This window comes from Carassius gibelio, chromosome B13, assembly GCF_023724105.1.
Source record: "Carassius gibelio isolate Cgi1373 ecotype wild population from Czech Republic chromosome B13, carGib1.2-hapl.c, whole genome shotgun sequence".
Taxonomy (NCBI): domain Eukaryota; kingdom Metazoa; phylum Chordata; class Actinopteri; order Cypriniformes; family Cyprinidae; genus Carassius; species Carassius gibelio.
The window spans coordinates 5448189-5520277 of record NC_068408.1 but is presented as its reverse complement, the minus strand read 5'-3'; the positions used below and the strand labels follow the sequence as shown (position 1 = coordinate 5520277).

Below are 72089 nucleotides of genomic sequence, written 5' to 3'. Positions count from 1 at the left end.
GTGAGGAAGTTAAAAGAGAGTAGATGAGTCGTGCATGGAGAAAAAGAAAGAGGCAGGGAGAAAGATAAAGACTTTGTGAGAGACAGAGAAGATGAGAAAACATACCAGCAGAAAACCGCATCAGTGCTCTGAAGGACAGAACGGATCAGAAATATTAGAAGCCTATATTTATTTGTGGCATTACTATTAAAGGACAGCATGCTATTTCACTCACTTTCATGTTGTTCTAAACACGAATGACTTTCTTTCTTCTGCTGAACACGAGAAAGAGGCATTCAGAACTTAAAATGTAATGCACAAATAGAAGAGATTACATTTGTGATCATTTTATGGTGCTTTGTCCCATTTTGTAGTTGCAGTTGTCAGACAAAATGAAAAGAAATGTAAAAAGAAATGAGTAAGTAATGAATAAATGATGACAGTTTCAATTCGTTTTTTTTAGTCAATCTTGGGTAAAGTGATAAAATGAAATTAAAATGGCACCTAAAAATAATTATAAATAAATAAATTAAAATTAATGTATATTTAAATAAGATGCCTTATTTAAACAAAAAATATGTTTAAATGAGTAGTCACTACATATAGTACTAGTTGAAGTAGTACTGTTTCTTACATAAAACAAAACTATTTTAGTCTCATTGTTGTCCAAATGTTTTACTTCTATCGCGATGTAGGAAGGTCTAAGAGGTGTTCGAGAAATGAAGGCATCACTTGTTTCAGATGTGAGCTTCACTGGATTCCCTGCATTTATTTGTGGGACGAGCGTTCAGTTGATGTTAGCGTGCAGCCTGCAAATATACATCGGAGGACACATCACTGAGAAGTTTAATTAAACCTTTTGCATCTCAGTGTACATAGTTTGTTTATAACACACCGGCCCGTTTTGTTTCCACAGGGGACGTCAGGATAAACGCCACTGCTGTGCAATTTGCTGTCTTGGATCTCAGTGATAGCATTGACACCGTAGCACAGGGCTTAATTAAACACAGCCCATTGTTATGTCTCCTGGAGATGCAAACAGCAGAAATGAAAGAATGCACTCGAAGAATGGTAACAAGAAAGACACATCGCTTTTATCACGCTAAAGGTCTCACACTCATATTTCTCAGTTTCCGCCACCAAAGAATCTGTGTTTTTCCTCTTCCTAATGGGATGACATCCGGTCCAAGCAGCTGGAGAATCCGATCAATGAGAAGAGCAGCACACCAAGAGATTTGATCAGATCTCAATATCCTTACTCTCTGAATCCAATTTGATTTTCTCCAGAGAAACTGAAGGGGCTTTCAGAATCAAATCCGCCGTCTTATTGATTGTGTTGCTAACCTACGCCACTTACCAAAGAACATGCACAATGTCCTCATGCCGGGACGCTAACCAATGAATAAACAGAACCAAGAAAAAACAGTCATTAACGGAAACCCCGGGGGAAGCTCCTGCTACATCATCTGACATCTTAACTGTGTGATCGATATGTGTCTTTGTACAGCTGTGTGCACTAGAGGTAATTGGCGTCTTGGTGTAGCCGGATTTGAGCTGACGGTATTTGATTCCTGTGGGACCACTCACTTTGAGTGGTGGCTTGTTGCGGAGTACTAGAGATACTCTGTGATAGACATGTTCTTGTACCAAAGACAATTTTCATACAGCAAGTTGTAATATGGATGTGCACTGCATAGAAAACACAGCTGAATGTTAAAATTGCAAGCCCGTTGTATTTAATGAAATGAGAATTAACTGTGTGAATGTCACGCACGAGCAAAGCCGTGGTTCTCATCTGGATGGAAGAACTACATTTGCGGCTTTTTATTCTATGCAGATTTTATGGGCTCTAGATACAACTTGATATGTAAGTCTTAAGGGGTCATTTAAAAGAATGTGTTTTTCCATTTAAAACTGTGAGACACTGGAAAGACGTCAAAGACATCTGTCTCAGGGAAGTCTGAGGGAAGTCGTGGCCTAGTAATTAGAGAGTTTGTCTCCTAACCCTATGGTTGTGGGTTTGAGTCTCGGGCTGGCAATAACATGACTGAGGTGCCCTTGAGCAAGGCAACAAACCCCCAACTCCACCCTGGGTGCTGCAACATACATGGCAGGTGTGCGTGCGTGCGTGCATATTTTGGATGGGTTAAATGCAGAGCATGAATTCTGAGTATGGATCACCATATGTGGCTGTATGTCATGTCACTTTTTTGACTAGGGCAAGTGCAGTGCAATGCAAAACCTCGTTTCAACATGATTTTGGATTTAAAAACATGCAATACCTTTTTTAAGTTCAAGTTATTTTAACATGAGTGCCATATTCTTACTCAACAGTGTTAAACACTGCAAAAGACACACATGCCGAATTGAATGTTTGTCTGGTCCATGTATGCATATAACAACATAGGCAAAGCAAGAACAGTGGAGTGCAAAAAACATTTCTGAATGTTTTTTTATTTAAAAACACAAGACAGGAGAGTGAAACATTTTTTTTATTTTTTTTTTTTACTTATTTTAACTTGATGGCTGCATTTGTAGAATGAGTGAACTCGTTCAAATAGTACCTAAAAGGCCTCCCGGGGCCTTTCAAATATGATTTCCATATCTAAAATATCTGTGTACTGTATATTAAATGTAAATGTAAGATTACAGTTAAGTGCAAACTGACACACACACACACAAAAAAAAATAAAAAAAAAAATAAATAATCTCAAAAAGCATTGCAGAACTATATTATGTGTCTAATGTTGTAAAGGCTGTATTTGTAGTCCAGTCACAGCAAACAAAGCATGGCAGCTCTCGTTCTTTTTTTTTTTCTTCTTTTTTTTCTGAGTCATTTATCTTACAGATGTCTGCACAAGCATGTTGTCATTACAAATGAGTTCCTTGGGTTTTACCTTAGTGCTTTCACAACCTACAGTATGTGCCAGTAAAAAAAAAAAAAATATTTTTTTTCTTCATATATATATATATATATATATATATATATATATATATATATATATATATGCTTTACTGCAAGCTTTTTTCAGGTGTCTTGGATATGAGTGAACCTTTGTCATCATAGCATTGGGCTAAAACATCACCTAATCACAGTCTGAACAGTCTGTTCCCTTCATTCTGTCCTATTTACTCTGCGAAGATAGAAACAACAGTTTTAGTACAAAGATTTATGAAAAAATGTGCTTTGAATCGCAGTTCTTTTACCCAAAGTCAAACCTTGACCCTGAACTAGAACATTCTCTCACTACTTAATGACCAACCATTGAAGTCTAAAAACAACAAAAAGAGCCATTTAAAGAACATTCATTCAAACAGGTAACAGTTTTAATCATCCACAGAATACTGAACAATCAAGCCACGTGTGTCATTTTTACATTGTATAAATTTCTAGTGCCAGAGGAATAGAGTTTATTGCTTACATCATGGGGAAAATACTGAATATAGTGTGTCATTTATAGTAAAATATTTAGAATAACAAAGAGTTTTCATAAAAATGGAAAAATCAGATTACATATTAGTTTCTAGAAATGGACCCTAGCTTTTTATTTATTTATTTGTATCTTAAATATAATTAAAAATAAATAAATAAATAAATAAAGTAAGGCACTTCAGTAATGCATGAGTGAAAATTCTAATAAACTCCAAATATAAACATTGAACACTGCACATTTCTCTATAGTGGCTGCACAAGAGATACATTCTGCTGTCATACAATCTTGCTTCAGGCAAAAAACACATTTAGACAATTTCTCACAACATACAAATAATTTATGTGACTGGTGTTGTGATGCAATGTAAATGTTTAAGAAAAATGAAGTTTACTATCGAACAAATGCAAATCTTATTTATGATGATAGAATGAAAAGAAAAGAAAAGAAGAACTGCCTTTTGAGGGATCTCTTGAGCAGAGATGTGCATGGTCAGATACCAAGGAAAGGCATTTTATTAGTTTATAAAAAGTCATCCTTCATTATTAAAGTGATATTTCAAAAATGAAAATTCCCTGATTATTTACTTACCCACAGAGCATCCAAGAAGTCTTCGGTCGAAGAGAAATTAAGGTTTTGGAAGAAAACATTTCAGTTTTTCTCCTGTGCAATGTAAACTATTTTTGGCAGTATAAAGTCCACATTTAGGCAGCTTCGGTGGACAAATAACAGTCTTCTCTAATGAAATGAGCAGTAATTTTCAAAAAAAAAAAAAAATTTATATATATATATATATATATATATATATATATATATATAAGCTACTAATATTTGCTTTGGTCCAGCTTGGTGTAGTTTATGACCTCCTGTGTGAAATACAACCCCTGTTGACTTGAGTTAGATGGAGAAATATCTTAGAATATTTTCCTGTAAAACCTTAATTTCTCTTCGGCTAAAGAAACAAAGTTAGATACATGGCCTGGAGGTGAGTAAATAGTGAGGAAACTTTCATTTTTGGGTGTAGTACTTTGACCCTTCATTGTCATCATGTTCTTGCAAAGTGAAGAATATGGGTTTGGTAACCAGAGGCAATGGTGTGCAGTTAGGTACTAGTCTATTCATACTTCAAATAGGGGATTTCTGCATATGCCCTGCTTTATAAGAACATATTGAACTGGATGTCTCGCATGAGTCAACAGTAATTAATGCATGAAACCAGATGACTGAACCACTGCACTCTGCTAAATTCCACCTTTGCACTCCACCAAGAAAATAATTAGGTCCAAAATAGCCACACTTCAGCCAGAAAGCATATACATCCCCACAGCCCCTCTCAGCTTCATCTTCTGCAGTAAGTGAGCGATTGCATATTTAACCTAGCTAAATGCATTGGAAATTGGGCATCTTAAGTAATTAGTTTGCACCGGTTATTTTAAATTAAATTAAATGTATGCATTTAGCAGACGCTTTTATCCAAAGCGACTTACACTGCATTCAGGCTATCAGTTTTTACCTATCATTTATTTTCATTTTATTTTGGCGGTCCAGGTTCTTAAAATGGTCAGGTTTTACTTTGGGGGTGGGGGAAGACTAGTGTCAGAAGTCAAGCTCAAAGAACCCTGAATGTTGCTGCTCTACGGCTGCTTTCAGCCCTCAACTATGACCCTAATAAAAGCCCTGAGGAATGTGTTTACCTTGCTCTGATGATGTCATCACCTCTGTACCCAGGACACAATTCCTAGAGTTTCACAGGTAGAAAGCTTTATTCAGCCTGTTGTAAGGAGGCTTTTTTTTTAAGTGTGAATGTTTCTGTATTTTCTCTAACTCCAGTAACACTCCAATACCGCTTCATCTCAAAACACAACATTTAGTAACAGTCCATAATGAGTTTTAGGAACTGCCTAGTGAATGGCTAATGTTTATATATAACTGAATTGCAATTCAATTTAAATTCAGCCAATTCAATTGGAAATTAAAATGCATTCTCAATTCAATTTTGAATGGCGTGCAACACTGTCAGAAGACAACAAAGCAGAGCCTGGATGTGTATTATCTGTCCATTTCTGTTGTTCAGAATGTGTCCTGGTCTCAGGCTTCCAAAATAACATCTAGCATGACGACATTAGGGAAGAGGATAAAATTACTGGTATTTATCTAGTGTTTCTAGAAACCCAAGACTGTATCTTCTGCTCCACTCCAAGGCCAAAGGACTGTTTAATTATGCACTTCAGTATCAAGCGTTTGATGTTATTCTCTCTGTGCAGTCAACAAACTCCAATCTGGGTTTTGAAAAGTGATCATTAAGGAATAAGCTGTCTGCAGAAGGGACTTATAAAAAGAAAAGATTACTAAGAGGCGGATGCCTTTGTGACTGTTACACTGTAATTAACAGTTTTAAATGTGAAGAGAGAGGCCTTTGCTCATAATTAAAGTCAGACATGATACACTAAACACATCCTGAAGTCCCTCCGGGAGGAAGATAAGGGCTATTTCACTAACGAGGTATTGTAGTCTGATGAGCCAGTGAGGAGAGGGCAACACAGTGACTCTGCCAGCGCAGAAGGGGGATGTACTGCCTGGACATGAGATAAGGACCACTAAAATCTCTAAGGAAATATTATTATTGCTCCACAAAACAGGCCTATCAAGAGAGGTCAGACTCTTCTTACATGCCGAGGTCATACTGTTGTTAAATAACACTTGCTAGCTTTAATTCCACGCCCTCACATGAAGGCAACACATACTGTGTATGTAGCTGAAAGGCTAAAACTATATTCCCACCTCCACTGATGCTTTATGTGTAACTTATAGCAAGCAATAAACAGCCAGCGATCATGAATAAGGCTGTTTTGCTCAGAACAAAGAAGAATTTACTACTGATTTCTTTAAATGGCACATCATGCAAAGCACACAAGATACTCACCTACCTGAACTAACAACATGACACTCAAATAAACATATCTTAAGCAAAATATACCATACATGATTACATAAAACTTTTTAATGGCAGTTTTCTGTATAAAATTAAGTGCAGTGCATTATGGGATTGCATTGTACATATATAATAAATGCTGCTTGCATTTTGGAAAGGCCTTGGCATTGAGAACGCAATATTGCCTAAAGATGTGGCTCACTAAGTTGTGGAATAGATCAAAGGAAACCAAATTTTATTATTGCGTCAATGTTTTGCAGAAAAAAAATGCAATAAACCAAGAATATAAAATGTTTTAATACATAAATGTTTACGTAGACACTTTCAAGTTAACTGCATTTCCTTTAACCCTTAACACAATGCAATGATCAATTCAAAATAGGGGTGTGAATAATTAAAATGTAAAATCCCTACATATTTAGACCGTACAGTACATTGGGCCCACAAAAAGATACTACTCAAGCTAATATCACGGATATAGCCAATTTAAAATAGCAAACTTATATATAAACTTACATGTATATATATAAAACGATAGAACTAAGAAAGAGAAAAAGGAAAAAATGCTCCCCTATCTGTCATTGATGACGATTAAAGATCGTCCCGCCCCCAAAATAATCTTGAAATGAAACAAGGCTTTGATATCACACTGATATTAAATGATATCAAGATATTTGATAAAACTTTTCATGGAAATCAACCTATAAATGGCTTAATTATAGTTGTCTCTGCATATTAAACTTGAATTATAGAAAATATTTTATAACTGAAAAATTTACTGACATCAGCTTTCATCAAACGTACATGATTTAAGGACAGATTTCAGAACTGGAGCACTTTTCCCTTAAGTGAAGTGAAGTCAGTGATTAAGCAGAGGGAGATATTAGATGCCTCTCTGACCACAGCAGGAGAGCAGTAATCTCATATTTATAGTACATGTTAACTCATTTGTAACTGTCTTTATATATCAGCAGATAGCCATGGCTGAATAGTTTTGTGGTTTCAAAAAAAACTAATTAAAACTTCATTAAATGTGAAACTAATTAACTGTTGAGTGCACAAAATTTGACGAGTTAAAACATCAGCAGCCAAAACTCATTAAAATATCTCAGTTTCCAGGTTCGGTATCAGAATTCCCTTTCCTCTGTTTGCCAAGAAGTAGAAAGCAGGAATCAAGCTCATATGTTCATCCTTCAATAAACTAGAGTTTTAGAGATTTATGAAGGTCAATCTAAGACATTTGAAGTCCTTTTAAAGCCTTTTAATTTTACTGTTTTTAAACAACAACATTTTCATTCAAGTAAACGTCTTAGTTTAAGGAAGTTTAGATATTTGTAAACAAGACAAAAATTCTGTTGAGATTTGAAAAATGACCTGAAAAATATTTGTGAAAACACAACACATTAAACACAGTAAAATATCACCTTTCACATTTTGCTAAACATAAAACGCTACTCTTGGCAGAGCAACTGAAAAAAGTCAGAGGCAGGGCTGATTGCTCTGTTACAGTAAAAACAAACAAAAATCACGGTTTTGGCAACAAAGAATTGCAGAGGAGGTCATGCATAATAAAAATGGTCACTTTGGGAAGGAGAAGGGTTCATATTCACACAGTCTAATGCTGGATATTGGATTGAGTATACATACAGTTTTATAAGCCCTTTGTGCAAAATCAGAATCTGCTGCCTGTGCGTTAACATACTTTTGGGGTGAAATTCTGCCAAGTGCATGAAGGCCCCAGATCATCTCATTATTACCTCTAGCACCAGATGCTATCGTCTCAAGATGATAGACACTCATTTATTGTTTTCCAGCTCTGTGCAATCCTCCAGATAGTGCCGGTCCAATGGGGAGGACAGAGACTGTGACAGCTACTGATGGAGAGGACCAATAATATCACAGCCCGATTTTCTCAATCCAATCAAAACTCCATGGATAAAATCAAGTCATTATTTTTCTCAGAAAATTCGGTTTCAGTCAGAAATGCATCACATTAAATGTGAGGTGAATGCCATATGTTGGTGAATACTGGCTAGGCTGTAAATGTTTGCTATACAGTATGTTAGCAGAAAAATGAAAAGATTGCACATCAAATTCAGAGAATCTTGCAATGCAATTAAACAACCCATAAGCAAGATTTCTTGCCTTATGATATGTCAGTGTATTTCTCTAGAAAATTTTTTTTACGATAAATCAGTAAAAATTAACCAACAAAACACTGAAATCTGTTATGTTTATTATAAATCAACACCTGAGACATAAGTAAAATTTTTGCCAAACTTACGTCAACATACAGTTTTTTTTTTTTTTTGCTGAGATGTAAATAAGAATATTTCTTCATTAAAACAGATCTGGATAAATTTTGCACTACATCACTTGCACACCAGTGGATTATCTGCAGTGAATGGGTGCCATCAGAATGAGAGAACAAACAGCTGATAAAGGCATTACATTATTAACTTTAAATTGTTACTTCTGGCTAAAGTGTGATTCTATCATCCATAATGAGACTTCCAAAAGTCCATCCCCTGTTGTCCTCTCACATCAATATTTATTTATTTAGAATGGTTTTGGACTATTTACATGTAAACAGTGCATATTTCTCTCCTGATTTAGACTAGATTATGTTTTCAATGGACAAAGCAATATTATGGATAGAGGATTCATATTTTAGCCAAAAAAAAAATTCTTTATTGGTCTGTTTCCTTCAAACATGCAGCTTTTCACTTCCCAAGACATTAACTGACGGACTGAAGTTGTGTGTGGATTACTCAAGGATTATTGTGATGTTTTTATCAGCTGTTTGGACTCTCATTCTGACGGCACCCATTCACTGCAGAAGATCCAACTGGTTAGCAAGTTACATAATGCTAAATTTCTCCAAATCTGTCTTGATGAAGAAACAAACTCATTTGTATCTTGAATGACCTGAGGGTGAGTGCAGCATTTTTGGTTAAACTATTCTATTAAAGGAAGGACTAATTTCTAGAGACTTAAATATTATAAATACGTTAAGGTGGACTTAATTAGACTTTAATTAGAAATTTGCTTTTTAAACACTTACCACACATAAAACTTGTATTGAAAAGTCCAGATTTGTGTTCTACTCTTTGTAAGTAACAAAAAAATCTCTCCAAACTGCAAAATAGGGAACCACAGCCACTAGGGCAGATGTGCAGAGAGAAACTGTGCCCACTTACCCAACTTAAACTAGCTCTGAGAGAAGAATCCTGGAATCACATCATGAACAGAATCTCTCCAGCTTTTCCAGATCCAGGCCAATGCCATCCTTGTCACCAGGATTTGTTCTGTTCTTAGAATGTGTCTGGAAGAGAAATGACAGCATAAACAAGGTTACGGCGAGCTCCAGTTCAACATCCTGGACTTTACAATCTACTTTCCCTCTGCTGCATCTCCTTTTAATGAATTCCCATAAATGTACAGCTCTCTGTATCTGGATATCTGCATATAATCCTGTCTTGAATCCTGCCAGGGATACTGTCAGTACTGTTGCAGGAGATAATTCAGACACACAAAACAACTTTTTTTGCACGGGCATGACAAGATAAGCAGCTGTGATTAATAGGTATGAGATGCAGCAACGACAAACGCCTGGTATTCAGAACTGAGTTTGCTTAATTTAAAAAGAGAGAGGCAGACTTGGTGAGAAAGGATGAGAAACAAATGAGACTTTTGTTGTTCTGAACCTATAGGAGCCTTATAATGGCTTAATTTGAATTTCTCATCAAGTCAGTCATCTGAAGTTAAACTAATGAAAAGTTGCAGCACTGGGCATGGCGTGTGTCCTCGCTTTGCTTCTGAAAACAATTCCTGTTTAGCTTGAATGATAGGTTGACCCTTTTAATCCAAAGTGACTAGCACTGCATTCAAGGTGTACGTTTTACACTTCCAGGGAATTGAACCTATGCCCTTGGCATTGTTGGAATACATTTTGAGTGTTTGTTATTGAATCGTTTTAATATTAAGAATGCAGTTAAATGCAACTTATTCCTGTGATGCAAAGCTGGATTTTCGGCACCATTGCTGCAGTCTTCAGTGTCACATGATTTTACATCTTGTTTCAGGAATTTTGATGAATAGAAAGTGTTAATTTATTTTAAAATAGCAATAATAAACAAATCTTAATGACCCCAAACATACAATAACATAAACAAATGTCAAGTTAAGGAATTATAATAACTGTTGAATATAAATAGATCTATCTAGATTGCTCCAGCATAACCCAGTCTATTGGCTGGATTTCATATTATCTAAATGAAACTCAATACCCAATACCATGTTGATGAGGTCATGTGACACAGTACTTTTAGACAGCAAGCTAATTTAGCTCAAATTTGCTTGATAAAATGTAATTTAAAGTAAATGTATTAAAAGTTAATTACATTTAATTTAAAGTAAACTTATTAAAAGTTAACTTATTACATAAGACTAACAAATTTATCCAGACAGATGAAGGAAGGGAACTTTATATTGGAGGCACTTGGCCCAAACAAGCTGTAATAATTATCATATGTTTTGCTGCATATCAAAAATTAAGGCAACTCAATACTGTAAGGTTCATAAAAAGATGGCGTGAACGCAGTGCCTCATGTTCTCTTTTGGCCTCTCTTACTAACCAAGGCTGGAATCAATTAGCTGTTAACACATCAGCTGCTTAACATTAATTGACTAGGTCTGAGATGGGCTGAGTGCTTCTTCATTAGTTTTTAAATGCTTGGATGATAGTAGACCACATGTTCAGGGGAATCATGCCGATTTAAAGAAGAAGAAAGTGACGTGACATTCCGCCAAGTATGGTGACCCATACTCAGATTTTGTACTCTGCATTTAACCCATCCAAAGTACACTCACACAGAGCAGTGAACACACACACTGTGAACACACACCCAGAGCAGTGGGCAGCCATTTATGTTGCAGCGCCCGGGGAGCAGTTGGGGGTTCAATGCCTTGCTCAAGGGCACCGAAGTCATGGTATTGAAGGTGGAGAGAGAACTGTACATGCACTCCCCCCACCCACAATTCCTGCCAGCCCGGGACTCGAACTCACAACCTTTCGATTGGGAGTCCTACCCTCTAACCATTAGGCCATGACTTCCCGGTAATAATTTTTTTGCCTGCTTTTTCAAAAATAAATACAATACAATAATTAATTGTGGGTGCTGGTGGAACACTTATAAAAAGACAGACTGATTTTCCATTGTCTGAGTGGAACCAAAGGATATTTCTCACCAAATTCTTAAGACTTTAAAGGTGGTCGATCCAAGTGAGCTGGTCTGCTTCTAACCTTGTTATACTGCATGACCTGAGACAGCCTATAATTGAAAACAAGTGAGAAAAAGCTCGTCATCACAAATACATTTTAACACAGAGGACCACAGGGTGAGAAGACTAAATTTTTACACCCCAAAACATGAGTTTTTGTTAATGCTTCTGAAAGACGTCTTTTAAGGCTGCACTAAAAATACAATTAAAAACAGTAATATTATTAAATAATATTAGAATTCAAATTAACTGTTTTCTAATAGAATTATTGTAAAAATATATATTTTATTAATTTGATGTAAAGCTGAAATTTTTTCATCATTACTCCAGTCATCAGTGTCACACAATCCTTCAGAAATCATGTAATAGATGTATATATATATATATATACATCTATTACATGATTTCTCCAAACTTTACTTTACTCCAAACTTTTGACTGGCATTTACAGAAGAGGGGGGTCCAAAAATCTTAAGCCTGAATATAGTAGTTTGCATAATTGAACCAAAGATGTTATGGCATAAATGAAGGAGTAATATTTCATGATTTTCCAGTTAAAAAAGTCTCTCAAATAGTGCTGGATCTGGTTTTGAACAAGCTTGGAGTTTATTTCAGCAAACCTTGGTTATGCAGTGTCACTTATATCACCAATGCCACACACAGTATAAACCCACAATATCAAGAAACACATAATGTCAACAGTGTGTTGAATGTGTGTATACAGCTGGGCAGCAGCAGGATAAATCAAATAAACTAGATGGGTCTAATCCTACTATTACCAGATCGGCGGTGACCTTGTTCACAGATGGAGGCCTGTGTATTCACTGTCTGTGCTTGTTCTCTTTCCAGGAAACAATCTGTGGAGACGTTGCCAACAGCCAGTGATAAAGTGGGCTATCAGGCCCAGTGGGCTTCTACGCTCATTTGGAAATCTCTGTCTCTGTGTGCATTTCCCTTTCCGGTGAAGGAAGCAGATGCTTGGACACATAATGTTCATGCTATGACAAGCGTGTCTCTATAATGATGCAGGCCAGAAGAATGAGGACAGTGTCCTGTCTGGCTCTGTACAACAAAATAGATCACATATAATTTATTTGTATACAGGAATATTTTAGACATGTACTCACCATTTTTTGCAACAATTTAGTAAAAAATCCAACTGTAGAAAAGTTCTAGTAACCATTGTAAAAAAAAAAAAAAAAAAAAAAATAGCATGTAGCTTTAGTAGGTTATTAAAAGTTTAGAAGTTTATTAAAATATTACCGATGTTTTAAATTGTTCGGCCTTAATTTATGCTGCTGTTGTCACTGTCAGCTGTCATGTGGAAAAGACTTCATATTTATCTGATTTAAAAATCACCAAGTTTGAGAATTGTTTGCCGAGGTTCTGTGTGTTCAATTCATTGCAGCTTGTTTAATACATTTGTCTATCAGCATAAATGTTTGCCTTTAGTTTAAAGAGGCAAATACCTATATAATGCAGAAGGCTTTGAAAATAAACATAGATCTAAAAGAAAGAGGATTGTTAAAAGAAGATTAGATTTGCTAAATAAAACAAATAAATAATTATAATTCTTTGGTTGGTCTGACAGATCTTTTAACACTTGGTACACTTTTATTCATTAGATGAGCTAAAGTTTTTAAGTTGTCACTTGCTAATTTTTTGCATCTTTTAATTTATTTTATTTTATTTTTGCATAGTGCAAAGCTTGAAGGGAAAAATACATATAATTTTATAATCTTGTAGAGATTGGAAAAGCGTAGCACCAGACACAAACCCATCTCCAGTGGATTACATCAGATTTATGTATAATTTTATCTAACTATAAAGTTACAAATGACAAAAGATAAAAATATATTACAAAATAATCCATTTTCAAAATTCTGAACATATTTGATCATTTTTATATTTTCAGCATCATTTCTCAAGTCTTCAGCGTCACATGACCCTCCAAAAATCATTCATACTGTATATGTTATTACTACCAGTGTTGAAAACTGGTTTAACAAAAAGTTATTAAAACATAAGAACTCATTTATTTCAAAAGAAAAATATTTTGTAACATTTTAAATGCCTTTGCTGTCTTTACATAATTTAACACACCCACTGAATAACAGCAAACAAAAAAAAGGACTTAATAACTATCACAATATAATCCAATAACAGTCTTTTATTATAATTCACAAATCAAACACAAAGAGTCAATGAGTTGAGAACACAGTACAGAACAGAACACAGGACAGAACAGAAGTGGGGAAAGACTAATGACATGATAGAATGAACACAGGTGAACAGAATGAACTAATCAGGGGATGAGAATGGAAAACTAGGTCATGGGGAGGGAAGCAAAACACAATGGAAACACAGAACAAGCAGACATGTTACAGAAAAAGACTAAACCAAAGTTTATAACCCTGGTAAGAACAAGAAGCTGTTTTTCTTTTCTTTTCCTTTTAGTACAAACTGTATCCATAGAAATAAGGTTTGTAGGTTTGCATCAGTATTCTGGACAGTTTCTGAAAGGAAAATGGGACAAATAATGATTATTCAGAACCAAAACCAAAATCAGAAAACTTAAAGGATAGCATGATGCATACAGATCAACTAACCTTAAAGATTTGGTTATTAGGTTCACAAAGCCTTCATAACTGACTTTGTTCATTTGTTCACTGTGATGAAAATGTGATGGATATTTTAATATACTTTTACTTGGATATACTTTTTTTTTTATTTTATATTACAAGACACTCAACACACTAATAATAGTGTGATATGTTTGTTTCTCCTGCCTCCAGCGACCCATGTGATGTAGTAATTGAGAATTGACAAGGAGATAGTGGACAGTTGCCATGGCAAAAGAAAGCAAAAAATAAGCATGACCAACCCCGCAAACAAGGCTTTCCCCGCTTGTTTATCTATCCACAGGTCAATACAGTAACGACATCAGGAAACACCACGGTCGACAATCTCATCACTCACTCCAAACCTCAGAGAGAAACCGAACACTGAGAGGCGCAATTACCCAGCACTCCGTCTCAACAGGGCATCGCCACTTCACTGGACCACACTCCAAACAGAATAAACATTTGATTTGTTTGTTGAACATGACTCTAGTGGTCCTCGCTGTTAAATGGAGCAGTGTGAATGACCTACGAGACACTGAGGCCAATTTTCCCAGCCTCAGCCTTCAAATCGGACAACAGATTGGTTTTCTCCTGATTGGTTGGCATTCAGAGAGAAGGAACCCTGGGTTTATTTGGCCGCATGCTGTGAATACACAGAACACGTCAGATGCAACATGTCACAAAAATAGATGGGCTTTCCACTCTCCTATTAAAAAGAATAAAGGATGAGGTTTTGAGTTCACACAGATTAAATGCTGCCATTACTTACTCACCCTCTTGTCGTTCCATCTGCAGTTATTGTTTTTCTGTGGGGGAAAAAAAAAGAGATTGTTTTAAGACAATTTTTCCAATAACAGTTCATAGTGGCCATGTCTGTCAAAGACAAGTGAAAGACAAGGAACCCCAAATTAACTTGCAACCACCCGGATCAGTCTAGTCCTTAAATATACATATCAGTCCCATGTAATAGTTTTGTATAATAAGGAATGTTTTTGTGTTTTCTCCTAAATCCCTGTACTGACTTATACTCTTCTAAGCAACTGAACTTATCGTTTTGGTGATTCTCAATTTATCATGTGATGAACCAGTTTTGTTGTAGAAATTTGGATAAAAGCACCTAGAACTTAAATAAATGTAAAGCAGAGATTGAAATATAAGTCATTTTACACATAAAATTATTCCTCAGTCCAAATATCCAAGATGGCATGCCATGTTGACGTATGACACTTTTGAGAGCCAATGCCATTTGATGTCAACTACATTTGATGTCATAAGGTGTGTTTGTCGCTTGTAGTTGGGGGAGGAGTTAAAAACAATGTGCTAAGTCAGACACCTTCTGCTTTCTGTAATGTTGTTCGCACAGTGTTTGTGTATTTTATCACATAATTAAAAACATATTTTGTTAGATACCATACAATTCAGACATTTTCATGAAGCCACAGAAACACTTTTCATTCAGTAATTTAAGCAATGCTTAATACCATGCATGTACTGTATATAAAAGAATAACGTTTAACGTAAGACAGAACTATGAAAATACCAATGAGGTGGGGTCTATTTCTTTAATCAGTTTTATTTTGATAAACATGAGACAGTTTAACATTAACATTACATGAAACAAATTTCTGCTGTAATAAAAGCACATATGTGTGAGCATTAGCAGAACTGAAGTTCAAGAAATAAACATGAAACGTGTGACTGTTGTCGTCTGTGAATCGTGGCCAATCGTGAAACAGTATTGTCATCATCAGATCTTTTGCTGCCGCTCTGGTTGTGCAAAATGAGTCAGCCGGCTACTCTCAGATCACTTTTGTTATATCTTCATGCCATATGTCCTGGTGATATGGTGTTGGTGCAGTCCCCCCTGTTGAAAAACCAACTCATAGCCAACTAACAGCCAGCTTAAACCAGCTCAAACTTATTACCATGCCTCAAAACATACCTGACCAGCATATGCTGGTTTTTCAACCCGGGTCAAATTGAAAAAAAAAAAAAAAATCAAACTGGCATGCACTGCTTCAAGTCAGAGAGTGAATGGTCTGCGCAGCTCCACATCAAGTCGAACACACCTATTATATTGACTGTGATGTCATGGCAGTAGATCAAATTGCTTTATGGGAGCACATATCAAGTTAAATATATGAGTTTTCCAGTGAAGAATGATTGAAATTTCGCTCTTTTTCTCACATAAAGAACCATATGACTTCCAAAACACATAGTTGCATGGACGAGTCGTACAGTATACTTTTATGGTGTCATGTTGTCGTTTGTTTTGGAGCTTGACTGAACTCTTCATTTTTTATTTTTTTTTTGAACAAAAAAAATATATATTTTGAAAAATGTTGGGAAACAAACAATGGTAGCCATTGACTTTCACAGTATGAAAAAAAAAACACACACTGGAAGTAAATGGCTAACTGCAACTGTTTGGCTACCAGACTATTTTATTTTATGCTGAACAGAGGAAAGAAAAAACTAAATGATGTCAGATTTTTCATTTTCTGATGAACTGTTCCTTTAAGAGACTAGTGTCCAGGAGAAGTTCTGCACTAGTTAGCTTGACCCAGCCTTAAACTCTTCTATATTCAGTGCTGGCGATTCAGTTCGCAGTATGAGACTTACTCGCTTGATTAGCAGGTCATTTTTTTCTAGTGCCAATTAAAATGAAAGAGTAGCACTGGACAGTCCTCCACACTTGGGTTCCGTCTCCGCTTCCATCTTTTTATTGTTTCCCAGCACTCTCATTCATTGAGCAGATGAATAAATGGAGAAGGCAGAGTGACTTTCTGGTTTCTAATGTGCAAGCGCCTCATTTGTGTAATTGTGTCATGCTTGTATTAGCACTGGGCTTCAGGTGCCTAATTGCTCTGCTTTAATATTGCAGTGGGCACTCGTTTCCTCACAGTGACGGCCGCTAGTTCTATCTACTGACCTCGGGAATGAAGGAGAAACAGAAAGACACTGAAAAAGAAACTTTCAAAGACCTATATATTTACAAATATAAAGAAATGACAAGTAGAGTCTTGTTCAGTTTGTCAACTTGGAGCTTCTAAGAGTGAGTCCATTTTTTGAGTGATACTTAACCATCGAGACAACAATACAACTTGCACAATTCCAAATCACTCTTATCAGTGCACAGCTGAGAGGATGTGGGCGATAAAGTCAAGGGTGGTTACGGTTGAATACAGACCAGTGTGCTGAGGATTCATCAGAAGGCTTCAGCAGAAACGAGCGGCTGCCCGGCTCTCTGTGAACAAAATGAAGAAGCAGTCAAGTGTTCCCTCGAAAACTGAGTGCTGAGAGAGCAAGTATACACCAGTTTATCACAAGGCTAATGAAGCTAATACATGCTCCATTATTAAGACTCTGTGACCTGAGGGGCTTTTGTTAAACAAACTGAGATGACATGAACGAAGAGGATCAGAATAATTAACATAAAGGACTCAATCTGCAAAAAAAAACAAAAAAAAAAAAAACACTTCCACAAAATGTTTTCGCTGCTCTCACCTGTTGTCTTAATAAATTCCAATTGTCAGCAGGTGTCTGGCAGAACACATCACCAATCTTTTTTTTTTCTTTCTTTTTTTTTTTAAATCAATCAGATAATCAGGAGTTTATAAATGCACATAGTCACTAAAAAAAATATTAATTCACTTAATTTTCAAATAGTTGCAGGATTTACTGAGAAACATTTAATTCAGAAATATTTCTCAAAAAATAAAAAACAAACAAGTAAAACCTTGGAATAAACTTTATTATTATTATTATTATTTAGAAGAAAGACAAAATAAGATAAAAATGACCCAACAATCTGATTTATTTGCATTTTTTAAAAACCTTTTTTTTTATTATTAAGTATATATAATTTTTTTATTGAAAATCATAAAATACGAACTAAGGGTAGGTTTACACAACAATAACAAAAAAAAAAAAAATTGCTTTTTTTTAATGGTTCTGTACAGATGGTAACATTGTTGAAATGATTACTGTTCACACACAGCATTCTTTCTACTACACCTGCTGTAAAATCTGAATTTGGTAAAATCACCTTCCGTTACAATGCTTCTTCAACCTGAAATGCTTTGAATTTGCTTTATTTTAATGGTTCTGTACAGATGGTAACATTGTTGAAATGATTACTGTTCACACACAACATTCATTCTACTACACCTGCTGTAAAATCTGAATTTGGTAAAATCACCTTCCGTTATGCTTCTTCAACCTGAAATGCTTTGAAGAAAAATTTTTAAGATAAGCACTATATTTCCACTTTGTGATTTTAAATTTTATGTCACAGAAACCTTCAGCTATAAGTGTGATTGTATATAGGCTGCTGTTCTGATCTGAATTCTGTATGTAGCTTTATTTAGCTGTCATACTGCCTGTGATAGGATGTCTTGGTTATTAGGTTATTGTGTTATATGTTGTTAGGTGTTGTTGTATGGTTTATGTGGTGTTAATATGTTATTGTGTATTTTGGTATGCTTTGTTTGATGTAGATTTTTTTTTTTTTTTTGCTGCCTGTCTTGGCCAGGGACCATTTGAAAAAGAGACTATAGTCTCAATATGATTTCCCCTGGTTAAATAAAGGAATACAAATCTGTGCAAAACAACTAAAAGAGTTGTATTATGCATGCCATGCCAGTAGTTGGCGATGTCACTTTTTAAAGAAACATTACACATCTCTGCACATACACTTTCGTGCAGACTGAACATGTAATATGCATGTGCATGACACCATTTTCAGAAATGTGTTTTTTTAGTCTACACAGAGATGATAATTCAAAAACTTGCACTTTAAAACCCATTTTCAAAAGTTTGCCATACCATATGATACCATACCAAACACCATATATTTCACATTGTTAAAAGCCTTCCAACAAATAATTTCTGAAACATGATGAAACAAAGTCATAATATGCTACTATTGATGGCTGTCAACAGAGAAACATGCTTGTTAACCCTAATAATGGTGTACTACTGACCAGTAGATGTTAAAAGCATAATGCTGACTGGCCAATCTCTGAGCTCATGGATACAGCAGGCCTGTCACCTGACACTTCATTGTCACATGACATCATGCACCTGCCATGTTTGGAATGAAGGTGAGTGTTTGATTCAACATCTTGAATTTCAGCTCAAGACATCCAAAACTTAAGTATGTGTAGTTTATGATAAATATATTAGGGGTGCTCCGATCACGATCGGCCGATGGTTATGCGCATCTCATCAGTAAAGCCGGTTTTCTAATCAGTGGTAAATTCCATCAGGTGCGTGATTTCACATAGAGCAGCTGTTACTACACAGAACCATTGTTAATAGAGAAGATGCGCAAATCCACTTCATTTTCAGCGTTTATTGGCGCATCTTCTCAGTTAACAACGGCTCTGTGTAGTGTAAAAAAAAAAAAAAAAAAAAAGAACTGTAAGAAGAGGTTAATAGATCAGACTAGTCTCATTGCACTGCATGTTTTTGATTCTCAAAAAAGAACTGGTCATAAGAGTACTTTGTTTATGAAATGGACTATTCTGATTCGCTAAAAGATCAACTTCTCATGAACCAGGCTAAGTCTACTCTGGTTGCACGAAATGTTTTTGATTCATTAAAATAACTTGTTCATAAGATTCATTTGAATAGACTGGTTTCAGTGCATGTTTTTGATTCACTGAAAAGAAGGGGTGATATACCGCATCATAACAGTTAGATGAAGTGTCATGTTATTTATGTTTGCGTTTGTGAGAGGACAACACAAAATAAATTTTTTTTTCTTACCAATTCAGGTACATGGGCATTCATTTCCAGCACATTCAATTCGGACTGCCAGCATACAACTCAGTAAGATTATTATTATTTATTTTCCGACACTATCAGATGGGTGTGCAAAATATGTGTGAAATGGAATATTTCTCATAGGTATAGTTTCTCTTTGGCTCAACTGAGAAGACAGTATTCACAAAAAAAAGAAAAAAAAAAAAAAAGAAAAGAAAAATAGTGCATGTCAATCATAGTCTGTGGAATGCTGGTGTTTTTCATCTCAGTCAGTGCTCTGCTGGTCAGCGGTCAGGCTGTTGAAGGAGAGGAGTGTGTTTTGTTGTTTTGTTTCCTCATTAGCAGGCCGAGCTGTGATTGTGACAGAATTTTTTAAAACAAGGCTTAAAGCCTACCTCTTTGAGAAGGCTTTTAGTGTATAAGCCAACAGGAGTTTATTATGTCTATTATGTCTTATGTCTTTATCGTTTCTATGTATTCTTCTGTTTAAATTATATCGTTCCGCACAATGGTCAACCATCGTTGTTTTATTGTGCTTTATAAATAAAACAGATCAAATCAAAGAACGGAGTCTGGCTGCAGAATGGAAGATTCGCTCAGACAGAGACAAAAGGGTCTGCCGGTGTTTGATCTTATTGATTTATTTCACCAGGATCTCAGAGTTTCTGTATAATACAACAATGACTGAATGTAAACGCGCACACTCGGGGAATGCAAACACGTGCAAGGAAACTAAGAACACACAAATGCATTCTTAAAAAAAAATGTTTCAAGGTGTTTTCAGGTGAATGTCTATGGACATCTATGCATCTGTGGCATGTTGATTACTACAGACTAATTTCAACCATGCTGCATATGTGACCCTGGACCACAAAACAAGACATTAGCACATTTTTCTCTGTTTTTTTTTTTTTTTTTTGTAATTGAGATTAATACATCATCTGAAATGTGAATAAATAGGCTTTCAATTGTTATGTAGTTTGTTAGGATAGGACAATATTTGGCCGAGATACAGTACAACTATTTGAAAATCTGGAATCTGAGGGTGCAAAAAACAAAACAAAAAAACATTCAAGTATTAAGAAAATTGCCTTTAAAGTTTACCAAATTAAGTTCTTAGCAATGCATATTACTAATCACATTTCTTTTACAAAATATCTTAATGGAACATGATCTTTTCCATAAAATAAAAATTTATAGTTTTGACATACAATATATTGTTGGCTATTGCTACAGTGACTGTTCTTGTGGTCCAAGGTTACATATAGTTATAACATTTTAGGGCATCTTAATCCTGATCTGCATTCATGTCTGTTGCAAATTCAAAGTTATCTGTATCAATATTTGGATTGTCAGGATTAGGCCAAGATCCCCCCCCCCCCCCCCCCCAAAAAAAGAGAAAATGTAAATCTTGTTTACTGAAAAACTGTTTACTCACCCTCGAGTTGTTCCAAACCTTATAATTTCTTTATTTTGTTGTCCATAAAAATACAGGGTGTAAAATAAATATCAAAAATGTGACATTTTTTCTAAGTAAATGTATCTCTAAAGGTGCTGTTGACATAAATTTCTCACCAGATGTCGGTAACTACCCAAGTAATTCATACATATAAAAAAAAAAAAAACTAAACTAAACAGATATGTTCAGAAATGAAGTTCTGTGTAATAAATTGTAATGAAACGGGGAAAAATATTGAACACATGAAGAAAGGAAGGTCCAAAAAGGTTCAGTCCCAACTGATGGCCTGTTAAAATGTGTCTCATGACCAAAGTATCACATAAGAAACATTTCATGATGGGTAAAAGCAAAGAGCTCTCTCAAAAACCTTTGGCGCCTCATTGTTACGTACTGATGGCATTGGTTACAGAAGGATTTCTATACTTCTGAATGTTCCAGTGAGGACTGTTGGGGTCATAATCCAGAAGTGGAAAGAACATCTTTTCACCATAATCCGGCCATGAGCAGGTGCTCCTCGCAAGATTTCTGACAGAGTGAAAAGAATTATCAGAAGAGTTGTCTAATAGCCAAGGACCTCTTATGGAGAGCTTCAGAAAGACCTGGAATTTGCACATACAATTGTTTTAAAGAAATCTATAAGTAATGGACTCAACCACCATGGCCTGTATTCACAACATTTAGACAAGCCTGTGAAATACTTGGAGAATATAGACTTGTCAGATTAGACAAAAAATGTATTATTTGGATGCCATAATACATACCATGTCTGGAGGTCAAATGGCACTGCACATCATGGTGTCGCACTTGCAAAATGTATATAATTGAAGGAAAGATTAATGGATAAATGTACAGAGACAATCTTGATTAAAAAAAATTGCTGCCATCCACCAGGAGACAGAAGATGCAATGACGGTGGACATTTTCGTGAGACAATGATCCCAAACAAACAGCCATTGAGGCTCTCAGTTGGTTTCAGAGAAAGAAAGTAAAGCTGTTAGAATGGCCCAACCTATCACCTGACTTGAATCCAACAGAAAATCTATGGAAGGAAGTTAAGATCAAAGTTCATAGAAGAGGCCCATGGAACCTTCAAGATTTGAAGACTGTTTGTGTGAAATAATGGGCCGACTAGTTTCTCCATACAGGAGGTACCTTGAAACTGTCATTACTGACAAATGCTTTTGTACGAAGTTTTAAATACATTTTAATAAGTGTGTTCAATACTTTTTCCTTGGGTCATTCCGTTTTATTACGCAACTAAATTTCTGAACTTATTTGTATTGTTTTCCTTTGTAGGTATGGATTAATTGGGTTTTTATCAGGTGAAAACATGTCATCAGCACCTTGACCTGTTCAATACTTATTTTACCCGCTGTAGATATTTTGAGGAATGTGTGTAACCAAACAATTGCTGGTCCCCATTGACTTCATAGTTCAGTTCAATTTTATTTACAGTATATAGCACATTTAAAAACAACCATGGTTGACCAAAGTGCTTAACAATGTGCAGAAAAAACACAGACAAATAAGACAAATACAGTAAAAACATCACAATGTCTTAGCTCAGCTCGAAACAAAAGCCAAGGAATACAGGTGAGTCTTAAATAGTGAAAATTCCAACAGTCTGAGCAGTTCTTATGTTTACACGTGAACTATTCCACAAATTAGGTACCACCACTTAAAAAGCTTGGTCACCATTTATTTTTAGCCTGGCTGTCAGAACATAACACTCTTATATATCTTATTATTTTACTTTTTTTAATACTTTTTATATTTTACTATTTTTACTATATATATATATATATATATATATATATATATATATATATATATATATATATATATATATATATATATATATATATATATATAGCTTATGTTCATCAAGACAAAGGAAGTTTTTATCCAGCCATATTTTTTTTTTTTATCTCTCAGGCAATTATGTAATGACAAAAAATTAAGCTTTGACATTTGTTTTGACAGGCAAATAAATTTGTACTTCATCCGCATAACAGTGGAAGGAGATATTGTGTTTTCTAAAAATGTACCCAAAGGACAGCATATACAAAGGAAACAACATAAGTATCAATATTGATCCTTGGGGGATGAAAAAAGAGGAGCAGCAGATGAAGAAAATTCACCAAGGTGAATGGAAAAACTTCTGTCTGTCAAATACGATTGAAACCATTTAAGGGCTATGCCCTTAATGCAGACACACTGTTTTAGTTTAAAAAAAAAAAAAAAAAAAAAAAAAAAACTGGTTGAAAACTGGAATTTCACTCCATTCACATTTTCATATATAAAGTTCACACTATATATTAATAATTAGTCTAGTCATTGCATTAAAATGTTTGATTAGATTTTTTTTTTTATTAAAAAAAGTCCATATTCTTTCTTAGAAACAGTCAACAAAGTGCTATTTTATCTTGATCATTATTCATCTTTCTTGTGTTTTTCATTTATAACGTTCTTAATTTGTCATGCCAATAATTGCACATTTGCATAGCCAAAGCACCTGCAATAGTGCAAATAAATGCACATAAAGTGAGGATAATAGACACTATGCAAATCAATTTAAGCATTGACTTTCTCTCTGTGTGGTTCAAACACAGTCCAACGATTACAAATGCTCACTCTTTAGAATTGGCATGAGAACTTCAAAATGCTTGATAAGATATAGGCTCTTAACTAGGGCCAAATAAGACATTGATATCCTTGAAAAGGAAAGTCTGGCCATGGGAATAACTTTCACGTTCCAATTACGATAAAAGTGGAATGGTGTAAGGAAGTAAAAGGTGATAGATTTACAGAAATTATATATTTTCTTCTTCTCCATATTTCTCAGTAGGGAATAATATTCCTTTTAGAAAGCAGTGATATTCCTTCTGAATTGATTCTGATTTATCTCAGAAATGTGACTGGAGCAGATACCGATCTCACAGTTCCGCTGTGTTTCTTGTTTTTCTTTGCCTGTTACGATGATAAGGGGAGCACGCGTGACATCTTCGGCCCTCTTAGCCCTCGGGTGAAGTGACATGCTGGTAAACACCTGCGTCCTGGTGGGGCTGATGTGATCAGCGTACGTGTGACGCTCGGCTCGTTGGCCTGTAGATAATGGGAATACGCAAAGGTGTAAATGAGCTCTGTGCACGGCTGACAGGGTCTTTATGGATGGTCGCCTGCTATTGCACGTCTAAGAGGAAGATCCATTTCTGATGGCCATTAGAGTGTCGCCCCAGCACAGGCCCGCTGATGCTTTGCAAAGATCCAATTTAACACGCCAGGCCTGTTCACGTCCCAATAACATCAGCTCTCATCCTGTGGGTGGCCATCATAAGCAGATATCATTGTGCTTATCAGGATGAGATGGGTCTAGAATATGTGAGGTTGATTTTTGTAGCTTTTGTTCAGTGATGGATGCCCGGAAGGGCTGAATTTCAGTCAGATCATTCTGCTGCTGCTTATGACAGTGGTGCAGTTTGGACAATATAGAAGTTAAATTCAATATGAAATCAAAATTGACCCTATTTTTGTATATAACCTCCACTTTTCAAAATCCAATCAAGTCTTACAGTACTATTACTCTGCTGAATATCCAGAAAAAACATCATGGTATGAAAATAAAATGATGTGACTTTAAAATAAATGTTAACTAGACTTCTGTGGATTAGTAAAAAATGTGGTTAACCTGGAAGGATAATGTTATTTTGTGCAAAATAATCCATCACTTTTCAGAGTTTTTTTTTTCTTTTCTTTTTTTATATATCTGGTAATGCAAACAATCAGGTTACTGTGCACTGGTGCAAAAAAATAAAAGTGATGAATAAATCGCGAAGATGTGATTTTGAGCGCAACTAGAAGTGAAATTTGATGCATATAGCCATTAAATACTTTCAAAGACTTGTTGTTTCCATCCCATCTTACAAAGGCTGCAAAAAAAAAAATCATTTGTCATGTTGACTTGGTCTCTCTTTCCCGCTCTTTTTCTACTTTCCTTTCTCTTACATGCTCATTTTCACTCAATATCCTGTTAATCTTGAGTACGTATAGAGTAGTACTGCATCCTTCATAACTCCAAAAAGTCTTTAGTTTTATTATATTTATAAGAGAAAGATAGTCTGAACTGATTTTTACCGGAAAAACACGAGCGCCTGGAGGCGTGACGTGTGGGCGGAGCTAAAGAATCACGAGCGCCAGTAGGCTTTTGCGTTGAGAGCGTTTGGAAGCTAAGACATTACTGTGAAGAAAAAAACATCTAAAAGAAACCATGGCTAACAGTCAGATTCAGCGTATATTTATGATCCGGAATCAGATCCAGAGGCTGAAATTTAACAAGAGCAGCATCAGCAACGACGTCTCTATGTTAGGGCTGTGCAAAAAATCAAATGCGATTTTCATGTACATCTCATCAGTAAAGACGCTCCTGTAATTAGAAGTATATCTCCAGCACGTGTGTTCAGATCAGGGTTGCAAGGTTTTCACAACAAATCCTGCCCAGTTGCTTCTCAAAACTAGCCCAATCCCGCTTCCAGAAGGTTCCCCGATAAAACATTGCTTCCCGGGGTTAAAATATACGTTTTTTAGCAGGGTTGCCTTGGTAAAATTTCGTGTTTTAGGGGCTAAATATCACGTTATTTGTATTGGGGTCGCTATGACCCACGGACATGAAAAACAACCACCACAGACTTGGCAACACTGGTTGGCATTTACTACACCGAGCCGTAATTCACTGACAATCTACACAAAATCGATGTTAAAAAACGCAGGCGATTTTGTGTCAGTTATCGGTAGACTACAGCTCTCAAAAAAAAAATGGCAGAGCAAATAGGAAAAACACAACTAATTGCAATTATTGTTGTTGTTATATGGCACATGGTTAATAAGCCATTAGTAATCTAAAATCTTGGAGTCTATATATCTCTGGTTGCTTCTGATGAAAAGTTAGCTCTTTGACATGCAGTCAGTTTCAGCAGGACTCATTGTAACCGTGGTGACAGCCCCGGGATCACTCTGAGGAGAGGAAGTGAGGGCTGACATGCTGTTCAGAGCACACTCAGTATTGAGCGCTGGATGTGGAAAAAGCACATGCATATTTTATAGATGTCAGCACTTATTTAGGATCAGATTAAGAAGAGAAAGACAGATTGGAGGATAAGGACAGAAGGGAACGTTAAGTAGGAGACACTGGAACTACTGTGTAACTAGATTTTTACATTTTCTGAAGAAAATATGAGTGGTGCTTGCCTGTGTAAAACTCAACATGATGCTAAGGTTTTTTGAGTGGTTCTTAGAGTGATTTATGTGGTTGCAAGGGTGTTGTGAATGGTTGCTACCTGTAGATGGCTGATCATTGCAAATCTTTACAAAATCTTTTTTAAAACTGTTAGCTCCTCTTTTTCTCATCAAGGCCATTGATTGTAAGGATAGTTTATAGCCTTCTCTGCTGAAAAAAATAAAAAAAAAATAAAAAAATAATAATAATAATAAAAATGCTTAAACGAGCCAGAGCTGTTTTGCTGGTGTTTACTGGTTTGAGCCGGGTCACTGGTCTTAAATGGTTTAAACGGGTCTCACACCCTACAATCTTAAAAATAAAGGTGCTTCACGATGCCATAGAAGAAACTTTTTTTTCTGTTTCACAAAAGTTTATTTGTGACGAAGGAAGGTTCTTCAGATTATGAAAAGGTAAGAAAGAGATGGTTCTGACTGCATGGTTCTTTGTGATTTCATCACTGTAAAGAACCTTTATTTTTAAGAGTGTAGTCAAGCTAGTGATTACAGTAATGTTTTAAAAGTTGTATACATTTATTTGATTAGACGTACAGTAAAAACAGTAATACTCTGAAATATTTTTACAATTTAAAATAAATGTTTAAATTTTAAAATGTAATTTATTCATGTGATGAAAAGCTGATTTTTTTTAATTGAAAACTGTTGTTAATATTTTTGCAGAATCTTTTAGTCTTTCTCAATTTTTTTTATTAACAGACAGTTCATAAGAACAGCATTAATTTGTGATGAATTTTTTTGCATAAATAAAAAGATTAATTAAATTAATAATTTAATAATAATAATAATAATACTATTACTACTACTACTACTACTACTACTAATAATAATAATAATAATAAAAATAATAAAACACTTACCCAACTAACCCTAAACTTTTGAATTTGGCCAGTTGATCAAACCCACTGTAAAACCAGCAAATATAACTGGCCGAAAAAGACCAGCAAACTAGTTTATGCTGGTTTAAGATGTTTGTTTGTTTGTTTTGTTTGTTTGTTTGTTTTTTCCAGCAGGGGTAGCACGAACAACAGCTAACAAGGTCTGAATGTATAAAACGTGTAACATTGTCCTTTGTTTGTCCTTCATAGTCTTGTGATGGATTGCTTCGCCTCTGTAGGTTTCTTCAGTTCCATGATAGAGTCAATCTAATGCGTGTAGGTGAACTTAATTTTCCCACATACCTCCATCACTCGAATGAATTTCTGTCTGTACTCTGATTTGGCGTTGTGCACTTCAGCACTGGATCTGTTGGGCGTCTCTCGCAATCTCCTTTACCGTCCTTCTACTCTATCCTTTCTCCATATAGTGCTCCTACTGGTTTTCCTCTTTCTTTCTCTCTCTGGAACTCTCTCGTCTTTTCCCAAACGGGATTATTTACTTCAGATTCCAGCTGAATTGCTCCATTCGCCGCAGGACTGCCTGGAGCCACATAACAATCAAAGCAGGATCATCCTCTCCTCACAAACCCCAGAGAGATACAGAGAGAATATGGAGACATGGATCTAAGGTCATGGATTTGCTGTTCTTTAGCTGCAGGGGAATAAAGGTCACGAACAGCGAATAATCGGGTGCACGGGTGAGAACGAAATATAAAAAATGAAGGAAACAAAATCTGTCATCATTTAGTCACACTCATGTCGTTCCAAACCTGTATGCCAATTTATTTCCTGCAAAAAACAAAGGTGAATTTTTGAAGAATTTCCCAGGCCTTTTTTTTTTTTATATATATAAAATAATAATAATGAACACGAATGAGGACTGAGGCTGTCATGCTCCAAAATACCTCAAAAAAGTACCATAAAAGTAGTCTATACTACTGGTACACTATATTCAAACTCTTTTGAAGTCAAGTTATCATTTTTGTGTAAAAGATATATAAATTTAAGTTTTTATTTGTTTAAAAATCTTAATATTAGCTCTAGCTTTCCTTGGTAAGTTCATTAGAAAAGAAGCAATGTCTGATTAATCAGTAAAAGTTCAGACTCCCTGACTCGGTGCTCCAGTCTGAGCTACAATATCATAATGCTTCAGAAGTGTGTTTGTCATTTTTGGAGTTTTAAACAGGATCTATACAGCAAAAAAAAAAAAAAAAAAAAAAAAAATCCTCTCATTCCGGGCTTCATAGAAAATTTTCTCTCTGATAGTCTGGAAACTGTAAGCTCACTGTAGGCCATATGCTATGTTGATTTGTCTATTTGCTGAATATCTAGTTGTACTTTTTTAGAAGTGTCCTATGTTTAGTCGTATGTTTAGTTTATGCTTAGTATGTGTCAAATCTTGTTTTAATATTGCACATTGGAGTATGGGAGAAACGCAATTTCAGTCTGCTGCGTAATGTACTGTTGCATGGTTGATTGACAATACATTTGACTTGAACTTGGGTGAGTAAATGATGACAAATATTTTTATTTTTAGATGAACTCTACTTTTAACCCGATCCCTCAAAGTTGAGTGTGTACTTCAGTGGACTCTCACTCAGAATCTGCAGCCATCGACACTGAAACACAATTCAACACCTCATTGAGATTCACCTTGCATTAGCTGTCACCTTGTTCCAATTAACATGTGGGGTGGTGTACGGAGTACGCAAATAAATGTATAATTCATCATTAACAAGTCAGTGTAATGTAAGCGGAATTAGGTTTCAATGAATGATTAATAAGCCTGAACATGTAGTCACTTTAAATACAGCTAAATAGTATAGTGTAAGCTGTTTAAGTGTTACAAGTAAGTTGACACACTCTTTAACAGATAATTGCTCCCACTAAAAAAAAGTTTCAAGGATTAGACTTTTGACAAAAATATTAGGTATGCAATTTTTTTTTTATAACAAAGCTTCATTTATTTGATCACAAAATACAAAACAAAAATATTGTGAAATATCGTTACTATTTAATTGAACTTTTCTGTTTGAATAGGTTTTAAAATGTCATTTATTCCTGTGTTATTAAGCTGAATTTATTGCATCATTACGCCAGTATTCAGTGTCACAGGATTCTTTACTACTACTACTAGTACTACGAATAATAATAATAATAATAATAATAATTAATATTATTATTATTATTAAGAGTGCTGAAAACTGGTATGCTGCTTAATTTTTGTGTTTAATATATGCATGTTAGTTTTTTGGAAGCCATCATATATATATATATATACATACAAATCTTTGTTGGATAGTTCAAAGGAACAAGTGTGTGCAAGTGTGTAACCAGTAGTTGAAACCATTTCTTTGCCATACATTTTACCTAAGCAAGAGCATAAAGTAGAGGTAACACTGACCCTTGATACCATTGACCAATTATTTCCATTATGCTGATGCTTTTCACCAGATGCCTATATTTAAACCTTATAATTAGTGGGAGTCATGACCTAGCAGTTGACGTCCTAAACGCTGGGTTTATTATCACCCTTTTGTTCTCATAGAAAAGTTTATTTAGGATACATGCTGTACTTGAATGCTAACAGAAATGAATTGTAACTTCATTACAAAAAGGCACATCTTTATGGATACGCTGACCTTGAGAGAGACTTTAGCATCAGATGTCGTTTAACTCAGCTAACCTCAGCGTTGATCTGTTGAAGGCCGGGGATCTTTCACCTGTCAAAGCTGAAGTGTCACAAAGCGCTGCGAATCACTTCTGTGTGAATCACTCTGAAAGGGCAGACGAATCTTCACAGACATCCAGAGACAATGCTTCACACACACACAGAGATTTCCTTGTGGATCGGGACGGAAAAAAAAGAAAGTAGGAGAGGTTATATGGAAAGAAAAAAGAGAAATGAATTAAAGATGACAGTGAATCATCTATGAGGATTTGAGGGTGTATGAGTAGAGTTGAGAGGAAAAGGCCTCTGTCAGTAAGTCTAATGTCCCTGAACGGCACAGAAATGTGTGAGTGCTCACACACACACTGTCTGAAGAAAGTTCAGTGTTCTCTCTCTCTCTCTCTCACACACACACACACACACACACATCGGTTTTCCTATTGCTATCTCTCATTCTGTTTCTTTCTGTCTTTGTGTTCCCTTGTTCTTATTGTGTAACCAGACTTCTCACTGTCTGCAATTCATTCTGACCATGAGTCAACCACTAAGATTAGACCCTTCATTTGACGTGAAAATGACCTTATTGTTTAAAATGAATTAATCTGAAGTAGAGGAGCATAATAATATGTCAGTGCAGGAGACAATCTCTGTAAAGATTTAGAAAGGAAATGAGTAGAAATACATTACTGTACAAAAGTTTGGGGTTAGTATTTATTTATTTTTTAATTAAGAAATCGGTCTTGTTCAGTGAGGTTTCATTAAATTGTTCGAAAGTGTCAATAAACACATTTGTACTTTTACAAAAGATCAAGTAAATGTTGTTCTTTTGATCATTGATATTAATAAAAAAAATGTTTCCTGAGTGACAAATCAGCCTATTAGAATGTTTTCTGATGGATCAAGTGACACCGAAGACTTGAGTAATGATGCTGAAAATTCAGCTTTGCATCACGGGAATAAATTACATTTTAAAGTTAATTTAAACGAAAACCATTACTTTAAATTGTAATAACATTTAAGATGCTTCCTGTTTCACTGTATTTTTGATAAGATGAATGCAGTCTTGGTGATAAAAAAAGACAATGATGTTTAAAAACATAAAAAATACTTACTGTACTTAATTATTTAATTTAATTTTTATTACTTAACACATTTATGAACTGAGAATTAAAGGGGGCGATATAGTTGCCTTTAAAATGTATTTTTGAAGTGAATGTTATATACTTTAGGCAGTTACTTATGTCAACATGCAGTTGAGCTAACTTTAAATGACTTGCTCATTGATTCTCTTATGGCTGTGACAGTAGTTGACCTCAAAAACAAAATTATACTGTTTTCTGATTTCACTCCACAAGTCAGTTAATTAACTTTATATCGATTAGACACATTAAAATAATTAACTCTGAAGTCTGAAACATACATTCACTGATCAGCTTTGACCACTGAAAAAGAGTTGGCTCATTGGCTCAAATCAGACTATTCTGATCCCTTTGTTTGCTTGGATTGTTTGTGATTGTTGCCTATTTAATGTCTTTACATATAGGTCATGATTAAAAATGTAATTATGAATTGCTTTGAACATACCTTGTAAAATGTGTGACCAGGCTTATGTACAGTAGCTAGAAGGCTTTGTGTTGACATTGCTGCTTAGATGTTGCTGCTTAGTGACATTGCTGCTTAGTGTTTTAGGCCTAAAACAACTATAGAAATCAAGCTAGACAGAACTGTTTGGGTTGTATATCAGTTCTTGTGTATTCTGTGGCAGATAATGGAGTTTAAAGTCTGTGCTGATCAGCTCTTCTCTTACAGGCAGTGAAGGTGTTGCTATTTACAGTAAAATGTACAGTCCAGCACTATGTCAAAACCATGGGACTCCTTTCCTTTCAGAAAACTCAAACACGTTTCCACATACACCCTTTTCTGTTTAAAGAGTGACTTTTATACGCTCTGTAAAGTGAGTCGGACACTGATTGAAAAAGCCTCTGTTACAGTGCAGTTATTTGTCCATGTATGCTGATAAACTATTATGGTGCAAAGGCATCGTTGTGTGTATTGTGATGTTGTGTGTGTTTGAGGGAGAGAACTGAGCTTTGTGCTCTAGACAGAGACTCAAGACAGTAAAGCATTCGTTAGGAGACAGAGGGATTCATGAGGCTGCCGTGGCCTATATTCAGGATTTACAGCCTGGGCTCTGCTGCAGTGGGCAGAGGAAGGTAACGCAGGGACTTGCTGCCTATACAACACTATTAAAAAATAAAATAAAATAAAAATAGTGTAGGACTTCAAAATAATTTTAACTCTGAAATTGCTAGTAAATTTAGAAGCAGCAAATAAATAGCAAATCCCACATTCAATGAAATGCATCATCTATGGGAGGTGGATCTTTCTCTGTTATGGCTCCTAAACTTTGGAACACATTGCCCCTTTCTCTTCGGACAATAACCACAATCCGCAAATTTAAGTCTAAACTCAAAGCCTATTTGTTCAACCAATGCTATCGGTTATAACTGATGACTATGATGCTGTATTATTACTGTGGCATGCAACTGCAGACACATGTTCTGGACTTGGCAAATGTCTTGTCCATCTAAGTATGACATGATTGTTTATTCGATTTTGTCATAGTAAAGCGTCCTTGATATTCTACCAAGCATAAGAAATTGCACACAGTGTTGTGTAAATCAATGCATTTCAATTTTGTTGATCCATATTTTATTGGTTCTTTTAGACAAGGAATGGATGTATCTTGCTTACATCAATGATCTAATCATAAAGCATTCTGTGATTGTGTTCACCATGAAATTTGTGATACTGGCTTAAATCCTTGGTGCATCACTTCCTATCACACCTTTTAGTTGATTCAATGTTTCTTTGTTCAGGCTACAGAGCTACTTATATGTAATAATTTACATATCTTATTTTATTTATTTGTATACATTTGATCCCTTATTTATTTCAGTTTTTTTTTTTTTAACTATCACATCTAAAGCAGATTATGGTGTTCAATTATCTGACCAAATATAAATCATGTTATCTGTTAAATGTATGTATATGCATTTGGCACTGCTAACATTATTATAATTTTTTTCTATTCTAAAAAAAAAATAATTTAATTTAATTTAATTTAATTTAATTTCTTGCAACATAAAGCACAGTATTCAAAATGTCAAAAACACGTCTCAAAAGCAAACATTTGCAAACACCTTTGCCATAATATTAATTCCTGTTAGATTTTTGTGTTACAAATATAACTGTGTGTTGTGCTTTGTAAAAAGTGTTTTATGAAATTGAAAAAAAATGTAGTCAAAGGCCAAGAATCAGTGTACCATTTTGCAGATTTGGTGTGTGGTTCTGGTGTTTCAGAGTGTCAGGTTTAAGAAATTGTGTGACAAGTAAAAAAAAAAAAAAACCTGTAAGACTGATTAAGGTCTAGTTTTCTCTGAAGTGGCCGGTTTTATAAGAAATGTAATCTGGTCCAGATTATAAAACATTTGTCATTGCACTGCATGGTGCACATTCATTTTCACATTTTTTTAGCAACTTTCTGAGTAAAACAGCAGTTGTTCAGAACAGCGTCAGGTACAATCCTCACCTTAATTATAAATTGTGACGTCCCATTGGTCACCTCCAGTGTGAACATGGAGGCTGCAGTGGCCTACAGAATATTCAGGATTTACAGCCTGGGCTCTGCTCGACTGGACAGATGTTTTTCTCCCAGCATTCTTTTCCTCTGACAGCATCCTCCCTCTCGACTCCATCCTCTTGGTTATCTTTCATCACTAAAGCACTTCAACGGTATTTCATTATACTTCCTTTAGTTAATTTCCTTCTGCACCTTTTCCCTTCTACACCCTCTCTCTCTCTCTTTCACCACCCCATCTCTCTAATTCCCACTTCAATCCCAGCATTCCTCTCCGCTCCGCCACCTCCTCACCCGAGGGTCCCGTAAAGCAGACCGTGACACACTCTGGTGATTTGGATAACAAATAACCTTGGAGAACCGTCTGGATGGGGAACACGGCTTACCAGCAGCCATGGACAGGTGTGACAATGAGCCAGCATGCAACAGGAGGAGCAGGGAGATATATTTAGGGTCTGATCTCTCTAGTGGCCGGGGTTTGGTAGTATTAGGGGGATAAAGTGTGGATTGGTCAGACCCCAGCTAATGTGTCTCTGTCAGTCCTGACAGTCTGTTAAAATGGAGAGTCATCTTTCACCGTGGCTTGGCCGATTTTGGGCCAGTCAGCAAATTCACATTTCCATGGTGTTCAGATGAAAAATTGTAACAGATTTTATGCTCTATAACTAAGCTAGACTACCATTATCTCTCCGTTAGTAAAAACAAAAGAAAAAATAATGGATAAATAAAAGTCTAATCTATTTTGTCATTTCAGTGTTTAGTATTTTATATATATATATATATATATATATATATATATATAATTTATTTAAATAAACAAATATACATTTAAGTGTCAGTTAACAGTAACAATAGAGAGATTATATGAGGAATTAAATACTAGTATATAGATCTAATCTCTCTCTCTATATATCAGAGAATTAGAAGCATATGCATACAAAAAAAAGCACAGTTATTGGGTATTTGATTCATTATGTGATTAATTTATCTATTTCAACAATATTTATCTTGTGTCATCCATCTTTCACTGAGCTAGCTGAAATGGGACCCACTTTATATTAAGTGGCCTTAACTACTATGTACTTACATTTTAATTAATAATTTAGTACACTGTACTTATTGTGTACATACATGTTTTTACATTGTACGTATATTTAAAAAAAAAAGACATGTAATTACAACTGTATTTAATTTCTGTAATTACATTTATAATTACACTGTTGACCCATACTTTACACCTTAACCCACCCTTAAACTTACCCATACCTCCAACCCTCTCCCTAACCTTACCCCTATCCCACCTCAATAGCAGCAAAAGTGTTTTACAATACAATATGAACACAATAAGTACATTGTACTTATTTTTTTTTATGTAAGTACATAGTAGTTAAAGCCACCTAATATAAAGTGGGACCCTGAAAGGTATTGTGGGATTGTGGGAATTTGATTAAACAAAAAGGTTTTGCCTTGAAGTCACCTACAGTATGATGCCTACAAATCATTTCTACATAGGGAACTTGCTAGGTTTTTTAACAGAGCTATACTCTATCATATGCATCTAATTCATGAACATAACATTTATAACCAGAAAAAAAAATACTTATAATTGTATTGCCTTCCTCTAGTCACACATGCACCTGCTGATCAACTGATTTGATCATACAGAACCTCCTGCAGTCCCTCTTTCTGTCAGCTCTAGTTAAAGACAGGAGGAAGTGCTTCAGACCGACGGGAAACCAGAGGCCACAAGAGGCTCTAATTGCAAAGTGGGACAGAGTCAATAAGGAGAACAAATTAAAAATGGCGGCTAAATAGAAACAGGCCTCAACTGATTGCACCGAGGCGACAGAGACTAGACAGAAAGTTAGTGAGACATATAGAGAGATACAAGATGCAATTAATACCCCCCCCCCCCTTTTTTTCTTTTCTTTTGAAGAACGAAAGGAGTATCTAATTGGAGCAGTTTAAATGGTAGACGGATTCATTTATTTTCTAAATCTCATTTTAATGATTTAATACTACATAATGAACATTGCACATGTATTAAAATTTATGAAGTGATCTGTTTCTCTCTCTCTCTCTCTCTCTCTCTCTCTTTCTCTCTGAGATAAAGCCAGAAACAAACTAAAAATTTTATAAAATCCCTTTGCAATCTTTTATAAAGGACTAAAGCACTTACGTGCTTTTCAAAATAAAAAGAGCGACTGCACAAAACACTTGAGAAAAAAAAGGGGAAAAAAGATACAAATTGAGAAGTCTATAAAACCATCTCTTTGTAAAACTGAAGTGTGTGTTTTTAGAGTTTGGCATCTTCTCATTATTACATAATTATTACTAAGTAGTTATTGTTGCATCTATGTGGAGTTTGAGAGTGTTCTCTGAATGCTGTTTCAGTTTTTATTTATTTTTATTTATTATCACTTTTTTAAAATCCAAAACAAAGTATGATATCCAGAGTGGTCTCATTGGCTTTATTATGTAAAATGGATGCATACTGTACATTTGGATTATTATTTTCATAGACTTTTAAAAATGTCTGAGTTTTTCTGCCCCTAGTGTTCATTTTAACTGGAAAATTATTTATTTATTTATTTGAGTTTTGCAGAAAAGTATAGAGGGATGTATTTTCATGAGCTGGGACAGTGCATTTGATTTAACCTGAAATTGTAAAATAACAACATACAGACTTAACATACATATATGAATACTAATGACAAAATGTTTTTTATGAGAAAAATGCAGAGTAGGAAACAATATGTTTTGATATATTTCCATTATCCGGGATCTATTCTCGCATCAGAACAAACTGAACTGAGAACAGATGAATTGCTAAAATTGTGAGCTGTCGAGATCAGACTGTTCTCATCTCTGAATTGTCCATGATAAACTAGCAGTACTGTGAAACCATTGTGCCTGTACCATTGTGCAATTTCTATTACCTGAGCCCTTTCAGAATTGCCACTTTTAAAGGGTTAGAGCCTGAGTCAAGGCATAGTAATGGCCTCTTCAGACTGGACAGCACATCAGGCAACTCATTTAGAGCAGTGTACAGTTACAAGCCCTTTAGACTTATGTCACGGCTTCAGTGAATCAGGAAATAAATGCATCATACATTTCTTTTACCTAAAAGCTGTGTTTATGACACTGCTAGGCGGGAAAAAAGTATGTACCTAATACATAGTGAAAACATTTGTGCTTGGAGTTCTGCCTATTGCTTTGATACATTGCAGAAGGAAAACAAGAATTCTTGCCTTTATGAAACTTTCTGTTATGCTCTCTGTGAATTAAATGAGTTCAGGAACTGAGGCACGATGACAAAAGGTTAAGTCGCACGTCAGCCTGCTCGACAACCAGTTTGACCTTCTCCTGGGAAAAGATGAACTTTTATTATGGCTGAATTGCATTGCATTTTCACGTCATGTAGAATGTCATATGGTGTCTGTTACAGCTGTCAAACTGATTCGATTCAGATTTATATGCATTCTGAATGTGCTGTTAAGTGGTTTTTTTCTCTTGCGTGATGATGGTGGTGGTTGACGGTGTTGCTGACAAGTCCTGTTTGGTTTTGAGTGTGCTACTTTATGGTTTATGGATAGCGGATTGATGGGTTAATCTGTTATTGACAAAAACCCATCTCAATAGTTCTTCCATTGCTGGAATGGCTGAGAAGGGTCAACTGTTACGGCCTCTAGAGGCGGGAATCACTGACACCACATGCTGTTTAATTTGACACGTGAAGCTGTTCTGCACTGAGCAAACAATTTGGTTTAAAACAGACAAAGGAACTGTTTATATCACTGTAAAGTAATTAATTTGTTAACTAGATTCTGCATTAATAGAGAAAGAACAGCAGTATGTTTGCTCTCTGAGAGGATGCTAACATTAGCAATACCTCAAGAGGTTATAACAATGTGGCAAATATTCATTTAACAAATGTTTAATGTCATAATTTTTATGTTCAGCTGGTCACTTTTGTGCATTGTTGCAAAGTTGCATATTTAAAGCTATAGTGACCTGAGAAAGCAAATCAACATGTTCATGCAGCAGAAATGTAAACAAATTAGAAACGCATCCGATTTCAGTTTTCTTTTTGTTGTCACTGTAATACATATTTTGTTATTTCGATTAGATAAGTGTTTTAAAATGCAAGCAAGTATGAAAGTACGGGACATAGATTATACAGGCTGTATCTAATTTCAGTATGACTCTTTGGATTTATATGAAATGGTAACATTTTACAATAAGAGTCTATTTTTTAACATTAACTTGAGGTAATCAGATGGTTCAGTCTGATTTGGTGAATCAGTTCAAGAATGATTCATTTATGAACAAGATATTGCTAGACTGAGGCTATGGATTACTGTTTTATCATAAATCTAATCACTTAGAAAAGCATTAACACGACTCTCCTCCACAAACTCTGTACATGAGCAATGATAATATTGATATTCACTGTAGCACCTTTTGTATGATTGCTATTTAGTGCAACACAAAGGAAATAATTAATAACAAGAAAAGAATCACTTACCTAACCAATAATCATCTCTTTCCACTCATGCTCTAAGCAATCTCTCTTACATTATTAAGAGGCCAGGGGGCTAAATTACCATAACTCTGAGAGCGCTTGCTTCCCACCCTCTTCCCTGTGTTTATCAGACGCCACCAATTAACAATATCTCAAACGGCAAACACACTACTGAATATAATGCAATAAATTAGTTGGGCAGCACATCGGCCATGAAAGCTATTTGCCTTTTTCCAGTGAGAGGGAGAGAGAGAGAGATGACAAACATTGGATTTGACATTACGAAATGGATTACATTTTAGACCAATTAAAATTAAATGGGCTGCAATGAGTGTTGACCCTGACCAAATTGGGCACTACTGATCTCATCAGCACTGTATCTCCTATTGGCCAGACGGGTAGTCTGATTCCAGCGGTCGTCATGGTGAGAAAATGAGAGGGAAAGAGAGGACTGATAAGCACGCCGCCAGGCCTCTGGAGGAGCCTGCGTGCATCTGTGTCACTGAGTCACAAATAAAGTGGTAGTAATTGTAGTATACAGATTCCAACTCATATAATTGTTTAAATGTTCCAACTTCCAAGAGTATATTTAAAGTTTGGCAAAACTGCCTCCTCTTTTTTTTGCTCCATCATTATGGAACGAGTTATTATGAAACACTTCCCTCTTTTATTTTTTTTTTGACTGATTTTGTTAGACAATGATTGTGCCAAAAGAAAGACATCAAAGATGCCTACTTCCATAATGTACTTCAGAGTAAAACATCTCTAGGCAAAGAGATGAGTAAAACATCTCTTAGACAAGCAACATCTATCATTTATTAGTGAGTTCAGTGTTGTTGTCGTTTTTGTTGTTATTTATTTAAAGGTTTTCAGATACAAGATGTCACATTTTTGTGTCCGCATCAAAGAAATATGTACTTTTTTAATATACATGAAAAGCATATTAAATGCTAGTAAAGTGTTTAATATAAAATTTAAGATAACTTTTCTGAAAATAAGATGTTAAATGTTGTTTCACTGTCATTCAGTGTTACAGATATATTTATGTAAAAAAAAACTTTTACATGACCTAAAATATATAAAAATATAAGTGATTTTTTAAATGATCAAAATTGTCTTTCTGACAAGTGGTTAAAACCTAGTGGTTTCAAGAAGAGTAGCAAAACAAATCATAATAATTAATAGATTTAAGGGTTTAGGGGTAAAGATTAGGTTTTAGGGGCGGGACTTTGATCGTTTTAATGTCATCCAATGGTTTCTGTTTTAAATATGCCTGATTTTTTGGTGTATATATTACATTGTATGTAGTACATTGAATGACATCATGGTATAAATGCCTGATAGTTATTATTTTTTCTCCAAAAAAAAAAAAAAAAAAAATGAATATAATAAACAGGACACGTTACAATGTATGGAGAAAAAAAGCTAAATATAAAGGTTTATTTAACTGATATCATTGTTTTTATTATAACAATATATATATATATATATATATATATATATATATATATATATATATATATATATATATATATATATATATATATATATATATATATATTTTTTTTTTTTTTTTTTACATTCTAAAATGGACAAATGACAATAAATAGAAGAAAAAGGTAAGGGTAGGATTGGGAATTGACCCAAGCCGAATGCAATCTCAGGTCACTTTACGTGGCACTGCACAACATGTGGGAGCATGTAGCTTGTACAGTAATAAAGTAAATAGTCCCTTAATTATATTTGTGTCATTAGCACTTATTTTTAAGTCATTGAATCATTATCATAGGAAATGATGACATCACTAGTCATTACTGTATTACCTGTTTTGCCAGTTTCATTTAGCTATAGCTGGGTTGCCAAAGCTCTCTTTTGAATCACTGTAAACATATGCTGTGTGTTTCTGTTTATTCAGCATTTCAAGAGCACATAATGTTTTAAAGACTGCATTTTATTTGTATAAATTAATTTTAAATGCAACTTTGTTATGTTCAATATTTATGTGCAATTTATATTGTTTCGAACAAAGTCTTTTTGAGAACATTTTGCTCTGATTGTGTGACACAGACGTACAGGAAGACTGTATACAGCATATGGGTCTGTCCACATCGGTCCCTCATTCTCTGAGCTGCTTCCATCCTGAGAGGCACTTCAAAAGCGTGCGCTTACCCGCAACAATTAAACATAGCAGTGTGGCAGACGATGTTTTGATTGCTCATTAAGATGGAGAGGCAGAAGCCATTGCTGCAGATGCTCTTGTTATCACGCAAGATAATTAATGTGGAATGAACAGAGAGTAATGGAAAGAAAATCAAAGGTGGAGAAGACGGGAATGGCGATAGCCGTGCAGAGACGAGCTGTCACCCCCTCTTCGTTAGAGAGAAGAGTCTCTGTTTAATGTCTCCATCAAGGCAAGATGACCTTAGAGTCAGCAGTATCAAGGGAACTGCTGTAATTGACATGGCAACCTATCAGAACAGAGCTTGTGAACTAACTTAACCTAACAACCCGGCACTTATGCTCATATATTATATGCGAAGAGTCTCTTTGCATAGTATTTTTTTCTCTCTTTTCAGACAAAGTTTTTTTTAACTTATTCAAATGGTTTGAAATATAATCATAATTTTATATTACCACAATGATGTCCATGATGTGTGTGTGTGTGTATGTGTGTGTGTGTGTGTGTGTGTGTATAATATTATATATTTTATAATATATATGGCAATATTTATCAAATCTATTTTTTTTTCACAGTCCAGTTCACATAATATTTGCCTTGTATTGTCTTGAGACCCTCTTTACAATATTTCCAAAATTTGATTCATAACATTGATTATGTATGCTACATTAGAAGGTCTAGGTTTTGGAATAGAGCTAATATTACTTGTATTATTACATGTTTAGAAGCTGACCTGAACTGCATCTCAGCTGCATTAAATATGAATAGTTGAACAAATGGCAGTGGTGCAGAGTGGAATCTTGTCTGGGACATTTTGTGTGTGTGTGTGTGTGTGTGTGTGCGAGAGGAAGTGTGTTTGTTAGTACGAGAGTCAAGTGTGTCGTGACCGGAGACCAGTGTCTGCCCTTTAGAGGTGTTACTGTGCTAAACATGCTCTGAACTCTGTTATATCTCGAGTTTTTCCACTTCGCTGAGTACTTTCTTCTCCTCTCTCTCTCTCTCTCTCTCTCTCTCTTTCTCTCTTTCTCTTCCTTGCCTTATGCTCACTGTTTGAGGAACCCAAGAGGTGCAGACAAATTAATGAATCACTCATGCAGTTAATGTAACATAGATCTTACGTCTAACACATTTTCTAGAAGTATTCACCTCTGTGGCATAGTTTTATTCAGGTAAGCATGAGGGCAATATGCTGTAAGAATTTATGTTGTTAATGTTATGACAATCATTTCCATTGGACCAAACGACCATGTATTGTCAATGCAATTCATATATATTGGGCTGGTTGGTTAAGTTATTTCGGTCATTCATTGCAAAATCCACCTCTTTTAAATTGCGTCAGTCCTGATTATCCTATAGAGCTTTATTTTGCCATAATTACTATAATTACTGTCTGTCTGTACATTATCCTTCCCTTAATTTTCTCCAGCTGTTGTAGGGAGAATTCAGATTCAATTTTCTCTGATGTCTGTCATCGTCATCTTATAAGTCACTTTGCATGAGGACAGAACATTTTCTGTTGCTTCTGAAGGAATGCTTGCTGTAATGTTAGTGCTAGAAATTGATTTTTTAAATTCTTTTTATCATAATTAATTACATGACATAAAATGACAGTGTTAGGCTGAAAGGAGCAAAACACAGTGGTTGCTTCTTAATGAAAGCTTTGGCTCATTTCCACACTGGCAGAAGACGTCCTCAATCCCTCTTAGCATTTTATTAAGGGCCAAGGTGCCCTCATAAACTATTCTGATTGGACCGTTTCAAATGGACAAACAGTTTAACCTTTTATCATGAGGGGGGTGTCTGAATGACCTCTTTAAGGAATTGTACTAAAGACCGGAGACTTCTATAACTCTACATAAGCAGAAGTCAGACGCAGCAGGGATTCAATCACAAACATGATCTTCATCACATCATGTTATAATTGCTGTGTTTATGCTGCTGTTTTGTCATTAATGAGGTTTGAGAGCAGAATGATAATGCATGCAATTATTAAAAGATGGTTATTCCTGCCTTTTCTTTAAAACATCCGGCAGATTGCAGTACATTTATAATTCAGACAGAGTGGAGATAAATGTTTCATGGGTTCCACGCAATAAATGGTCCTATTTTACATAATTGCAATTACAGAAATCACTCCATTATGATGATTTGGTGTTCTGAAAACGGTTGTGCTGCTTAACATTTTTCTGGAAAAACTTTTTTATTTTTATTTTTTTGCTTACAGGAATAGTTCACCAACAATAAAAATAATAATAAATAAATAAAAAAAAAGTGAAAATGTACTCACCTTCAGGCCACCAAATATATAAATTAGTTTGTTTGTAGAAATGTAGCATCACATCACTTGCTTACCAGTGGAACCTTTGTATTGAATGGGTGCCGTCAGAATTTGAGGAAGTTTTATTATGGATTATGAAATAGAATTTTGGCCAGAAGTTACAATTTAAAGTTTAAAACACCTTAATGATGGATTTGTGTCTTACAAACATGCAGCTTTTCACTTCACAAGACGTTAATTGATTTACTGGAGTCTGAATGTGGATTACTGTTTGGACTCTCATTCTGATGGCACCCACTCACTAAAGAGGATCCTTTGGGGAGAACGTGATGTAATGGCAAATTTTTCCAAATTTGTGATGAAGAAACTCATCTAAATCTCGGATGGCCTGAGGGTGTATTTTTGAATGCTATTCATTTTCTACTTTTGATAGTTGCCAGTATGCAGCAAGCAGTATGCTTGTATTCCATTCTAAACATAGCTACGAATACAAAATGTCAGTGGTCATGAAAGCATGGGGTGAAGCTCAGTAGTTTGTCAGACATGACAATGGTTCCTCTGTTTACTTGTACATTTTTAAACCGTGTTCATATGCTAACAGGCTAACACTTTATGCTGATGTCAGCTCAACCTGTCTGGATGGCTTTTTTTTATTTTTATACATCTCTTCACAGGCTGACTGTGATTGCCTCTGAAGAAGTTCCCTGCCAGCACATCAGCCGGGCTCTCTGAGCAAGTCCTCTTCACCGTCATTCTGTCCAGAACTCACTGCAGTCTCCCGTGAAGGTGCGGGTAATTTAGAAAGACGATTTGTGCTGCAGTTGAAATCAGTGAGAGCAGGAAATGCATGCAAATAGCAGTTGCAGGAATGAATTTATAGTTGCAGGTTTATAGGAGCTAAAGAGATTAAATATGCTATGGTATATTAGCATATTTGGTATTTTTTCATGTAAAGTGACAAAAAGCACCATAAATGTGTCATAAAATCAGTTCATAACACTCGTGCACTATATTCCAAGTCTTCTAAAGCATGATAGCTTTCAAAGTAATCCCATTTACTAATTCTTTCAAATTTCTTTTAGACTTGTGCTCATTTAAATGAAGCCTTGCATCAAGCTTGATGTCACTGACGTCATTGGCTTTCAAATTTAATTTGTTAATAATGTTGTTGGGGCTATGTTAAGGTGCTTTTTTGCATTTTTGCAAACCTCCAAAAACATACCTGTACATTACAATTTTAGCACCACTTAGTAGAATTAATATAATATAATATAATATAATATAATATAATATAATATAATATAATATAATATAATTTTGCAGCCATGTTTGAGCTTGGCTGTGCTTTATAGTTCTTTTTGGAGCTTGGGAAGAAAAATCACCATCCTTATACAGAAAAGAGGATATATATTTCTGCCTAACTTCTCGTTTCATGAAAGAAAGAAAATAATACAGACTTGTAGTGACATAAAGGCTAAATGATCACACAATTTTCATTTTGGGTGAACTGTTCCTTTACAATAGATTCAAATTATATTTGAACACCGGTCTGCTAGTTTAAACATGTCCACTTGGAAAGTAATGTACTGTGGAAAAGAAAAGGGGATAAGATTAAAAGAAAAGAAAAAAAAACCCTCTGAGCTATTTGGCCACTCTCCACAGAAATCCAGATCCTGCTGGTCGTTCTCTATGGCTCTCCAGGTGAAAGGAATCAAACAGATGGAAGTGGAAGCAGTATTGTATGACAGCTGTGCTGTGGCTGTCTGGCACGACCGGTGGGCAGAGGGCTCCATATTTAGGAGCGAAAGGTGAGTGAGTCGCAGTCCCGCTGCTAAAACCCTTCTACTGCATTCACAGCTTCCAACTCCTAATTTATATTTTCCTATTCAAGCGCACCTCTGCACTCAAAACTGACCTTTTGCCAATCAGGAAGCCCCAGGCAGCCTGGCTTTCAACACTTGTTTGTGTGTGTGAGAGGAAAAGACAGATAGACAGTACTTGTTTGTGTGTGTGCTTAACTACTGCCGTACACATATGCACCAGTCTTAAACACGCTGGCTGGCTGCAGGGTTTAGCTGACGCATGTTGACAGTTTTACTCCAGAAAGGTCGAGAAATGTCTAGGGAACTGTGAGTACACAACTGTGCCTTAAAAGGCTTGCATCATACTTTATTTATTATTAAACATTTCTCTGAGTTTTACTTACAATGTTAAGTATGTAGGATGTTTTCTTTAAAATAATAATAATTATAATTATAATTATAATAATAAAATATTTAATAATTATAACATTTGGTAATTTTTGTTCATACACAAATTTTGTTTTTATATGATGTGTGCATGCGTGTGTGTGTATACAGTATACTAATGCTAATAGTAATTTACAATGTCTCAAAAGTCGTCCCTCACTATGTATATTAGTATATAAGTATAAAGAATGTAATTATACTATTGCGTTAAGTCAATATTAATATATATATATATATATATATATATATATATATATATATATATATATATATATGTATATATATATATGTATATATATATATATATATATATATATATATATATATATATATATATATATATATATATATATATATATATATATTAATATTAATATTGACTTAACGCAATAGTATAATTACATTCTTTATACTTATTCTATAATGCACACAGTTAAAAATTACAACAATTAAATCCCTGGTATATTGTAGTTATTTACAGCTTCTCTGATGATCCAGAATTATTTTTGAGTACATTTCACAAGTAATGACAAAGGAACATCAAGCATTGAAATTATATTAAACATGACATTTTGAAAAAAAAAAAAAAAAAAAAAATACTGAAATAGTATTTTAATTTAAAATGTACTCTATTTTCAGTAATATTTATTTACAGTTTTTTAAATAAATATTTGCAGTGAATAATTTGTAATGGTCAATTTTCAATTTCAAATTGCGTAATATGGGTAAACATGTTTGCCTTCAATAAATCAATATCACAAAGAACTAATAGCATAAGAAAGTGGCTTATACATCAAAGTTATACAGAATTCCATAACAACCTTTCAAAAAACATCACAATAGAATCTAGAGATGTTTTCAGAAGAGAAGCAGGAGAGAGGTGTTTCTCACAGATCGACCCGAGGTGCTTTTACTTGCACATTCTGTCTGACAGATCCACAGCTGTACGATTCACTAACCGTCAGTGGGAATGACAGCACCACTGGGCATGAATCTCATGAATCCCGTATGGCTGATCGGGTCAGAAGCCATTTCCCATTACAAATGCCCTATAAATATTCACCAGGTCATCTATAAATTAGCCGCTGAATATTAATACTCTGTAAAGGATCAATTAGCATATCACATCATCCACTATGAGATATTCAGCCTGTTTGCATCTCATCTCTTAAATTTCTCACCCTCTCTTTCTTTGTCTGTGAGCAAAAATCTCACTCTCCGGATCCCATGCTATTGTCTTTAACTGTTCCAATCCAATCTGTGATGAATTATTAGTGTCATCTTTCATTAATTAATGGCCCTTTACGCTGACTAAGTGAGCGAATCGCCTCACAGATGTGCCAGGGAGACTGTCGTATCAAATGCCTCCTTAGATTTCTGAACTGATGGTGGTTTAGCCAATCACACGCATCTATCAGGGAGGTAGATGTGCCCATGAGGTTTGCTTGACTGGCAGAGAGGAAAGTGTGAGACTTAAGACTTCACTAAATGACCCTGCCAGCCATTCGGTCTTTATGACACATTGTGTCAAATCAAGGCCCAGCGAGAGGACAATTTATTAAAAATGATCCACAGCGATTTGTTTGGCAATTTTCAGAGCTGATTTGACAGCTCGCTGTCAGGCTATATCTATGAAACATGTCTTCATTTAAACATTATATTTAGATTTGTGCATTTGGCAGGTGCTTTTATCCAAAGTGACTTACACTGCATTAAAGGTGTTATATCTGTCTGTGTCTGTGTCTTTATATCTGTCTGTGTCTATGTCTGTCTGTCTATCTGTCTGTTTTTGTCAGTGTCTGTATCTGTATATCTGTCTGTCTGTCTGTCGGTGTCTGTTTGTCTTTCTGCCTGTCTGTCTGTGTGTGTTTGTCTCTCTGTCTCTGTGTCTGTGTCTGTCTGTCTGTCTGTGCCTGTGTCTGTCTCTGTGTCTGTCTGTCTGTTTTTGTCAGTGTCTGTATCTGTATATCTGTCTGTCTGTCTGTCTTCGGTGTCTGTTTGTCTTTCTGCCTGTCTGTCTCTGTGTGTTTGTCTCTCTGTCTCTGTGTCTGTCTATTTGACTCTCTCTGTCTATCTTTCTTTCTATCTGTCTATCTGTCTGTGTGTCTGTCTGTCTGTCTGTCTGCCCGTCTGTCTATCTGTCTGTGTGTCTGTCTGTCTGTCTGTCTGTCTGCCCGTCTGTCTATCTGTCTGGGTCTGGATCCGGGTCCGTCCGTCCATCTGTAGGTACATTGTTTAAATTCAGTTTAGTTATTGAATTAATTTGAATGCATTTTGAGGATGCTGAGCCTCCTTTATTAAACTGATCCTAAAACTATCCTCATATTTTTGCTGTCACAGAAGACAGCCAATCGTTTACGTTGCTCAACCACAAGTGTCCTCAGTTTAAATGTAATAACAGAGCGATAGCAAAGTCTTCTCTCATTCTTAGACCTAACAGAGTAACCACAACAATTCGTTTAAAACAATAAAGTCCAGAGTACCATAAATGCATTGACACGGGTCCAAAGTATTACCTCCCTCGGTTGTCATCGACTGCCCTGATGGTGGATGATAAAAATTCTTTCATTTTCTGGGGTATTGCAGGCGAGGGGACAATTCTTACATTAATAACATCCAAGGTGGTTGTGTCCAGGCTGGATCTTACACACGGGGTGAACTAAAACCTTTTATGTCTTTGTATTGGCGCCAAAGTATTACGAGCAGATATTTATTATGTGGGTTTCCCTGGATAGCAGGCAAAATGGTCCGGTTATAAATGCAAAAGGTGAGGCCTGCTTTTCGGCTTTTAAGAGTGCATTTTTCTTATAAATACATTGCAATCAATTCCATTTTTTTTTTTTTTTTTTTTTTTTTTAGTTGTGTGTAAATCCTGTTGGTTCATTTCATTCAATCCATTGATTTGTACATAATACGAGACACAACTAGAATGTGGAGTAATGCAACATACAGTCTAGCAGCCATAAAAATAAAAATATATAAATAAATTTTCTGTTGATCAATGGAGGGTCTAACCAACCAAAACAGGCTTGAAGCTAACTGTATGTGTGGAATGTTTTCAGAAAATGTACAGTGACAATGTAAGCAGATGTAAGAGGAGGAATAAACACTCAGGAATGGGAATGCTCGAAGATGAAAATACACAGATGATGCAAGAACAATGTAAGACAGTGATACATAGAAATACAAAGCGAGAGAGGGAGTAAACACAAACACACTGAGATCTCTCCCCACGTGACTGACTGTACAGCTTATTACTTTTTGCGTAAACTTCTGTGTAGTCTGTAGTGTTTGTCTAGTCTCATAATAATTTGAGTTAACCTTGAAAAAATCATAAGATATCATATTGGTTGGCTCAGACAAAACATGCAATCTTTACTCCTACTGAGGGAGAGGTGTTGTTTAGTTTGCTTGCTATGCTATAAACTTTATTTCAAGAAAGAAAATGTATGCCTACATCAGTAAAAAAATGCATTATATATTAATTTATGCACCACATGTTAGAAATGTGTGATGTCTGTAACCTGCAGAGCATGGCGCTAGCATTGCCAAAGTCATGGGTTTGATTCTCAGGGGATTCGTGAACCGTATGCAAATATCTTCAAAACTGTGAATAGAACGTTCACCAAATTTATATATATATATAAAACACGAGTTATATTTTTAGTTTAACATTTTTTAGGAATTTTTTATATATTTGGTTTTATTTCAGTTTTTATAAAAAGTTTTTTTTTTCAGCTAATATTTGTATTTTGTTTATTTCTGATTTATTTTACTTAAACTATCTTAATAGTTCTAGATTTAGTCAACAATATCAACATTGATAAATTTCATAACATCAGTTATAGTCAAAGTATTGTTATATTTCATTTTAAGCAATGCAATGTTGCTATCTCCACTATTGTCACTGTTCATTTTTACAAACATTTGTAAATATTTTGTTTATTTTTCTGTACCCTTGATGTACAATATGTCTTCATAGTTGGTTAATTTGTGTGTGTGTGTTGGTTGAAACGCCACAAGTGAATTTAAGTTATTTTTACCGCTATGCACATTTGCACTTTCTGTGTCTTGAAATGGAAGATGGTAAATATTCATCACTCTTGTTCTACACAATCCACTGCTGTACACTGATGAGCAGATGTTTGCTCCCCGCGTCTGTCAATCACATGAACCCTGAGCATAAATCTTTTACAATCTGTGATGGTGATGTGAGGGTGACGTCTTTTTCACCAGTTATCACATTGGTTTGATGTTTTCTCAGGCTCTCAACCCCTTGACTAACGTCTGCTGATCTGTTGCTCATTTACATATCAGATCTAACACACATGGATACACTCATACTCATGATTTCACACACTCATTCAACATCATAATAACCATCCTTCTGTCAGTCACACTTGTCTTTGTATAAGCAGATGCCTAGCTCAGATTTGTCTGATGATATTTACAATACAGATCAAATATCTTCAGTCGTATGTCTTGATGGTCGGTTCATGCAATCATATTTTGGTACATTTAATGTTGCCTAGGCTAGTGCAGTCGAGTGACCACGTGCTTTTCTTCCTTATATAAACTTAATGGTAACACTTTATGTTAAGGTCCAATTCTCACTACAGTAATAACTAAATAATACGTATGACTTTTAACTCAACAAACTCTGAATTTACTTTATTTACTTAATAGTTAATGAGGTAGTTGTTAAGTTTAGGTATGGGCATGCAGAATAAGGCATTGTGTGTATATATATGTAATGTATATATGTAATATGTAATATATATATATATATATATATATATATATATATATATATATATATATATATATATATATATACAGTAAATTCATAAAATGCTTGTTTTTGTTGTTTTTTTTGTGTGTTTTTATGCAACATATATTGATAGGTTAGATGTGTGAACGTCACAGAAACAAAAAATATGTTCTATTCTATGCTAGTTTAGTCTAGTCTTGTGTAGTCTAGTCTAATTACACTTTGTCAATACAATTAAGAATTAATTTTTTTTTTTTACTTTTGCAAGGATTTTTTGAGAATAAAATCAGCATATTAGAATGATTTCTGAATGATTATGTGACACTGAAGACTGAACTAATGATGCAAAGTAGTTGCTCTAAATTGTACAAATATTTCACTATTTATTTATTTATTTATTTATTTTTTTGATCAAATAAATCCAGGCTTGGTGGGCAAGAGAGACTTCATTCAAAACATGTCGTTTTTCTTTTCTTTTTTTTTTTCTTTCTTTTTTTTTATCTTATCAAAATCTTAAAATCTGGACCCTACTGTATAGTGTACATCATAAGCTTTTTATGAACAGGATTTTTTTTCCAATCTATCCGTGTTCTTTAACTCTCTCTCGTTTGGAGGTCTCTCTTCATCATGGCCTTGCTGTGAGTTACTTGCCCACTGCAGTGTACACAGCATCTAAACTTTCACGCAGCGCTGGTCTTGAGCTAATGAATCTAATATGTCTTGCATTAATAATGCACCTCTGAGTTATTTTCAGCTACTTGGGGTTAATTATCTGCTTGTTAAAGTTGCATAAGAGTTTGATTAAGCACAATAACAGATAAATAATCTTTCCCTCTCTCCATCCCCTCTCATTACTGATGTCACACGCTTGGCTTATTGCTTACTGAGCTTTCAGTAACGTGCACAGACTTGAGTGTATGTGCATCATAATTGCATGCACATACAGTGGGGCTGTTTTTATTGTTTACTCCAGATCCGAGCATGATTTCTCCCTTCAGGTCACTTTTCACATTGTATTATTTGGCTCAGCTCATAGTGGTAATCATGGCTTGATATGCACAGTCCTCTCCTAAATGCAATAAATTGTGTTCCAAATGACATATATGCACATATGCACTATGTGACATCATAGTGTATGATTTTATTGTTTCCAGCTTCTCCATCTCCATATAAGGACTGTAGCAACCAGTGTCCAACACTCGAGTAGATGAATACTTACTGGGAAATTCACTATTAAAACATTGTATTTATTTAAGAAAGTTCTGGCAATACAAGGAAACTACATGGGGTTGGGTTAGGTTTAGGGTTAGCTTCAGGGTTAGTAACTAGTTATTACATAGTTAATGTAATTACTATAATAAGTACATAGTATTTACATGGGGAACAGGACTGTAAAATAAAGTGCTACCCCTTTCGCTATAGAAAAGTGTAGCCAAAACATTCAAAGGATGGCCGCTGCCATCTTGTGAAAATGACGTCGTTTGGAGTCAGTAGTGATCGCAAGGTGGAGCCATGGGATCAAAGTCCCACCCAAACTGAAGAACCAATCACAAGCTCACAATCATGACACCACACCCCACTTTTATAGCATCAAATAACTAATTAAAAGCAAATTCCTACAATTTTTTTTAAAAATAAACACTTGAACATACATCAGCATGCTAAGAACTACCTAAAATGGAAAAAAAGAAGAAGATTTTAAGTGTAATTGATTATTTAGTTTGTCTCACGTCCCATTAGATAACATGGAGAGGTCGGGTTTTACTGCATCCAGTCACCCGGGGCTTTTCAAAGACTTTTCAAGACTTGTGTGGCACACTTGATCCTTACAGGCATGCAAACTTAAGAAAAAGAAAATATTTTTGGCACTGAGATGCATCTAAATTTAAGTTTCAACTTGCGTCAAAAATCTTTCTATAGTATACTAACAAAAATATAGTAATTAATACTGAAATATACCTAAAGTGATACAAACAAATCCTTAATTTTAACTGGGAAATTTGATAGGTTTGATACAGACTGAATGACCCTTTTGAATATCTCTTTAGTCTTACAATAGCATAGAATTGTGTGTACCAACTCTTGGGTTGACACTCAGCCTTTAAGTGCGAAAGGAACATGGAGATGCTCTATACAGTATGTTTGTATACATTTATATACAATGCAGCTGAACCTCTCCACACCCCTCTGGTGAAGATTTAGGGTCTGTATTCTCAGTTTACACTGAATCGAAGCCTTCACTGATATGTTGTAGTATCTTCTCTTCCTCACGCCTGTGTGACCTGCACTTCATTACTGGGAGAGTATTTTACTCAATCACAGACTCTCTGCTGACTTACTCTCCTGGTGGCTGTCAAACACTTTATCTTCAAACAGGTTTAATCCTGCTTTAATACTGACTGAGTCATGATAAAATGACTCTTATAGAGAGAAATCCTTTTAGCCAAGGGCAGCCCTTTGTTGCGGGTGGGCTAAGCATTTAGGAAAAATCTCGGAAACAGATCTAATCCTCTGATGACTCTCAAATCTAACACACTCCCTCACCTTCATCTGCCTTCACTGCAGGGTAGGAGGCTGAGATGGGCATCTTTTGCATCACATCCTGCATGTGGTTCTGTTTGCATGCAGCTCACAGACAGGGATGGGAAGTTGTAGGCGAGATTATGAAAATGGGCTCTTGGTGTAAAATTCTGGTGTGAAATCCAGTGCTTGTCATGTGAAATCATTCAATAAAACAATACAAAACAAAACAAAAAACACAGTTGTTTACAGTATGGTTGTGTGAGTGTGTGTGTGTGTGTGTATGTGTCTGTGTGTGTGTAGGTGGGTGTGCATGTTTTTGTGACGTATGAGGACACAGCTTTGTATAATGACATGGGTATGACACAGGTAATACAAGGAGAGGGTGACTTATGAGGACATAACCCATGTCCCTATTTTTCAAAACGCTTATAAATCCTACAGAATGAGGTTTTTTTGAGAAAGTAAAAATGCACAAAGTTTCCTGTGAGGGTTAGGGTTAGGGGTAGGGTTGGTGTAGGGCCATACAATATAAGGTTTCTACAGTATAAAAACCATTACACCTATGGGATGAACCCACTTTTCACAAAAACAAACGTGTGTGTGTGTGTGTGTGTGTGTGTGTGTGTGTGTGTGCGCGCGCAATTTATTTTTTTTATGCAGATTCCATTCAAACAAATAAATATGGGGATATATTCATAATAATAAAACAAATAGAATATAAATCCAGTATATACATATTTAAAAATAAATATTGTAATAATAGGTATTTTTTATATAATTTAAGGATGTGTGTTTTGTGTGTGAAGTTATATTTTTAGTTATGTTATATTTCTATATTTATTCTATATAAATAAAGTACAAAATAATTAAATAAATAAATAACATAACATATATTATTACACACATTATACATATACATTATATATACACATTATATTTATTTATTTATTTATTTTTCTGTGTTAATTTCATATAACAAAAATGTTTACAAAAAATAAACAAATTTAAAGACATTATATATACACCTACATTTCTTACTTGTTACTTGTTGGTCAATGTTTGTCCAAATGAACATTGTCATTATTAAAGCCCAACATTCAAAAAATAATAAATAAAATAATTAATTGTTGTTTGGTTTCAAATTAATCATATGATCAAATGATTCAAAAACAGTGTTTACTGGCTGCTAAACCATATGTATGTCTGATGTAGTGATCTTTTTAGAGGAATAATGTGAAATACAGTGAATGCACTAATGATGCAAAAAAAGTTTTCAAAATATATACTGTGTGTTTTGGTTTGTGTTACTATATTATGCTTACAACATCAAACAAGCTTAGATTTGTCTGACAAAGGATCCAAAAATAATATTAATAAAAATAATAATTTAGCAAAATACAGCAGATAAATAAAAGAAGGCAAACACTATTGTGTTTGTATAAATGCTATTTGTATTCAGGCGCTGTTGGACAGCTTGGCTCTTAAATGTTTAAACTAGCTTCTGCTTTGACGGGCTATAATTATGCGCGGATGCTCGTGGGTGACACAAACTGAACACCCAACAATTACCAATCAGTCTGCTGAATGTGAGAGCTCATGTGGATAATGACAGTGGAGCAGTGAACTGTGATTGGAAGGTAAGCATTCACACTCTCTCTCTTGTACTTTCTGCCAGTCTCCTTGATGCGTCACCACTTCACACAGACATTCGGCACTTTTTTTCTCTCTTTCTGTGTCCTTTTATCATTTAGAACAATTTGACATTCACTGCACCTTTTTAAGTACAACTTTCAAAATTAATTAAAAAAAAAAAAAAAAGCCCAGCATGGTGATTTTGAAATGGCGCACTCCTACACTCTCTCAGAAAATAAATGGCACAAAAGCCGTCTCTCGGGCAGTGCCTTTTCAAAACGTGCCAGTATGTACAATTTAGGTACTAATATGGACCTCTGATGTATTAATATGCACCTTTAGGGGTAAATAAGATACAGAGGTGTATGCACCTTTGTTATGAGAATGGGATGCATATTCAACACTATGTGAATTTCCTGTTTCCATGAAATACACTATTTTAAAAATGTGCACTATACAGCAAAACACATTTTATCAGTGCAGTGCATTATACTTGAGCTTACATTCCCTGTCTGACGAATGAACTGGAAGCATTTTAAACTGCATTTTTTATTAACAAAGATCTAATTCTTGCTCCTCATTCGATAAGACTGACAGAAGTTTTTAAATACATATGTGCAAAGTTGGATTAAAATTGATTGGACACTCGCTGAAACTGAATGTTATGGGACAACTATTTTTTTTTGTGTACCCTTTAGCATACTTACAAGCAAGATTGTACAGAAATAAGGCACTTACAGAATATACTTAAATTCAAAATGAAAGAAATGATTTTAGAAACCTAATTGTATGTGATTTTAAAATTCAACTAAAATATTAAAATGAATATTACATGCATTTAGTTGAACTTAAGAGTGCATTTTGACCAACTCAATTTGAAAACATAAGTTGGTCAACATAAAATTGAAATTTATGAATATAATAATAATAATAATAATAATAATAATTCTCTCTTTGAAATATGGTTAAAGTGAATTGCCAATGGTAAACTAAAATATACACTAATGTAGTTGTATGTATGGCAAGCATTTAAATATATTTGTAATGACACATTTATAATAATAAAGCTGCAATTTAGTACACATACATATATATATATATATATATATATATATATATATATATATATATATATATGTATATATATATATATATATATATATATATATATATATATATATATATATATATATATATATATATATATACATAAGATTTGAAGTACACTACAAATGCACATTCAGTATATTTTAGTGCATTTCAAGGGACAAATTTAGAACTGTGTACTGCATAATGTTTCATATACAGTACATATGTTTTTAATAATAGGCAGTGAACATTTATGTACCATGCACTGATTATGCAGTGTGCACGAATTCTATTCTGATAATAGCCATTCATAATGGGACGTCAAATTATACATTACTTGTACCATGTCTTCAGTAAGTGTACTGTGCTGACACTTTACAACCAAAAGTCATCATATTTGTAAATGGCTGGGAAAAGCGACACAATTGAGGTTCTAGGTGAGATGACAATTGCATCATTGTGGATGTTATATGATAATGTTTTTCATCAAAAAAAAAAAAAAAAAAAAAATTAATTGAATTTTTCATGGTGCATAGTCATGTGGATGCAGTGAAGTTGTTTGCCATTAATTTCACATACTACTATTACAGATTTTTAAATATTGCATATGTAGTGTGCACTGCAGTATGCACAGTCCTTGTCATTTTAGCTCTTTAATTTAAGCGTCATCACTTCTATCCTGACCTCAAACACTTGAAACGAAGAGCAAGTAAACGATAAAACACGTCCGTTACATAGCCCACCTCTTGGATGATTATAAGCCATTTAAGGACAGACATAATCCTATTGTGCCACAGATAATCACATATTTATATGGAGCAATCGAGTATGAGGTTATGTGGTGTATTATGTATTTCTGGAGATCATAATCCCTGATTGAACAGTCTTTGATGTGTCTGCAGGAAATGAAGCCAGGTGCACCTGTATGGAGGAGGGTAATCCTTCCTGCAGGAGTAAACCAAGAGCAAACCATTTATGATTAATACAGGAAGCCGGAAAAGTGGCCTGTGTGTGTGTGTGTGTGTGTATGTGAGGTAGATTCCATCATGTCATACGCCCTTCAAATCCCCCTCAATATGAGGGGTTACATCAGGTGAGCGGGATAACGGGTTCCAGTGGAGCTAGAGAGAGAAGGATGATGGATGTTTGCAGCATGAATATGTGTGTAACTGCACTATTTTGGTTTAATACATTTAAAGGGACTATATGTAAAATGTACAAACCCTTGTTATTAGTGACACCGTTGTCCGCTTAGTGTGTAAATGTCACATCCTTTTGGTTTTCTACTCTTGAACATTTGCATCACCTATTCAGCTTCACAGTATGCAGTGTATGGGTTTTCTAACAGCAGGTTTTCTCTGTAGCTCGTACGGTGTAGCACTTGTGAGATGAAGTGCTTCATTATGAATCCCATGACACTATGATTCGACAAAACATCTCTAACCTCTGTATAAGGGAGTTAAAATAATACAGTTGCATCAGCGAATCACTTTGCACGTTTGCATCGTTAACACTATTAGGTAGGTTTAGGGTTGGATTTGATGTATTTCCAACATGTTAGGGCATTAACCTTTTAGCGCCCCTCTCTGAACATTTGAATTCTGAACCACAGCAATATATACCTGAAGCAACATAAAAAAAATGAATGAATGAATAACCCTGCAATACTGGCCTGTAACAACATAATTAAAAATGTGGCCATGGTCACATACTGAATGCATGTTTTAGCGCCACTCGCTGGGCTTTTTACTTTAAAACTGATGCAAAATGTGCATTAAGGCATGTGATGTAGGTGTTACAGAAACATTGGCACAAGCATGTATTTTCAATGAGCCTAGGTTGAGTAAAATATGCTTTTTTTTTGTGACCTTCATGTAGAGGGTTCAATGCATGTTAAGGACTATTGAAAGCATCTGTGCCACTCTGTCTATTACCACAGATATAACTTCAATCAATCACTCAGTTTGTTAAACAATAAAAATGTTCCCAGAAATCCTTTGACATTGGATGTCTGTGGGGTAAACTTCTTTATTTGCCCGTAGATACCCACTGCAGGTGTATTACAATGTTTTTGCAATCTAAATATGAGTTTAAATTAATAAGTGTGCCGCGGATGTTGTTCATAGAATGTGCATTGAATTCATAATATTCTAGCTCTCAAATAATCAAGGCCCCGTTATATATGTTCAATGGCATTTTTCTCTGTAACAAAGCGTGTCTATATTTCACTTGCAATTAGTCAGTCATGGAACCCCTCTGTTCATTATTAATCCGGTACAACATATTTTAGATGAATTGCTAATTTGAATAAAAATAGGCTTTTTATTACTCTAGTGAAATTTCAATACAAAAGCTTGAATATGTATGACCACTTATCAATGTAGAAATAAAGTTTTAGACATTTTAAATTAGTTTCTATGAACAGAACTGGAAGAAAGGAGAGACAGTGAAAATTTGCAATAATTATACACATTTCTCTGTCATTAGTGGTGTCTGTGGCTTTTGACCTCAGTGGCTCTGTTCCAAGACCTAGCGACCTGCCTAAATAGACAGCTTTTTTTTTACCTCCATAAAAAGCTAGTTCTAAAAGTCACAATAATTACTTTTAAAATACATTTGCTAGGCCATGTGTTTTAATGCGTATCAAATGATCTTACTGTTAGATTATTATGGTCATGTCAAATTGTAGCGATCCCCTGTTGTACTTTGCTAGCTGAATGCATTGCTGACTATATGTAGAGTGTTTCAAATTACTTTTGATTTCCATTTGAGTTAGGATGCTGCCTTTGAAAACAGCTTCCTGTATAGAAGGCAAATTGTAAGAAGGCTGACCATGTTTTAGAACACAGCCAGAGAGAGCAGTGAGAGTAGACTGCTGATTATCCAGGAACATCTTCTGTAGAGACACCTGCTCTTCCACCACAGAATGTCAGGACAGAAGTCACACGGTGGGCAAACAGAAAACTGCTGAAACCAGGTGCTTATTTCTTGTTTGGGGAAAAAGAGCCAAGCCTGAAATGGTAGAGTACTCTGCTGGGTAAAGACCTGTCATTGTAGGGGTCACGGATTCATTTGCAGTTTGGAAGAACCTATGAACTCAAGAGTACCTATGAGCCAGACTTATAATACCAGGTTGCTCTCAAGGGGTCAAAGTTTGGCTGGTTAACATGGTCTAGTTAACCCCTGCTGGTGTGCAATAACTACACCATACTTAAAAGTAGTTGTTATATTATAATACAATGTAATTATTACTATTTATTTTCACATCGCATTAATATTTTGGTAAATATTTATGTCAGGTAAACTTTAGAACTTTTATCAATAATTATGAAGTATTGTTTTAGTATTTTATTTTATATTTAAATGTATTTTGCTTTTGCTTTCTAGACGTTCTTGGCATATACAAGTACTTAATGGAATATTCCAGAGCATGGTGGGAAAATACAAAAATCATCCAACTGTACACTTCTGAAGTTTTGCATGACTCACTTTTGGTGAACTGTAAATGATATGCTGTTGTTAGCTCAGTGTTATGCATTATGTACCATGTAATTTTTATGCATGAGTATTAACAGATTAGCTTGTGTAAGTAAAAAATAAATAATTAATAATAATCATGAGCGCTGTTAATGATGATACACAAAAACTAATGTGATTTTCATATTCAGCATGTCAAGCTTCCTAAAGAAACATAAAATAATTAAAATAAAACAATTTAAACTTATTTTTACAGTCTAATAGATGTTTTGCGAGTGACAATTTGTTTTTAAAAGCATGATATGGAAAGGAAATGCTAACTGCTTTCTCATCTTCTGGTTGCTTTATGGGGAAAATGCATGTTTAAAGTGTCTAAATTGCTCTAGATAGCAAATTTACCTCTAATATATTTGAATTTTAACACGTGTAAGGGGTCGCCGAACCCCTGTGTGTCAGTAGTGCTGTAACTGCAGAAACCGTAATCAGCACGATGTTTTAGCAGCAGAGTGACATTGACTGAAGTGACAGCGATTGTCTGATTTTGTGTCTTTATACAGCACACCGTGTTGAGGTATCAGAATAACCATGACGTATAAGAGCTGTGACAGCTACCATAGAGGGAGAAATAGCTACAGTGATTTTGACAGCATCTCAACTTAATAACTGTACTAAAGATAACTGTGATGACATCGAGTAGACGTGTGAAACAAACCAGCTTAACTTAAGAGCACTGGAGCAGTGAACATGCAATCAAGATATAATTACTGTATATATTAAAATCTCCCTCCCACTTTCTCTGTGGCTTTGTTCCCAAAGCTAAATAGGCTGCATTTTAAAGCATCATAGTTGTGAAGGCTATATAAAAAAGGTAGGAGATATGTTAATGCTGCCTTGATAGAACAGCTTTTGGTGTTACGAGCTCTTGGTTGCATAGACTAAAGTCTCAAAACCAAAGAAATATGCTTCATCAAAGTTAAGCCACTCCCCTAAAATGTCTCATTCAAACACGCCCCCACATGTCCGTGTCACTATGTGGAAATATTTGTGTAATGTCACCCAAATGTTCACTCAAGAAAGAAGGCAATGTTTTGGATTTATAAGGATTTAAAAGATTCCTTAAAGATTAATAAGCGTGTATAAGTGTATTTTTGTTAAATATAAATATTGCTTTGATGGTTTGTTTGGTTGCAATGCAAAAACTGGCTAGAGGGCACTTAACTTTAAAACGTAAATATAGGTCGTAATAAATGCTTGCACAAACGACCTATATGGTCGTTTTTTGTTGGAGGACAGGCTCAAAAACTGCATGTTCAAAAGGAATTTACTCGCTCTAACACTACTGAAAATTTTAATTGAATTAATATAATACTTTTAGTTATTCCTCAATACTTGATCATAATCACTCTGCTCAAACACATTTAATATCAATATCACTCTCTAACATTACACAGCTCTTACCTGTGTAAAATCATAGCAAATATTGATGTCATATTTCATGTTTTGTAGTTGTAGAATATGTTTTGACTCATATCAACTCAGACTAAGCATGCATAACAAATCTGACAACAACAAAAACATCAGAGGCTTTACAGATTATAAAATATATCAAATGATGGCGAATAAAATATCAGGTCAATTCATTTTAATTGTATTTAAATGCATTTTGACACTATCTGCATCATTTTTCTCAAAGCCCTGGTTCATTTCTGGACAGTATAACATTAAACAAAGAGGAAACTGAGAGGAAGGAAGGAGTAGAATGAGAAGAAAAGTAATGGAGGTGCAGTGGAGGGAGAGATGCCACCCTGACAGCTTTCTAACTTGTCTTAATGAATATCACTCTAATCAAATTTAAATATACAGAGTGCCAGGGGAGACGGTAATTAGCATACAAATACAATTGTTCTGATAATGAAGTTTGCAGGAGCAGAAAAAACTATTTGCAAAATGAAATACATGACTGCTGTTCATTTATGTGTCTAGTTTTGTTTGCAGAAGGGTTTGAATGTGATGGAGTCTGAGTGCAATTCACAGTGTTATTGTTAGTGTTTGAACTTGTTCTGAGTGCACTGTGACATTTAGCAAACATAACACTCAGACTTCACTTAATTCTTTTGTATAATAGAAATAGAATATGTGTGACATTTAATATGTCATATATGATACTAAATGTTAAATCAGAACATAATTTGTAGAATCATTTTGTAAATGGAAAGTAGTAATAAGTTAATAGTCTGGGCAATAATGCACCATTAGACAGAACTAACTGTCTTTTATCAGAGGATGTGTCATGGTACATTCATAGTGAATGCCACTTTAGACTGGCATAATGCTCTGTGTGCTGCCAGATGCAATTAATGCTTTTATTAAAGAGACAAAATGGATCTAATTGATAAACAATTCCTTGAGATGTTAAATTAAAGGCCATAATTGCATTTCCAGGTCTATACAATAATCAGCCACTAATTGTGAAAATGCAAGTTTTTGCATTGTTTTGAAAATATCAGCCATTAGAGACGAGAGCCACCTTTTGTCTCAGTTTTTATTTATTTATTTTGATCATTTTGATTAATGTTTTCTAAATAAGAATCACATATTTCACTCATTTATAGGCTGAATATGTTCTTAAATAATGCATGAATAAATGTACAGGCAATTATCCTGCATTTTAAAAAGTGACAATGGATTTAACGGTAAACGGTTAAGCCGGTTCTGTGATTAGTAATAAATCTCCATCACCTGCTTTCAGATGGAGCGGCATTTAATACAAAGAGTGTAGTACACTGACAAGCTACGCAATATCACATTCATTTTCGCAGGAGATTCATCTGCAAATATGAGCACCATGGAATTTAGTGTTTGTGTGAATGACATTGTGCACCTTCTACAGTATATACTGTATGTTATTATTTAAAACCTGCTTGTGATGGGGTTTGTTTGATCAGGTGACTTAGTACTTATACTAAGTTGGTATATTAACATTATATCAGGTAATGAAATTATGGTATTTAACTGTAAATGTAAAAACGTAAAACCTAAAATGTTGCCACCATATTTTTCTCCTGTAAAAAATTAAAAAAAAAATAAAAATAAAAAAATATATATATACATTATATCAGGTAATGAAATTATGGTATTTAACTGTAAATGTAAAAACGTAAAACCTAAAATGTTGCCACCATATTTTTCTCCTGTAAAAAAAAAAAATAAAAATAAAAAAATAAAAATAAAATAACATATATATATATATGTTTTTTAATAAAAATGTTTTTTAGTGTTGTGGCTGAACACTAAACACTTTCTTCTATTTTCACAAAAGACGTGGCATAGTATTTATTTATAATAACTTTAAAATGGATATTATTAAATGTATTAAGCTAATGAGCTGTATGTCTTGGTGGATTGTTTTTATTTGACAGTTTTAAAAAATGTATCTGTTTACTGAACATTAGTGTCTTTTATCATATTGCTGTTTTTATAATTCCAAAAACATTTATCTGAATAATTTATGTTGTTCTTCAATGCTTCTGTAAACCACGGAGGGAAATAATCTTTTGTTTTATGTGACACAGTTGAAGTTAAGCACCAGGTTAGTAAAATACAACAACAACAAAAATCACATTCAATCACTTTTTTACATTTATTCTCAGTGCCACTGAAAATCGTTTTCATGTGTGTCATGAGTCTGGCTGTATACTTGAGTTGCTTAAATTGAGTATATTTACAATCATTTGAAGCATTCATAATCTCATGAAAATGATAGTAATGATACAACACAGCTTAGTAAATACTTCAGTAGGCTGATTTATAAACCGACACTGTTGCATTTATGATGACAAATGAAGTATGTAAAACATAATCCAGTCATTTTACTGTTGCCTCACTCTCATGAGAAACATCCATTGACTTTAATCTTTTTGCACCACAATATCACTTAATCAAATCATTTTGTGTGATTCCAAGTTGCACAAATATTGACAAATTACAGAATTACTGATGAAGAGTAGTCCATTTGTATAGTACTTTACATTGCTTTTTAATTCAATTCTCATGAGTGTTAGTTTATTTGACTGTTCTGTGTTTTATATGTCTGCTGTTGTAATCCCTGCTCTTTACTATGGTTACAGTATTCAGTGGTCAACAGATGAGACTGCCATGTTATTGCATTCAGCTCAGGTGAAGCTTCTGAGAGTATAGCATGTTCACACACATACACACACACACACACGGTAGAGCTCATAACAACAGTATAATCCCTCCTCATAAATGTGCTTCTGAAGTGAAGTGAGCAATTACAATGAGCCGCTGACCTGAGAGTTTATTAATCCCAACATTAATGACTTGAGGAATGAGAACAGAGCACAGGCTTTCAGCATCATGTTATATTTGCAGAATTAACCTTAATCATTATTTTAAGAAAATTAAGTGTCATTGGTCACATGTTCTTCTGACCCATGGCTTTCAAAAATATCTGTTTGTTATTGATCCTTTGTACAGTAATTATTATTATTATTAACATTTTTAGCAGCCCATGGTTATTTAAAAATACAATTTTGTTTTTTTATGGTGGTGTTTTTTGGTAAGTTAAAGCAGCTATATTACAAGTACTAATAAAACCATTGTTCCTGCATTAATAAAGTTTAGATTCTTTGTGTGTAGAAAATCCATTAGAGCACAGACCTCATAGAATAATATCTCCTTCTCCTGTGTGAGTGTATATATATCTGTATGTAAATGTATGTGAGTGTGGGTTCACAGGAACCTGCAGAACAAGATTAATGGAATTCCCATGCACTTCAGCTCCTGGCTACTGATTTAGGACTATAATAATGCTTCTCTATATTGGAGTGTGGTTTCCAGACCATTAAAATAACACGGCATGGGCCCCTTTAACACAAACACCTCATTTAAAACATATTGCTGCTTCACTCTGGGGAACTGAGTCATGGTGTCCCTTCTTAGTCCATAACTGAAGAACAGGTGAAACTTTTAATGTTTGTTCTTTCATAAATCTTTCTGGTAAGATGTATAGCTCTACTTTTACCATTATAGTTTTGACAGGTTTCTGAGTGGTGTGCTTTTAGTCCTACTTTAGTTTGGGGACCGATTCTCACTATTAACTAAAAATTTTGCCTCAATAAAATCTCCAGCTTCAGGAAATTTTTGAGTTTTCTCACTTTGTTTTTGTAGGAAATTTTTAAGCAGGGTTTTTTTTTTTTCAGCAAAGAATCATCTGTCTTCCTCTCTTTGTGGTTAAATCACAAGCTGGCTTAAGTTGGTACAGTATATCCATCTTTTTGGCTTTTCTTCCTTTCAGACACTAAACAACATTAACTTTGCTGTTGTTGGTGATTTATGTCATCGGTCTGATTTGCTCAGCTGAAACAGACGAGTGATTTTATCCAAATCATTGCTGCTCACTTTGAATCATTTTTTGAATCATTGCATCCATATCACTGTTTATACTGTAAATTACATGCTTTTGGAGTAATCTTTAAATAGAATCTAATGTTTACTAATGTTTATATAGTTTAAATTTTGGGCTCGGGAAGAGTTTTATGTCATTAAAAGCAATCTCTTATGCCAACAGTGCTGCATTTATTTAATGTAAAACAGTAAAAAAAAAAAACAACAAAAAAAAAACACGAATATTGTGAAAATTATTTTACAATTGAAAAGTACTGGTTTATATTATGATATACTGTTGAATGTAATTTATTTCTGTGATTATGATATATTACTCCAGTCTTCAGTGTCACATGACCCTTCCGAAATCATTCTGATATGATGATTTGCTGCTCAAGAAACATTTATAATTATTATAGATGCTGAAAACGTAATATTTATCTGAAAACGGATTTTTCAGGATTCTTTGGTTAAACTAAATTTCAGAAATAACCATATGAAATAGAAATCTTTTGTAATGGTATAATGTGTCCTTGCATAGGAAAATATTCATTTCTTAAAAAATATATATATATATATTGACCGCAAACTTTTGAATAGTGTATATCAGCGTATATCAATTGAGTTCATGTTTATATAATAAAAAATAATGAATCTTATTCATTCCCTGTGAAGGACATAGCTGAGCTGGTCTCAGTTGTGTTCTCCTCATCTATGCACAACATACTCATTTAAATGAGACACACTCCTCTCTGTCTAGTCTTGTCTGATGAAGAGCCAGCCTCGTCTCGTCTTCATATAAGTCCTCGCTCCCAGAGGGGGCTCCTCCCTCAGAACGGGGAGGACGATCACCCTGTCAATCACACAGACACTGTAATTGAAGAGCTGCCGTTCAAGGCAGACTTTAAATTAGCTTCATAACATCCGCCATCGCCTCTGTGTTTATTTGCAAAAGCTGCAGTGGGAAGGAAGTCCACAATGCGGACTGTATGCAGAATAACAGCATGACGAACTGCTAAAAATGTGGATCTTATGAACTTAAGGTGACTTATGAGAGAGTGGCAAAATGAAAAATCAGACTCTATATTTTATATGTTGAATTTTTGTCTATGAATGGCAGTTCTATAGAGAGTTTTTTTGTTTGTTTGTTTATTAAAAAATTATTCCACTTAATTGGATGCATTTTCTTTTCTTTTCTTTTCTTTTCTTTTCATTTCCATTTCCATTTCCATTTCATTTTCCTTTTTCCTTTTTCCTTTTCTTTTTCCTTCCCTTCCCTTCCCTTCCCTTCCCTTCCCTTCCCTTCCCTTCCCTTCCCTTCCCTTCCCTTCCCTTCCCTTCCCTTCCCTTCCCTTCCCTTCCCTTCCCTTCCCTTCCCTTCCCTTCCCTTCCCTTCCCTTCCCTTCCCTTCCCTTCCCTTCCCTTCCCTTCCCTTCCCTTCCCTTCTCTTTCCTAATGATTTGTAACTTGATGAAAATACATAGAAACATAGAAATAACTGACTCGAAACCTTTTTTTTTTTTTTTTGTTGGTGAAAATACGAGTGGCCTAAGACTTCTACACAGTACTATATATATATTATAAGATTCACCCTAATTTTTATTGATTTGAATACTTCCATTAATACTATATATATATATATATATATATATATATATATATATATATATATATATATATATATATATATATATATATATATATATATATATATATATATATATATATATATATATATATATTAAGCATTTTAAACCTTCCCCTTCTTGTAATACAATTATTTGTCTACATAATTATATATGCATTTTTAAGTATAAGTATGTAAGTCCCACATCTTGAGCTAACAAAATCTTTTCACAACTTTTCACATTTATTGTGTTTCTGTACAACTTTTCTAATTTATTGTGAGGCAGCACGTTCTTGGCATTCTTTGAATTGGGAGGCATACTTTGAGTCACCCAGGTTTCCTCAGTGCTGGTTGTGTGGTGCCGTATAGAAAGGCCCTACAAGAAAAACAGGCTGCAAATCCTTCTATATTGCTGGAGCTTTATATTCTTACACTCGCAAATATCCAAACAAAGCTTTCTCCCAATCTCTCGCTGAAAGAGCTGTAAAGCTGGGGTCTGGGAATGTTATAGAGAAGAGGCGCCCTTTACCCTCATGAAGAGACAAGAGATTTCCACCGAAACAAACAAACGGATAAATGGCTTAGGTTCCTCCTGGAATGAGAATCTAGTCACTGTAACCTTGGCTCTGCAGAGGCAAGAAAGAGACCTGATATTCTCGCAGGATATTGTGGCAGAGGGTCGATGCTGGATAGCGGAAAGGGATCAATGGCCACAAACTGACACCCATTACTGTCCCGTGCTTCTCAATAGGCAATATAGCCCATGTATTTGTGTGTCTGGTTATAGCTTTGGTCCCATCAGGAAAACAATTCCGTAACCTGCAAGCCAAGCAGGTGAGTAAAGGCTCTCAAAATATCGACAGTGCAGCAATAGCCATCTGTATTCCCTCTGAAGGTGACATTGCTTTATAATGGCCAAAAGGAAACTTTGTGGCGAAATTCAGAATTGATTTGCAGTTTGTTTTCCCTCTTCAAGATGCCTCGGAGAGCGTGCATTAGATATGGCTGTATGTATGTGGGCAGCCCAAGGTCATTTAGCATATAAGAGTGATATATTCTGACGTCGGGTTCCCGTGTACAGAACGGGCAGATGCTTCGGCTCGGATGCTGGTTGCCAAGTGTCTTTATTAATAAGCTAAGGGGAGGTTTGAGAGCTGTTGGCAGCGCGAGCAGGAAGCGCTTCCCCGGGAGCGTGAGCCACGTCAATGCCGCACAACCCCTTCTGCTGTTGTCTCCGTTTGCGTCTAGACATGGGAACATGCTCACCTACAGATGACTGGAAATTATTTGCATTATATAAGCACTCTTGTTTCTGACATCGCTTCTCATCGTGGCTCTGCAGGCTTGTAAAGAACTTTAAGGTGCTTATTCATGCGGTCAGGCTATTATGTTTAAGCAAAGGAAACTCTCCGTTTGGCCTTTGAAGTGTTTGAGAAAGTAAATGATGTCATGCGGTTTGCTTCTGGACCCGGCGCGCTCCATTTGATACATTTGAACTTTAGCTGATGTAATTTATCTGGAAACAGTCTAAGAATTAATTTAACATACTTTGATCTCAAAATGAAGTCTTTTTCGTGTCTTTTGAGGTGCAATGCTGCTTTTAATAAGCTCTTGATGGCTGACATGAAAATGTATTTGGAAACCCGGCGGCGTTTCAATCACTCCTTGTGGTTCAGGCAGGGCTTTCATCACTGATGGAGAAAGATTGGGCCTCTGTCTTCTTGAGACTTTATTTAACATTGGTATTTAACATTGATCATGGTGTCGTACCTTCATGAACGTGTCATAAACGCTCTCCCATCTATGCCAAGTAAGCTGGGACAAATCTGTGCACTACACTTGTGTCAGCTTGATCTCTCACTGTCCTCTGCACAAGTTCACGGCTGGCGGAGTTCCCTCTCTGTTGCTTGGTTTGAACCTTTTTGAAGATGTATCAAAAATGTATGTGTTGTATCCGGTATTACAAAAGTTTTTTGAAAAGCTAAAATGCAAGGTTTAGTGTAAGGGGATCAAAAATATAGTTTGCAGAAAGATCATTTTGCCTAAAACCTGTGTGTGTGTGTGTGTGTGTGTGTGTGTGTGCACGATATATAGGCTATTTCCTATTTGAGTTTCCACAAGATTCAAGATTTTGGTAACACTTTAGTATAGGGTCCAATTAACTCTAATAACTATTGCTTATTAGCATGTCTATTATACACATATTGGCTTATAAAGTACATATATTGCATGACATCCATAATCCTACCCAATACCCTAAACTTAACAACTACCTTATAAACTATTAATAAGCAGCAAATAAGGAGTTAATTGAGGCAAAAGTCTTAGTTAATGGTAATTAATAGTGAGAATTAGACCCTAAAAAAATGTGTGACCAAGATTTCCATATGCTTATATATATATATATAGAGAGAGAGAGAGAGAGAGAGAGAGAGAGAAAGAGAGAGAAAGAGAGAGCAAACATCTTTTAGATACATCTTTTAGATGCACAATAGATGGTTCACATAACTATATGAGCTACATTTATTTTTAACTTTGATTTTGGGCTGAAATATGAAAATTTCTTGACATAAGATTCACCCTAATTTGTATTGATTTGAATACTTCCATTAATACTTGTGTGCTTGCCTAAATAACTTGACACAGATATTTCCATTAATTGTTCACAACAAAGTTCGGATGAGCCTAATTTTGTGTGGTTTATATCATTTTGCTGACCAGTTACCTGTTTGCAATTCTCCCGAGCAGAATGTTACGTAATCATAGCATTATTTTTATATTTCAACAAAACATTCATGTTTAATGTCACAATTAAAACAGCCACTAAAAGGAGTCACGGTACATTGCATGATGATCAAAGCACATTTGACCTGATCATTTTTATTAAATGGCTTGAGAACTGCTGGAGAAACAAAAGCTTGACAAAATGTTGGCAAGAAAACGTGTTCTATTGTTAATAAAGCCTGTTGATTTAAACAGCAGAGAACAGTGTTGTTATGGATGGGTGTGAGGCTGCCAGGCAACATGTTCCACAACCTACTGATGTGACATTGAGATAATAATCTCTTATTGTGTAAAATTAATTACATTGGCAGCATGTCTCTGTGTTCAGTGTGTCTTCAGTGGGTGGGAACGTGTGTGTGGGTCAGCTTCACTTGTCTTGATTGTAATTTCCCCTCATCTGTTCAGGGTCTAGGCACATTTTTAGTGCTTTTGAATTGCAGTGACCATGGGATTTCCTTCAAACATCAGACAATGATATAAGCATTTCTGTAAATATGTTTTGTTAATGCATTCCCACACATGCTGCATGCCACATATATACACAAACAAGGACATAGACACCCACAAGGTACTAAAAATCAGATAATTGACTAAACCTGAAGGGTATTACTGTCCTTGCAGGGACATTTAGTCACCATAACTTAGAAAATACCAGGTGCACACACACAAACACACACACACACAGACTTGAATCTGTTTCTGGGTTGTGCACTTTTTTCAGCATACTATTTTGGTCCCAGTTTATATTAGGTAGCCTTGACTACTATGTAATTACATTTAAATTAATCATTTGGTACAATGCACTGATTGTGTATATGTAATAACATCTGTTATTAATTTCTGTAACTACATTTATAATTGCAGTGTTGACCCACGTCTTAGACCCTTAAACCTAATGTCCTTTAATGACGTTGGCACATTACTTTTCAAAAGTGTATGAGGCAGCATATTTGCTCTCTCCACTTTTTGGAGATGACAGACTTCTCAGGCGTGTGCTTATGATGCATTAAAATGCTGTCTACATTTTGGGACAGTGCATATGTCAGTGCATGTATATTCATAACTAACATTATTATCATATTCATATATCAGAGATTATAGATCTTGCACCTATTGCCATTGACATTGAGTTGCTGATGCTTTCTTTCTTTCGTACTGTAACTCATGCTTACTCACAATATGTTTGGGCAGGTTGCCATTATATGAGCATTCATTTCTGCTTCTCCGAGTCTATCCCTGTAATGGACTCCTGAAAGCCTTTATTATCTGCTTTGCCCTGCTGACTAATTACTGACACATGTCTCTCTGCCTCCCTTCTCTTCCTTCAGACAGTCATGACCCAAAGAGTCTGACACTCACAAGCACCACTAGACAAGACCCAGACACATCCCGCCTCATCCCAGGACTGAAAATCTCATGTGTTTGAATCATCAGTGGCAAATTCTTTAAATATATATAAAAAATTACATATAGGTCGGAGTCAGAAGCACCAGACTATCCTTGCAAAGTTGGAACAGCCCCACTTTATAGAACTGCCTTTGAGCACAAACCCATTGTAGGCTACTCTGTTGGTTCCCTTCATAAAATGTGTCACACGCTGCAGACTTGAGTGAGGAACGGCTGGCAGATTCAATGAAGAAGCGGCCATGGGCTTGCGGTAACCACATGTGATGACCCCTGGCTGGGCTCGGCTTTGTCCATGGTGAAAAACTGATCCAGCAATCCATGTTGCAAAGTTGATGTATTTCCTCAGCGACCAGCACGGATCAGCTCTAGGCATGACGAAGCGGATATCATCCTCTTTTGGAAGACCAAAGAAAACAGTTTTGTTTTCACAATGAACACAGCATCTCCACAACACAGCGGTGGCATCAACAGCAAGAATAAAAGTTACATCTTCTTTCTTTGCATGAACATTTGGGCCGCGTTATGCAAATCTTCCCACATCGTGACATAGACGTGGTGGCGTGATAGAACGAGCCATTTTAGGGGGGCATGGATGAGTCTTAACTTTTATTATAATCTCTTTGGATTTGAGACTTTAGTCTTTGCAACTTTACAGATCTTCTTTATGCACCAAGAACTTGTAACACTCCACAGAGAAAGGAAAAATTTAAATCAAATCATATAACCCCTTTAAAAAATACTGCGATAAAAAGTCACATATGCTATTTTTGGTCGAAACACTCCCAAGTGTCTTGCCCAATATCTGTGCAACTGTGTTTTATTTTAAGTATTGCATTTTAAGCAATGCAACATGGTAAAGCCAAGTTGGAATCAGCTGTCAAGTCTCCCGTGTGCTTTGCGTGTGCTCAGATCGATAAAGGCTAGCATGCTGCTTTAAAAATCAAATACTTATGTAGGCAGTAGAAAGCAAGGCAGCTCACTAGGTTTTGGAACAGATCCACTAACTGACCTAGGGTCAGTCTTACCTTGAATAGAACACGCTGATTTTGTACCTGCAAACCTGAAGTGTATCTATTCACTCACCTGCACATATATCTAGATTTCTGTAAAACAAATTGTTATTCAGTTTAATTTCACAGAATGTGCGCAAGTATTTGCCAGCTGTGTCTTTTGAGCACCTTCGGGTTCTGGTCATTAAGAAGAGAGCATTTGAATGACTTCATGCACTTAAGTTATTGTGTTTTGATGTATTGTACCATACTTCTGTCAGCGCATATGGGATATTAGGTCATACAGTATGTTACATACAATGAAAGTGCTCTGGTTTTTTAAGAGTTTCATCTCTTCCATCTGTCACACAGCATCCATCAATGCCCATCTTCCAACCTACAGTTTATTTCTATAAAACCAAACCTGTCGAAAAGCTACTAGTCCTCTGTGATTTTATATATATATATATATATATATATATATATATATATATATATATATATATATATATATATATATATATATATATATATATATATATACAGTTCTAGACTATATACTATAAATAGTTCTGCCTATATATGCAGCTTGCTATCTTTTTGAAACAGAGCATTTCTCCACCTCCACCCATTATTGTTTTGAGTTTTAGATGAAGGTGTATTATTCTATTATCTGTCCTTGGCACGCATGTTTGTGATCCTCAAGCAGTTCTGCATATCGCTTTCTGCACATGTAAGTGTCATGTTTAGTGAGCTTTATGAGGGTGTGACCTCTAGTGTTGTATGTTTGTTTGGCTTGGTTATGCTCTAATCTACTAAACACCCTTACAAGAACATGTGTATTGTTTCAGACGTTAAGTTGACACATATGCTGAGGCATGGTGACAGGGTGAAAATATCTGCTGCGGCCAAGGAACCGTCTCTGTAGAGATGCTTTAGGCCATGGTGAATTATGGCTGGCTCTCTCTCTCTCTTCAGTGATGATGTGAGCAAAGCAGAAAAACAACAACCTTGGATCCTCCAAAGTCACAGTTGCAAGACTTCAAACACTTCATTGTTTTGAAAGCCAATGTGAATTACAAGGATGCAAACTTACTGCAAGAATATTATTATTATTATTATTATTTTACTGTATACAAAGAAAAAAGGCAATAAATAACATTTAATTAAATTTATGTTATTTAAAGGGATAGGTCGC

At 35.1% G+C, this 72089-nt stretch overlaps 1 long non-coding RNA gene across 1 annotated transcript; it reads left to right on the top strand.

Moving 5' to 3' along the window:
* The first annotated feature begins 19288 nt into the window (after positions 1-19288).
* LOC127969713 (uncharacterized) lies at positions 19289-52668 on the top strand. The gene is made up of 5 exons (XR_008156336.1): positions 19289-19354; positions 20030-20084; positions 43612-43723; positions 44600-44745; positions 52523-52668. It is a non-coding gene; the product is annotated as an uncharacterized LOC127969713 (long non-coding RNA).
* The last annotated feature ends 19421 nt before the right edge of the window (positions 52669-72089 follow it).